The sequence below is a fragment of the Sabethes cyaneus genome, chromosome 3 (assembly GCF_943734655.1).
Source record: "Sabethes cyaneus chromosome 3, idSabCyanKW18_F2, whole genome shotgun sequence".
Classification (NCBI taxonomy): Eukaryota; Metazoa; Arthropoda; class Insecta; order Diptera; family Culicidae; genus Sabethes; species Sabethes cyaneus.
Genome location: NC_071355.1, coordinates 223,880,847 through 223,952,935, shown reverse-complemented (window position 1 = coordinate 223,952,935; position 72,089 = coordinate 223,880,847). Strand labels below are relative to the sequence as shown.

At 38.0% G+C, this 72,089-nt stretch overlaps 2 protein-coding genes, 1 long non-coding RNA gene and 1 other non-coding gene across 4 annotated transcripts in view; 1 reads left to right on the top strand and 3 right to left on the bottom strand.

The window, feature by feature from the left end:
• The window catches only part of LOC128742575 (mitochondrial carrier protein Rim2), an 18,517-nt gene extending 11,344 nt beyond the window's left edge, over nt 1-7,173 (top strand). The window contains exons 2-6 of the mRNA XM_053838979.1: nt 1,249-1,519; nt 2,497-2,696; nt 2,767-3,040; nt 4,450-4,667; nt 4,729-7,173. Of these exons, the coding sequence (XP_053694954.1) occupies nt 1,249-1,519; nt 2,497-2,696; nt 2,767-3,040; nt 4,450-4,667; nt 4,729-4,852 (1,087 nt within the window). The 3' untranslated portion in view covers nt 4,853-7,173. The remainder of the gene's footprint in view (nt 1-1,248; nt 1,520-2,496; nt 2,697-2,766; nt 3,041-4,449; nt 4,668-4,728) is intronic.
• Nucleotides 7,174-8,035: 862 nt separating this feature from the next.
• Trnae-uuc (transfer RNA glutamic acid (anticodon UUC)) lies at nt 8,036-8,107 on the bottom strand. The gene has a single exon. It is a non-coding gene; the product is annotated as a tRNA-Glu (tRNA).
• A 6,088-nt stretch (nt 8,108-14,195) lies between these two features.
• Nucleotides 14,196-50,261, bottom strand: LOC128740788 (uncharacterized). Its single transcript, XM_053836354.1, has 12 exons — nt 50,148-50,261; nt 48,185-48,780; nt 42,023-42,076; nt 40,843-40,956; nt 40,558-40,725; nt 32,045-32,252; nt 30,783-31,019; nt 30,378-30,559; nt 24,050-24,251; nt 23,370-23,495; nt 22,928-23,070; nt 14,196-15,927 (listed from the first exon to the last, which is right to left on the bottom strand). Exons 1-12 carry the CDS (start codon nt 50,259-50,261, stop codon nt 14,196-14,198), a joined length of 3,876 nt encoding a protein of 1,291 aa, XP_053692329.1.
• An 8,861-nt stretch (nt 50,262-59,122) lies between these two features.
• On the bottom strand, nt 59,123-59,888 carry LOC128741193 (uncharacterized). The gene is made up of 3 exons (XR_008412202.1): nt 59,789-59,888; nt 59,440-59,516; nt 59,123-59,263 (listed from the first exon to the last, which is right to left on the bottom strand). It is a non-coding gene; the product is annotated as an uncharacterized LOC128741193 (long non-coding RNA).
• Nucleotides 59,889-72,089: the final 12,201 nt, after the last annotated feature.

The window sequence follows — 72,089 nt, the reverse complement described above, 5'->3', positions numbered from 1 at the left end:
CGTTAAAAATTAGCAATGCCACTTTCGCTTACCGGCTTTGCCATTTTATTTCTTACTCGCGAGCTCGCGCGGCTGGCATTTGTAAATATAAACCCACATTCATATGGGCGAGAAGCGAACAGTGCTAAAAGGTTGGCGTGATCACGACTCACTGCCTAGATTGCAGATTTTTGAATGGAATTTTTTTTATTTATCCAAATCAGCGTGAAATGATAGCAGCCGTCGTAGAATAAACAACAGCGGATTTCATGGCAGAATTATATCACCGGTCCGAAGATATTTTTAGTACCCGATTGCATTGTTTCTTTGTACTGATCAGATTTTTAAATCTGGTTGGAATACTATTTTGTAGCTCACCATGAAATGAATCAATAAATTTTAAAGAAAAAAAAAGTGTTGAAAATTTGCATTCTTTCTTGCCGGTTGCGTTGTGAAATGCGACCGAATCCCCATCGGAGGGCAAAGTCCGTCAGTCTTGTTCGCGAAAACCGCACCGGCTTACACGTGATGGAAGCATGATCAGCAGCAGACGATGCGCCATAACACGGCACAGATCGTAATCTCTTCTTATTATGGCGCTTGTGTCAAGAAGCAAGACAAACACGGTGAAGGATGCGAAGTCAGTCGCCGGTGCTGGCGGACGTGTGTTTATATTGCACGCAGATCGCGAAATTGAAAAAGAATTGTTAAAGGAAATAGTTATGGAAAGGAAAATTCCATTGAATTTTGTTTTTCTGTCATATTTTTTATGAAATATTCTAGGCTAATGCAGACGAAGATTATGTAACGCTAGTCATAAAAGGTCGGATGATATTTAAAAAGGCACCGTCCAAACAATATTTACACATGCCAGTCGCGAAAGACTGCGAAACTATTTATAGCTGGCCTTTATTTCAATTCTACCTGCAGTGCGTTTCTATAATGCTTAAAAGACAGTACTTGTTTGAAGAAGAAATATGCAGAAGAAAACATTTGCATGGCGGTGCTTAAATTTCGATGAAAAGGTCATTTAATTTAGTACTAATTGATTCCGGTCGATTTGGACATTTAAAGCTGAACAGTTGTATTTTATCTCTTATGTTAGGTTTCATAAGAGAAATTAATGATCCTTTGAAATAAACTCAGTCGTTTTAAAGACACAATGACTATTTTTATCCCTGAGAGTCTGTGCTGCACTTAAAAATACCATCGTCTCCCAACCTAAAGCGAAAGATCTAACACCTACTTTTTGCTGTTTGCTCTTTACAGTATCGCAGGTACCGCTGGCGCAGTTGTAACATGCCCGCTAGAGGTGGTCAAAACCCGTCTGCAAAGTTCGTCCGCCTCGTTTATCCACAGTGTGCCAACCGCACGCATTAGCGCCGAAACAGGAAAATTGGCGACAGCCGCCGGCTCGGATCATCATCTGCGTAACAGCAATGGTTCTAACGGGGACCATCACAGTCACAGTCACAGTCACACTCATTCCAGACAACAACGAGTATGCGCCAGTTCGATACTAAGTCGTCGACGTCCATCGGTAAGTAACATCCCCTAAGACGTCAATAGAATGTAGAAATGAACATGCTTTCCGCTTACCCCCGTCATCATGTAATCAATCATTCAGATCCCCATACGTAATCAAGTGCCAGTACAATTATTTGAGTCTCGTTTTCAACTGGATTGACAAAGTTCCACGCGAGAATTGCAATAATTGTTCTGGCAAATGTGTCGCACGATAAGAAGCTAATGCTAATTGAAATGCTAACTTAGCCCAGGCATGCTCGACAGACGATAATTTCCATTCCTTTTTAACCGAACCGAACTAGTTGACAAGTTTAATTGGTAAACCATTCCAATAAAAAATATACTAGTTGGCGACTTTTTATATGATCTAAATACGCATTATGTTCAATGATGATGATGATGAGCACGTTGTTGTTTACCAGATTCAAACCGGGTTTCGTGTTGATAAGCTGGGCGTGATTACTTTCTGAAATAGTAGAAATCGCCGCAACGACACACGGTATACATTGGATTGCACACGTTGCTGTCTTATATATTGGAGAACGATTGATAACCTTTGTGTGCCCGATTGTGCCTGATCTGGTTACTGAAACCGGTTCAACCAAGGATCGAACTGGTCCGCCGACTGAACTTGATGGTGCACATGATGTACTGCTCCTAGAACATTCAGCAGGAGGAAAAAAATGTGTGTTATAATCTGCAGCACTTGCGCCACTGATAGTGGAGCACTTGCGTCAATCCGGTTTTTTTGTTGAAACACTTTCGACAGTTTCGGATTCGTAGAGATGTCGAAATTTTTGAACTGGCAGCAACTAACTTGCTAAGATTGCATTGTCTATGGATGACTGCGATTGTATGACAATATTTAAACACAGTTGACTGGAATTCAAATCACTCATTTCATCGGATACAACATTCTCATTATCATTACGTGGCGCAAATTGACTGATGAGTTCTCTCCACCTTTCGGGGTTCTTCCTTAAATATCAGGTCCTTGCTATCCCACAGTGTGGTATTTCGACGTCGGTGCAGTCGATCTCGATCTGGCAATGCCTGAAGCACATTGTCCAAACCGAAGGATCACGGGCTTTGTTCAAGGGCCTGGGACCGAACATAGTTGGTGTTGCTCCATCCCGTGCAATCTACTTTTGTGCGTACTCAAAGGCCAAAAATGCATTGAACTCTGTTAGGTAAGTTCGTAAATAAGGAAGGGTTACTGTTCATCAGTCATTTATAATTGTGATCCGCTTTCATCAACAGCATCATCCCGACCAACTCCCCACTGGTACACATCATGAGTGCCTCCTGTGCCGGATTTGTATCGGCCTCGCTTACCAATCCAATTTGGTTCGTCAAAACGCGTCTGCAGCTGGACTACAACGCCAACGGTAAGATGACGGTGTCGGAGTGCGTGAAGCGAATCTACGCAACCCAGGGATTGCGAGGCTTCTACAAGGGCATCACCGCCAGCTACTTTGGAATCTCAGAAACAGTAATCCATTTTGTTATCTACGAAGCGCTGAAGAAAAAACTGGTATGTATCCTCGAAGGGGTCCAGCATATTTTAACCAACATCTTTTATTTATAGTTGTGTGTATTCGCTTCTTTGCTAATCCTAACATTGTACGTTGTGTGCGTCTGTGTTGTCAAAGTCACATTCACACAAACAAAAATGATCACCTCATCTCGAATAAAAAAATAGAACTTACGGGTGTTAGATGAGAGATCGCGTTTTTGACCGGAAAAGCAAATTCTGTACGAGCTCTGAGCCGTGGAACTGTTTTTTCCTTGAAAGTTGGTTTCCCGAGCCGTCAGCAACTGTCGCCGTACGATTAGTCGTAACGGAATCAGTCGTAAGAGACGATGGTAATTTGCTAAACATAAAATTCTCGTAAACACAGTCATAGTTTTGTAGGTATCATGCATGTATCTCCGCCATCTGCCCGCTGAGTAGCTCTGCGAGTGGACGCCTGGAACAATACAATGCCGAGGGAGGCACAAGGCGAGGAAGCAGCTCTGTGGGTGTACCCGTGTCCTCTCCCGTGGCCGTGCCTGTCTATATGTGTGTATGTTGTATCTGTTGGGATCGGCCATAACCCTGCCACCCGCGGTCTAACTATTGATCAAATGAACTAAAAAGAACTATGCATGTTGCTCGCGTATGGGCAGGGAAACTCTAAGGCTAAGTAAGATAGTCGACCTGAAAGAGGTACTGTTGATGTGTTTCTCTTGATCTTTTTCCTTTGTTTCCATTGGCATTCTAAACAAAAATTTCTATCGTTTGTTCGCTCTTACTGTCTGAACTTTTGCCAAAAAGAACTAACTATCAACAACTTTGACAAAAATGCGGATGTCTTTTCTACTTAACGTACAACTGTCAACTTGTCTTGTATTCAACCACCTAAACACCTACCGGACATGAAACAAGAATTTTTATCCAAACCAAGTTTGTGCAAAACGAATCCATACATATCGCATCCCAAAGGAAAAAGGTCAAACACATGCAGCACGTAATTGTACCCTTTAACCCAAATCGCCATAAGCAACATGCCCAATTTGAATCGCTAAATTTCTCGTCTGTGTATTCTTTTCATATTTTTTAGTCTCAGACACACATGCATATTCACGAAATCGCCGTCGCTCGCCTCTCGCCCTTCATCTGTCTGTAGGGAGAGTTGTCCGCGGAACCAAAAAACGAGTCCGCATCTAGTATGAGTCTTCATTTTATTTGTTACCATTTACCATCTAAAAATAAATTAACTTACAATGTACACCATCAATGTACAACAGTAACGACATCTCGCAAGAAACAAACCTTTCGATGGTTTGTTTCCTGCGATGAACTAGCCGTCATTTGTTCGTTGTAAACGGATTACACTAAGAACGCCCTGAAACGTACTAATTCGTCAACTTTCGGTTTTCCTTGCTGCTCGCACACTTTAGACCGAACTGCGCCACACGCGTCCCGGCGATGATAAAACGTCCCGAGACTTTCTCGAGTTCATGGCAGCTGGTGCAACATCGAAGACGATTGCCTCCATCGTAGCCTATCCACACGAGGTTGCCCGGACCAGATTGCGCGAGGAAGGAAACAAATATCGCAGTTTCTGGCAGACCATTTTCACTGTGTGGAAGGAGGAAGGAAAGGCTGGACTTTACCGGTAAGTACCTAATTAAAACATCAAAGTTTTTTCCACTAACAAGCTTTTATTTTTCTCCTAGCGGTCTCGGCACACAGTTGGTGCGTCAGATTCCGAACACCGCCATCATGATGGCGACCTACGAGGCTGTGGTCTATGTACTGTCGAACCAGATGAATACCGGCAGTCTGATGGTGAATAACTGAGAGCGGGACTGTGGCCGAACCGTCGAAAGTAGTAGATACATTGGCGGTAAAGCTAATCATCGTTTCCCTGCCTTAGCTGCCCTTCTGTTTCACGAAGAAACCGGAACGACGTGTGGTGACGTACCGGTCGAGGAACTTGAATCGTCGTTCGTTGTACATTGTATATGTGATTTTTTCATAGATCTTTAAGATCTATCCGTTGAAAGCAGAGAGAGATTGGCTGAATTAGAGTAGAAGGGACTGGTAGACGAAAGAAGGGGTTCCACTTTTGTTTCATCTTTTATTATTTTGTAAAACCATGTTAAAATATTTATACACTAGATTGGTTATATTTTTCAAAGCGAACAAAATTAGGCGTTAAAAGATAAAAAGCACCTAACATTGGTCGAAAAGAGCAAAAAATAATAGCTTAAGTAAAGATTACAAATCTTGAATGAATGAGAGACTGACTGTGTTAACGTTTCAGCAACTACTGTTTACTATTTTGCATTCATTTTTCGGTTTTACGGAAAATCTTTTTTTCTTGTTCATCCTATAATAAACATTGGTGTTACCGACGAAGAAACAGCAAGCCAATCCCAAATCGTCGTTTTGATAATTTTAGCCGTTTAGTCATGTGGTGAAACAAGCATGGAGTTGGTAAAAAATTATATTAATTTTTTATTAAATACTTCAGTTTGCTTTTTCGGAAGCTCGAGTACAAATAGCTTAGGTGTAGTTCAAGCGAAAGCCCAACTGCAGCTCCAGGCAAGCCAAATTATACCAAATCTAGCGACAAGAAAATCTATTTAAGGATGCACAATATTTCTGCCACCAATGCAGCACAGCATTTTATATGGTTTCCGTTTTGATTAAGATCTACTACATCGCACATTATTTGAGCTGACAGCGAATTTTTTCAAGCAGAAACATATTTGTATATGTTTTTTGTATCAGTTGCTGAACTGCGGCTGTCCTGCTGGAAGTTGCGGAAATCAATTGGTTAGACATATATAAGGTTTCTGCTATGAATTGTTCCATGTAAACAAGAAAGAATAAAAATAACAGGACATATTACTAGACTTAGAAATTGCCAAAGCATTAGTTTGGTTTCGTCTTAAATGTATATAATTAAAACTATATTGTTTAGATAGATAGATAATGTAATACATGGACTGGAAACGTTTTGGTGGTTAAATGGTCGCGTTTTTTTATTGTTGTTTGCAGCCTGGTTTGAGATATGAGATATGTCTTGTTTAGATAGGCGAACATATCTCTACAAATTTACGTTGATGTCATCAGTGCAATAGGAACTTTGCGTAATTTCATGGTATTTGACTGCCGCTCTTTGAAAATCGGTCCTATTTGCAGATTTGCTCTGGAAAAACCTGGAATACGAAGTAGTTGTTCTTCACCTAAAGAGTAATGACTCAAAGCAAATTTTTAGCTCTCGACGTACTGATTTGAGCTATGAGGTGAGCAGCAGGTAATCCATGAAAAACACGCCTCTGATTATAACCAATGTCCTATAGAAAGGCTTAACGAAGTTTAATTTCGGTGTGTATTTGAATTTTATGCTCCGTTTTTCAATCTTTTTGGCGACTTGATAACCTTTTAGAAGCTGTGATCTGTAATTATGTACGTATACAATTAAATAAGGGTTTAATTTGCTCGTTTCTTTAAAGAGTAGGAACCAGTAGGTACGCGCATAGTTTCAAAACATAATTTCAATTCCTAAATTATTAAATGATGTCTTAAGGCACAGAGGCACGTCGTTAAACAAATGCACATGAAACCTGTAGCTTTTCAAAATACCCAAATTCGAGTAAGGATATAGCACATCTCTCAAATATTACCTCATCATATGGTGAAGCATTGCCAAAATTTTAATGGTAAATCGTGGCTACGTCACAACTCTCAATAAACTAATAAGTCGTAGGATACCAACATACACAACATACAGTTATTAACCAATAGTCGTGAAAGTGGAGTAACAAATAAACAAGAAAAAGCGCACGAAAGCTGCAGGTTCCATGCTTTGCAAGATTTTGATTTTACTTCTGGAATATAAATAGTAAATTTACTTTTTAGAAAATTATGCAACGAGGATTTGAACATAGAATCGTAAACATTTATTCACTTGTCTATATTGGTATTGTACTGTTTGGAAAATTTGTAGATTATTGTATACTAAACATATTATTAAACGAAGTCATCGATTGAAACACAAAACCTTATACCTACTGAATAGTCTTACGCTTGAAACCAACAGAAATATTATTGGTACTATATTATTTCTAGTTCGACAAAAAGGTCGAAAGTACTGTATTGCACTTATTTTATGGAAAAATATATAAATAAAAAATATGCCCACTTGTTATTTTGCCTAGAGAAATTTTCAGATTTGCAGAAAAATTCACCAATTGACAAATCTGGTAATCGCGCTATTCAACACAGTTGCAGTCAGCTTTAAGATTCACCAGTGTTAAATAAAGCACCGATCAACTACCACTAGTCTGATATGATACCTCTGTACTTTGACAGATCGAAGCAAAAGGAAAATTGACTCGGTGTTATCGATTATGCCAAAGGTGTATACCACATATTCTAGTAGATGCCGACAAATTGATGTACATTGTTCACAGAGTGACTAATCTGTGGTAAACTCCACTTGGTCTCGCACTTTTTCGCACATACCCCAAGGCAGTGTACTCGGACCATTGTTCTTCGTATACGACTTAGTTCACTCACTGACAACCTATTTTTTTCGTTGAATCGCATCTGTTGGCAAGCTACATGGCTTTACAAAAAGATATATACATCTTACTTATCTGGTCTAGCAATAATGACTACTCGTCAATAGGAAACGGTAATGACCCGCGAGCTGATGGTATACGTATTTCTGTTGTTAAGTGGAGTGGATTTTATCAGTTTAAATGTCAAGTGGTTCCGGCGAAAGGTTAATATGCGACTGTCGATAGTAGCTTGCAGTTTATAAGTTGATATAATCATTCGATTAATCGAATTTCGCATGTTTGTGGTGAAATGCCGGAGTTGATTGTAAATCAAAAATTAATTAAATCTGGACAAACATTTCAACCAAACGTAAACAAACCGAGTGAGACTTCGTTTTCCTATGCTATTCCAGCAAAAAAAAAACGCAATTCACTCTATTCTCGCTCAAAATAATTCGGGCAAAAATTGTTCCCATACCGGGAATCGAACCCGGGCCTTCTGGGTGAAAGCCAGATATCCTAGCCACTAGACCATATGGGACGTTACGTAAAACAGTGACATTCTTTTAACATACTGCAAATTAACTTAAAATAATTTAATTTTCATCGTTTTGATTATTACTGTACATATAACATGCTATTAGGTTGATTTATGTATTTTGAACAAGCGTTACACGTACACTATTTTGCATATTTACGGCAAAAACAAATGGAAATATGCGAAATAGCATACGCGTAACGCCTGTTTAAAATATATAAATCACTCTATGTCACTTTCAGAGATTAACACACTTATTATTGAATTTGTAGGATCTTATTTTGCATTGAGTCCGATTCGTGCAAGTCAGTGATTCGTTTGTTTTTGCTGCCGTATTCTCAAGAAGGGCGTCCTGCATTCTAGCGATGTTGCTACTGGATAGAAAAATGCGGAAAAATTATTGATTAAAATTTCTTGCCACAAGCTAACAATCTTTCATACTATATAATGTGAATTTGTATAAATTATTCAATATTTTAATAAAATTTGTCTTACAGTTAATAAACGGAACGTTTTAGACAAGTTTAAGTGCGTGTCAGCGACTATTAAAAAAATGCGCAAAATACCATTAAGGTATCAATTTCTGTGTGACATTTTTCAACATCGCTACTACAACCAAATTTTTACATTCCAACAAATTTTTGACGCAGGACTACGTCTTTGTTTACTATACTAGGACTGGGTAGCACTTTGTGAAAACGAAAATAGAAGTGTAACGTTTGAATAAAAGATTTCAAATGCTAATAACTACTAAACTACTGAACGAAACTGAACAGTTTATATGTCATTGGATAGATAAAATGAATAGCAATTTTCTAAAGGGTAAGAGAGCAATTCTAAGAAGGGCGTAAGAGGAGGGGGGGGGGGGCTCCTATACAAAAGGAACACAAATTTCCTCAAAACTCGAGAACTAATTAAGCAATTGGAACCAAATTTGGCATGTGGGTTGTTTTTGGAAGTAAGAATTTTTTCTATAGTGTACCTTTTAAAGGCCACAAGCGAGTTAAAGTAAGATTATTGAAACATGTCAAGCTACACATAATCATATTTAATACAATAACATGACGACTGGTCATTCATTACTATTTCAACCTTTATGATGCACACAAATGATTTTTAAAAGAAATCTCTATATCTCAATGGTTGCTGGTGTTGTACTAATGAACCCCCGCACACGTAGTTTCAAAGCCACCATTGTATTCAAAGAAGAATTGAATTTGAATATTTCGCTCTTCTCTTTTCAACATTCAATTAAACAATGACCCACACAGATTCTTATAAACATTTAGATTCTAGAAATGCAGTTTAAATTAGTCTTTAATAATCTGATATAGTCCTACGTCACCTTTCGTACAACCCTTAGGGCTGTATACCTTGTAGTTTTTAGAAATCTCGGGAATACAACGTGCCCATGCATCAGATCTTGATTGATTTCAAAGCAGCGTACGATACAATCGATCGAGGTAGATAATGGACGAACCCGACTTTCTTGACTGATCAGAGCTTCATTGGATTGGTGTCGGACATTGGACATAGGTTTCGGGCGCATCTCGGGAACACTCGAGTCCCTGCAAAACGTGGCGAGGGTTGAAGCAAGATGACGGCTTATCCTGCATACAGTGTTACATCGCTCTTGAGAGGGTATCGATACGAAAGGCACGCATTTCACTGAAGGTAATCAACTCCTAGGCTTTGCAGATGCCTTTTTATTCATAACCAGAAACTCTGCGACGGCGGAGGCAATCTACGCCAGCCTGAAAGCAGAGTCTAGGATGATTGAACTAAAACTAAATGTGTTGAAGACAAAATACACGCAAGGAAGAGGCTCAAAGAAGACAAACATGCACCTATCACGGACAGTAACCGTTGACGGCGACGAACTAGAAGTGGTAGATGCATTCGTGTATTTGGTATTCAAGCAGGAAGTCGGATTTATTGTGCTCTTCGCAAAAGGCTACGATTAAGAAGCATACACTGCCGTACGAAGCTGACATGTACTAAACCCTTATTAGACCGGTAGTTCTTCATGGACTTGGTACTTACTTACTTACCTCTTAGAGAGCCTCGAGGTACAACACTAGTCGAACTAGCCAGTTGGTGCATATTTGAATCTCGACTGGGTGAGGTTATAAGAATCAATAGGATCGTAGCACTAGCTCCGCCATTGTTCTGTACTCTTGCACTTGGTTGCGAAGTCAAGTTTTGATAGCGGGATGTATCCTATTGAGCGACTTGGTGTTTGGACGGACGCCACCTGCTGGTTTAGATCATACTTGACTAATCGGAGTTTGTGCATCAAAGTGGGATCTACTGTTTTCTACTGCTTCTCCAATCGTTCTGGAGTTCCGCAAGGCAGCAACCTGGGCCCGATTCTTTTCTCAATTTTTATTAATGACGTTTCGCTTTTGCTACGCTTCGCTGTCGACTGTTTTATGCTGACGATTCGAAAATCTTTAAAGTCATCACGTGCCAAAACGATTGTGTGGACCTACAGGAATACCTGAATACTTTTGTTGACTGGTGTGCCACAAACTGCTTAACGTTAAGTATTGACAAGTCCAACATAATTTCATTCTGTCGAAAGCGTGTGCCAATTGAGTATAACTACCTAATAGCCTCGTCCGGATACAATGTGTAAAAGATCTTGGAGTCTTACTAGATAACGAACTGACATTCAGGAACCACTATGATAGCATCATATCCCGGGCTAACCGCCAACTTGGATTCATTTTTAAAAACGCTGATGAGTTTCGCGATCCTCTATGCCTAAAATCGCTTTATTGCTCACTTGTCAGATCAATCCTCGAAACGAATTCCATTGTATGGTGCCCATTTCATGCTAATGGGATCAATAGAATCGAAATTGTGCAGAAAAAGTTCCGCTATGCGCTTCGTCATCTGCCCTGGAGAGATCCGTTGAACCTGCCGTCGGATGAAGATCGCTGCCGACTTCTTGGTATCCTGCCTCTAGAATCCAGACGACGCATTGCCCAAGTGATTTTTGCCGCGAAGTTGTTATACAACCACGTCGATTGTCCGTCGCTACTACAACAGCTGAACATATATGCTCCAATCAGACCGTTACATCAACGAAATTTCTTGCTCTTGGAACCGCGGAACCGTTTATTTGGAGCTCATGAGCCATTTAGATTTATGTGCCATCGGTTCAATCAAATGTTTTATATGTTTGACTTCAATGTGCCAATCAACGTTTTCCGTGAGCGTCTAGTTAATGTTTTTAGTAGAAGTTAGAATTATCTAATTCATTCAGACTGTGAGTCAGATGAATTTTTATAATACAAATATACAAATATCTACAAATATACAAATATCGACATTTCCAAGTATCAACTTACAACATCCTTCTTTCGTAAAATAGTGCCACTCCGACGAATACAGAAACATTCCCAACCAACATTAAAATTGAAATGACTGGTACAGCGTGCGAAGAATAGGACATTGAGTGTTATGTCTATTCCTGATAAAATGGCACACCTTACTGATGACAAATCCACTTAGATGTAAACTTACATGGCCACTGCAAGCTATCATCAAGAATTTGAAAAAGTAACGTATGGCAATTGCCCGAGTAAGTTACCTTAAATGCTACTTATAAACTTCTTTGACAACATAATCGGCCACTTTACTGCTATGTAGTCCTTTATCATTTCTATGTAGACTACCGAGACAGCGTTTAACGATAGGTCCAGTCGTAGCGGCTTCTTTGTGAATGCTCTGAGCGTAGAATTTATAGTAAGTGTAGGTTACTAGTTAGTTAGGATTACAAATTAGAATTAGCACTAGGATCCTAGTATAAGCAAATATCAAATATCGGGTTCAATTTCGTCGATCCATATTGTCAACATTTCTGCAGGATCCGTGACCAATGAGTTGTTGGAAGTTGCGAAAAGGCTGGTGTGGTGAACATCATGCACGTCATGCATGTAAATGAAAAGTTCGGATCGAGTAAATTTTGGCTTGACGCATGCATCGGGTTTAAAGATTTTGGTTTTATTATTGCTATTTTATTTCTTACTGCTGATATGATTTGCAATCAATTCTGAAGTGTTGGGATACAACGGGAAATTTGCATTTGCCGAAGAATCTTTGAACGAACATTATATGGAATGATGTTTTGTCTATAGTAGATCATCCTCCGAATAGCTATGCAGACGTGTGTGAATGTCAATTCGATGTGAGTGAGTGTGTGTGCTAGCTAAGTTTCTAGATTACAATTTCTAGCAGTATTAAGGATCATTGTTCTGTTAAACGTGTGGGAACTATTGTAGTTTTTTTTTGAAATCAGGCACCTGCCGTAATACAGGATGCATTTTTCTTATTTCCGTTAATGTCAAGCTCGCAGAATCTGGATTTGTAGTTATTTTCAGACGTATGAACTATGAACTATTTTGCATGCTTCTGATGCAGTTACGAGCTAGTGCTAGTGTTTATTGGCTGAAAGTGTTCTATATGAATATGCGTCGTCGGTAAATTATGACTCGCTTTTTGAATATCGTTTCGTTTTTTTCAAGTGCAATCGGCTCAGTAGAGTTTCTGTCTTTTGGCTCGTTTTATGGTATCTATTTCATACATGTATCCTTTTCCATGCAGTTTGGACCCGGAAATAAATAGTCGTGTAGATATCGTACGTTATCTTGATGGTCTCTATTTTGGGTAAGACCGCAGTCTTTTTATGTTTTAAATGTGTATGTGTGTGTTTGTAAGTTAAAATCTTTAAAACCGTTTTCGCTAACATTACGCATCGCTAGTTTCCCATTTGATTTATATTTTTGAAAATGATCTACACAACTGGGGCTTAATGTATGATTCATTTGGTTTAACGAAACATCGCTCGTTGTACAAAAACAGTGAACATGTTGAATGAATATGAATCTATATAGTTACATCCGAAGTGATTAAGTAATTGATCATATTGGGACGGTTTCAGGTTGTTTCCATAGCGCTACAATGACTTAAACTGCTGGATTCACTGAAAATCTTCAAAAAAAGTGCAACATTTAGTAAATAACAAAAAATGAACTTTCAAAGTTACAGAACACCGTCATAAACTGACAAAAAAAATCATATTAGTCAAAATAGTTGCCTAATTGGGTGTCCAAAAACGGCTTAGGCCAAATAGATCAACATGGCGTATCTATATAACAAAATTATTAAATAAATCTCCTCTTTTACTAGAAACGTTTGTTACCGAATAAAAAAGAACCATTTTGCTCTATGCTCACTGGTATTTAAAATTTTAAAGCTTTCCATAGTTTTCTGTGGATTTGGGCATTAGACTAAGAAAATGATAACAATCGACCGTTTTTCCAATAATAACCATCCTCTTAATCTAACATATGTTGTTTTGCCATATTTATTCATCGTTTTACGCGATATATCCTATATATAGAAACATCATCACTGGACTGTTTACTCGGTATACCTCTAACAACTATAGATTTTATTTTCTTTAAACAAATATAGACTTACGCTAGAAGAATCGCTTCTATTCATTTATCATTTTATTTATTGTTTGAATACTGATTTTACTGTAGTTGATTGACATTCGTGTAAGTGTCAGGTGTTTGTATATTGGCTACCAATGTTACTGAATCTTTTTCAATTCAAACGTATTTTATTCCGCATATTCTGTCGCCTCACAATTTTATTGAAGTTTTGGTATTATCATTAGAATGGTTTTCGTTCCGGATACAAGAGTTTTCGCTAAAGAATTGTACTTGAGAGATTGAATCATGGTTAGGTTATTCAAGAGAATATTTTCAAAGCAATCCTAGATTATTGAAGAGGTTATAAAATTGAGCTACTATGTTCATAGATCAACGATTCAGCTGCAGTGGAATATTTTGCAACTCCACGATTGTTTGGGAATATTTCACTAAACGTTCAAAAAACCTGTATCGTTTTCGTGATTTTTTTGCCACCGAATTTCTGGTAGAAATTGGATTATAGAACACCTACTTTACACTTGTTATTCATTACAGTTCTATTGGTTTCATTGTCTCTAAACTAGTACTTCAAATTGAACAGAATTAAAATCGTTAGAAAAATAGTTTACAAAACTATTATATTATCACAACATTTGTTCCGACTCAGTAGGTGAAATAGGCGACAGCTCCATGGCATCGAGAAGGGGTGTTTTCTCTTCGTTTCCACTTCCAAAGCCTCCGTCGCTTCCTACGTTATCGTCCAAGTATTTGCGAGCCTCAGTCGCACTGCTGCAACTCGATCTTCGTTGTTGTGTTGGCGATTTGAGCAAGGATTCCGTAACGCTGCTACTATCCTGATCACTGGTGTCGTCCGTAGAAGAGTTGTTATCCTGCTTCCGCACTTCAACCTCAGTCCGGTCATTCGATGAGCAGCTTTTTGTTGAACTGCTCGTAGTGGGTCTTTTGTTTTCTTCGGAAAAGTCTTCCAACGATATGCTATCCAGTATAGTACTGTGTTTGTACTTGGCCAAACTAAACAGCTGCTGGCGATCCGCACGTGAACGTCTGGGGTTATTCGTGATTGGCTCCGGAGTCAAAATGAATCGCTCGGTTTCCACTTGCTTTGCTGATGAGGAGGCTGCTGAGGAAAGTTCGTTGGTTGAGTTTCCGTGGCTAAGTAAACGATCTATCTCACTCTGAACTGTTGCCGAGGGCGATAGATTGAAGGAAGTTTCGAACAGACATTCGTTCGATTTGATCAATTTGGTTCGCCACTGACACGTTTTCTCTCGAGCTGCGGTTATGCTCTGAAGATTCTGAAACGAAGCATTTTTCTTCTTCGTTAGCTGATGATTGTACTGCGCGGGACTTACGAGTTGCTTGGGCGACGTCGGAGTCAGCATCGGTGGTAATGAGAGTTGATGATGTAATTGACTAGAAGATTGGTGGCGTTGTTTCGTTTGCTGCCGTTGTTGGTTGACGCGACTGCTAGCACTAGAACAAGTGGTTTCGATAGGCATGAATGCTGATTCGATGCGTCTTTCTTCTTCGAATGAACGAAAAATTTTCTGACTGCTGTTTTTAATAGATTTGTTGGCCATACGAGACGAATAGGACATATCTTCAAACGAAGACACCCTGTATTTTTGCGAGAATACTTCGGTTGTGGCACATTTACGGAGTGGCGAAGAAGTATAACACAGTGAGGCGTTCGTGGTCGATGATGAATGATTATTTATAATTAGTTTTGGAGGTTCTAAATAACGAGCTGAGTGGTTTGGAGAAATATCACGGGAAGAAGATGAACCGGGCTGGGTTTCTCTCGGTGAAATACTGGCGTGTAGATCATGACACGGAGACGACCCTGTCGAGTCTATATATTTGAGCCCTGCCATGGTAGTTGTGATTGTATCGTTCCCACCTTCCGCTAGTAGATCTTCAACGCCTTCGTCGATGGGTGAATTCATTGACGCAAAGCTACTTAGCTTAAAGCTGGATGCCCGCGACGACTCGCCGTCGGTCATCGAACCAAAGGCGGAGTCTTGCGAAGGATTGCTGAGCCCAAGAATCATTCCTCGCCGGCTGTATTCCATACGACGGGACTTCAGATTTTTGTACGCTGATGATGGATTCAACTGCTGTGGCTGTATCGAGCCAGTGGACGACGACGTCGCGCCCTCGGACTCGATCGAATCTATACGAATGATTGTATTACTATTGCTGTTATCGTCCGAGTGAACGCTATTGTCACAGTAATGTATCGGCGAGTTGAGTGGATCGTAATGGGCGGGTTCGTCGATACGGGCTGACGCTATAACTATTTCATCTAACAGATCTTCGGAATCACTACTAGACAGATCGGAGGATTCTACGTCACTATGGTTATAATGTTGTTGATTTTTTCATTAATTGCAACAAACGATGAACCAGATAAAAGAAAAGAGACAAGAAAAACACAACATAAGCTGATATCGTTTCACTCGGTGATGAGCACTCTCATCGATATAAATTCAAAATGTAATTTATGCATCTAGTTTTGAGTTGTTAGCTGTGATGGATGCTAAATGATAAAAATTACATTTGAGAATCTACTCTATGCGTATTCTATAACAAAATTATGACAAATTCAAAATGAAAGATTGCAATGCGAAAGATGATTGTGCTTGTAGTAATGCTGCTCACGGCTAGGGGTTATAATAATATATGGCTATGGCGATTATTCTACTATTAAACATAACAACATAAACGTGTCCATTATGTTTATGTATAACTAGATGGCCTTTGTGAACAGGATTTTAAACATGGTACAACAAAACAAATCGCAAAGTTTTACATAAAGTTACACATTGATAAAACTAAGAAATGTTTTGAAACGATTGATAGCATATTTTTGATTTAGTTTTAATGTTGCCGTGTGAAAACGGTTAGTTGGATAGATTGATTATTTCCAATAAAATTATAAGGTTGTTCATTGGCTTTGCCGACTCACGGTTTCCAAAGGATGGCGTGACATGCCGATGTTCAGCGCATGGAATATTCAATCGCACTAAGTTCGTAAACTTATTGTCGAGCGATACAGAACGTGTCACAAAAAGACTAACATCCTGACTTTTCATTTAGACGAACACGAAAATCAACACTGCCTACTATCAGACAAGTTTTGGAGCGATACGCAAGCAAGTATATCTGCTGATATGAATCTAATACAGCATTCATTTATTATCTTGATTTCTCTCAGTTAACATGAGTTGTACCGGACTACTGTTGTTTAAAGATTGTTTTAGAAAATATTCAACACACTCTTATTTGTTTGGAACCTTTGACGGCGGGAGTCAAAATGACAGAAATTTTGATCGTAAGTGGCTAAGAGTGTATTGTTTACATCGACGGAGTTTCATCAAAATGGATTGAGCGGTTACAGTGGAGGTTTCGAAAGAAGAAAAAGTGGCAAAAACTTTAGGACACTCACTTTGAAAATCCAAATGCTTCTCATTGATGGATCGGTAAAAAGCTCGGAATCGCATGTTTAGTGATTAAAACGTTAAAGCAGCACCAGATTACCAAAAGGAAGAATAGTAGCGAAAGGAAACGCGGCACCACAGATCTGAAAAAGGCTAGGACCGTAGTTATCCAATTCAAGCGTCAACTCCATCAGTTCGACTCGGGACGTGTTTCATAAGCCTAATACTTCTGTTTGTTTAGTGCACAAAATAATGACTTGTTCTTGTAGATATACAGCAGTTCGGCAGGAATCGAAACGGAATGATAAACAGATCAAAACTCGTGCAAGGAAGTTATACATGAAGTGGCTCAAAAAAGCGTGAATGATGAAACCTACATCAAGATCGGGACCATAAAAATGCCGGGACAGGAATACGATGTATCCACAGTATTCCATTCCATGTAATAATTTTATAAAAAATTCTTTGGCTGGCACTTTCAGTTTCTATCTGGTCAGGGCAATTTGGCACGTTAGCCCCTACTTCATGACGTCCACCGGTCCACCGCAACCTGCTGCATGCCCGAGAGGGGAATCTCCAAGTAGTGCCTGCAGCTTACCGTTCAATCGCTTAATACTTCTCTATTGGATAGAACTGGGAAAATTTGGTGGCTTCTACTCTTTTGAGATGAAGTGGATTGCATTGTCATTGTTCCATTGTAAATTCCGCTTGTTGAGGCACTCCCTTCTGTATACATACGAACTATGGTCTTGTTATCCGTCACAAAAGCGTTGATTTCTTGACCACAAGAATAGAACGAGGACAAGCTTTGAATATACTTAGAAACTTGCCGAGGAAGAAGTAGCCTGAATAGAATTTGACTCGCGGGATTTGGTTGAAATCGGCTTTCGCATAAGTTTGATCATGGAGCAAGACATCGCGTTTCGTCAGCACCGGTTCGGACAGCTTACGAGCCCGGATTCTGGCGACTGTTTGAGGTTTCGGTTGGATTATCTAGTCGCTTGGTAACTCTTGTAACCTTCTCGAAGACGGATTTGCCGAACCATATAGTGAATGGTCAGCATTCAGTTTTTTCGCCAAATCATAATCCCAGATATTGAGATCAGCTTTGGCTTTCCGAATAACCTTCAACCGCGGTTGACAATCAACGGTTCCACTTCCGACGCTTGGTTTGCCCTTTGTCATAGGAGTTTCTTTGTACTTTTTATTCACTCGCGCCACAGTACTTGTAAAATAATTTAGCAGTTCTGGCAGCACCCGAATTGATGCTTGTGAATTTTAGAGATTATTGTGCGCAATTATTTTTCTTTTCTCTTCTTGCATGGTAAGCATCTCGGAACCACACAGGTTTTAATCTGCGAAAAAAATTGAATTGTTTACAAACAATAACACGCTGTCAATGGCATGTATATCCGACCCCTTGGGATGCTGCTATCGCTTAAAATATTGTTTCTAATGCATGCCAATCAGCTTGCTCTGAATATTAGTCACTGCACGAGTTTTTGCAAAATTATTCATTTTATTTCGTATTTGTATCAAACAAATATACAGTGGGGTTTCATCTGAGATGAAATAAAATGTGTTATAGTTTTCAGTATTGGATTATTGGCACCAGAAGGAAAGAATGAACATTGATTCGATTGTAGGAACTGACGGGGCATAACTTTGCTCAATTCGGCGTGTAAAGTGCCTTCCCATATTCTGACTTTCAGGCTGAAACTGTTAGCGGAGTATTTTGCCGGCGAATACTAAACTGGTTTTCGGGAGAGTCATTGACGACGGACTCTGAATATCCAACGACAGATCCTAGATAAGCTTCGGGGGTAAAACTTGTAGGTTCATCATCTGTCTATGAATTTCAATACGGCGTACGATTCAGTCAAGCGATTTGAACAGATTGATGATAACTTGTTTCAGGATAACTTGTTGAAGATTAAACTTGTTTTTACGTCATGTTTACGGGTTATTTTCTGTTAAATTTTCAAAACCAACCAGCACGTGGGTTTCAACACGAAGAGATGAGTATTTATATCATCATTAACAAAACACAAAATCGATTCACACACTGACTACCAAGTTTACTTTTAGCTTATCAAGTTTACGAAAATCTAGCGTACGTAACAGTAGAAACCAAAGTTTTCGAACGGGTCTTACCTAGGAATACACACTTATGTACATTTGCATGTGGATAATTTTTAACTCAGGATATAGCCGATGCATTTTAAATATATCAAACAAACCGTACCGTTATATTTTCAATGAGAAGTTTGCATGTTGTTTATTGTATTCACGCCAATCGAAAATCGAATGTGTCATAGTACGCTTGATGATAGTTGCTGGGAAAAATTAACCAAAAACATTGAAAGAACGATTAGATAGAACCACGATGATCTAACAAACATGCATTGCCGTTCAACGGAAATACTAATTATAGGGACAGAGGGCATGGGAAACACTAGTTTTTTTACAAATAAATTATTTATTATTATACATTGATTATTGGTAACATCAGTTCTGTTGTTAATGAGGTAAATGAAATCGATAATGAAAAAAGTGTTTCAGTTTGTTATTGTCTTCATCAAATGAATGTTATACGTTTCGCTACAGTACTGCTTGGGTGTAATTCTAAAGACATTTAAGACTCGTCACTTAATTTCTAGAATCCTACAATCAAATGCTTGAAAAGCTTAAACATATTTTAGATATCTTAAATTAGACTTTGGAAGTTATTCGAGAATGTTTTTAATTGTAATTGTACTACATTCAAAAAAGATTGCAATTTTATCACCAATTTCTCAATAAGAACCAGTAAGTGAACTAAATTTTTACAATTTGGGAAAACATCGTTATTTCTTCGAATAGTTTCAAAAATGTAGTAAAATCTTAGATTTTCATTATCGACTGGTGTTTTTTCATCTTTTCTTAGGTGACACTACTTTTGGATATTCCCAGCGATGGTGTTTAAGAAACATGCAAATATTAAACAAAGTTACGACGAAGCATGCTAATTGAACATTTGTTTAATATTATAAAAAATATCTTGTATTTGAATTGTTATTACCACGAGATAATGCTTCAAATTATTACTACAGTACTTTTCATGATACCCATGTGCTATATAACGTGATAACCGAAAAAAAACTGTATTCAAACTTTTGCGTGTTGTCAGTTGGTCGAAATTCGCAATGTTATACCGTTTAAAATATACAAAAAGAATAATCGCAATTAGCTCAATGAAATAACTACACGTTATGGCCGCAGAAGCTATCGTAAGCAAACGAAACGAATATTGAAAGAGTGAAAATCAGTTGCAATGTTATAGGTACTTACTTTTCTGAATTATTGAATACTTTTCGTAGTTATCTACTATCATATACATATTCTGAGCTTTCTTTTTTCTATTAACGAAAATTTTAAATCTCTGTTGGTTGGCTTTATTAAAGGTTATGTTTACTTTAGAGGTTTGAATTTGCAAAAATAAACTAATGAAGTCTAACTAATTTTACCGCACTTTTAAGAAGTATTAATGTGAAAAGTACAAAACCTTATTAAGACATTCCTATCAAGGCATGAAAAGCTGATATTACGGTATCAAATTTGGAATCCTACTCGATTTAAGTTTAATTTTGCATAGTTCTACTGTTTCGTAATACACTATTTGCTAATTCGGAATCGATATTTGCTCTTAACTTATTTAGATTAACCCACACTACTTTAAAATTTTGACATGTCAAGCTAAACTCTAAATCATTTAGTACGAGAAATTCATTTATTTCGCTTAAGCAATTCGAAACGTGGTTTTTAAATCACATTTTTACTTTGCCAAATTTAGCCATTTTTCAACGACTATTTAAACTATTTTTGTCATCGTCGTCTTTTTGTTACCTAAAAATTTGGTCATTCATTATGCTTCTTTAAAGAATTCAATGTATAAACAAAATAATTCCTCAAGGTCCAAGCGGAGAATCTGGAGCTGTCAATTCAATAACCCGCTGATAAATAAATTAATTGAGTAAAAATAGATCCAGTCTCAAGTCTACTTTTAACTTTTTTTTATTAGATTATAGTCACTTTAACCAGCTTGGGTCATTCGTGACTTATGCGGGATTGGGATTTGAACCAGGGCTCTCGGGACGTGAGAGGCGTGAATGCTAACCACTACGCCGGGACTGATCCCTAGTTTTAACTTTAATTAATAAAGTCCAATCCAATTTCAAGTCCAGTTTCAGTTAAATTTAATGTGTCAGACCAGTTTCTCCTCCGATCTCAAGTTAAATTTTAAGTGTAATTTCAAATTGAGGTCTAATGTCAAGTCTAATGTAATGTCCCATTTTAATGGTAAGTTAAAGCCTAACTTAGTTCCTATTTTACCTTCGATGTGAAGTCCATTATCATGTCTAATATAATTCCAATTTAAGCTCCTACTTCAAGTTCAATTGCACATCCAATATAATGTCACACTTCAGTCCCATTTTAAGTCCAAATCCAAAAATAATTAATTCCAAGTTAAACTCCGATATGAAGTCCAGTTTCAAGTCTGATCCCAAGTCTGATTTTAAATGCAATTTTAAGTCCAATTTCAAATTCAATTTCAAAACCAATTTGCTGTCCCATTTTAAGTCCAATATATTGTGCTATTTAAAGTCTAGTTTCGAGTCTATTTAATTCCAATTTTTCCTTCGATGTTAAATACAATTTCAATTGCAATAGCAAGTGTGATTGATGTCCAAATTCAAGTCCCATTTTAAGGACAAATTCAAGTCAACTTGAACTTAAATTCTGTTTTACCTCGTTCAAGTAGAAGTTTAGGCAGTGTCCCATTTTATGTTCAAATTCGAATCTAATTAAATGCTAATTGTAATTCCGGACTGTACGTTCAGTTTTAAGTCCACCTTTATGTCCCATTTAAGATCAAACTCAAATCAAATTCAAGGTGAAGTTGAATTACAATTTAAAACCTACTCTCAAGTCAGATTTCAAGTGAAATCTCAAGTTCAATTTCAAGCCTAAAGTCAAGTGCGATTTCAAGTCCAACTTCATGTACAATTTGATGTCCCATTTTAAGGACTAATTCAAGTCTAACTTAATTTCTTTTTAACTCCAGTTTGGAGTCCTATTGATACTGAAATTTATTTCCAATTTTACCTCCTATTTCAAGTTCAACACCAATTTCAAATGCAATTTCAAGTCCAATTTAGGTCAAATTTCACATGCGATTTGATGTCCCATTTTAAGAACAATTTCAAGCCTAATAAAATTCGAATTCGAATTTCGATTTAATTTGCAAAACTTACTATTCTAACGCGGTTATCTGCTCCTGCTCTGATTTCTCTATAGACTCGAACTTTATCAAGCTTTTGCGTTGTGCTTTTAGTGCCTGGCCAAAATTTCACTCTTCATTCTAAGCCTAAGGAGTAGCCAGATTGTGGCCGGTAACCTTGTAAGCAGCTACAATAGCTTTTGTTTGCTGTTTGAGGAACTGATTTCAGTGTTTGTTTTTGTTTATCAATCGAAAGCGACCCGTAGATTCGGCATCGTCACCATAGGCGAGCATTGGCATAACATCAGTTGATGAAGACATGGTTTTGTTTGTAAAATGAAGAAGAGATGTAGAAACAGAAGGTCAGTAAAAGGGTGGAAAGTTCCTCGGGGAACAAAAGTTGACTTAACAATGCTATTTATGTTTTATTACAATGAATTAAAACATAAAGCAAATATTGTTTATTTTTTGTTAAGCTTATGAAATGCAAATAAAAGTAAGCAAAGAAAACACAAGAAAAAATGTCGGTGCGCATTCAATTTTTGCGGGTGGTGCGTGGGTGTAGTCATAAATTGTCTTATTGTTCGTATCGTGGCGTGTTTCGCGTATGTGTAAGCGGAAGTAGGCGGTTGATGCTTAAATCAAAATTACACACCCAGTTTTTCGCTCACGTGGCGTAGACGGTGGTGTACACGGCGAGCTGCCTTCGCTGTATGATCCGCTTAGTATCGCACCCTGTCGTCTTCGTACGGCGTTCAGCAGACTCAACGTCGAGCGACTCAAGCCATGTTTAAAGGACTGGCCGGAATATAAAAAATGAAAGAAATTATTAACGAGATTTTTCAGCTGTTCGGAAATTTATTCGTAATGAAAGTAGACAGTAGAACAATTTTCTTATTAATAACACATATAATAATAAAAGAACGAAACAAATATTAAAATAAAATAATACAATCATCAATAAACGAATATTGCAGTTACATATGCAAATTTATTAATGGATTTTAATTTAACTGGTAATAAATAAAACAGTTATTATCACCAACTCATTAGCAGCATAAACCGGTATACCTACTGTATAAATCGGGCAAACTTACAGGCACACAAGTTCCTCGCAGTTCTCTTAAATCGATATTGCGGAATATATCACAAAGGACCAGTTCTTCGACTGTCGGATAGCGACCATCCGGTGATTCGAATATCATCTGCAGCACATCGGCAACCTGTGGAGTATATGGCAGCACATAAAGCATAAGATAGGTAGGTAGGCAAACAAAATGCGACGTGCGAAAAAAGCGGGAAATCAAAATGTCGCAATCCATTATTCAAGCGCCGTAGATTGCTCCCACGCTGCTTGCGCTGGTATGTCGTTCATTTAGCGGAAAAATTGGCAAGGAGCATCGTGCAAAAATGATTGCTCTTATCTGACGGGGCTTTGTTGGATACGATAGATAGCACCTCAGCAGTGCGCTGACACCGGTGATAACAGCAAGCCGAGGACGAAAGTCAAACGTGATTTTCATCACATTGCTATGCTGAGCGAATAATGGACACATTAAATGTTAATTCGATGAATGATTACGGCTGCACTTATAAATTTCATTGTAACATCAACACAAAAAGTCTGTAATTATCTTCCATGGCATAAGTGGTGATTTGAGCAATCTCGGATCTTTTTTTAAACAATTTATAATTACTTTGATGAAGTGCACAACTACCTACTTTATATTCGAAAAAAAAAAGAACTAATCTAAAATAGAATCATCCGTTTTACAACCTGCGGGTAGCGTTCGAGATCGAGCTGATAGTGTCCTGGTGTTGGCTGCGGCGAGGACAATTCATAGCCAGCGCACATCTCGAACAGCAAGTGGCCGAAGCAAATCACGTCGATGTTGTCGATGTCCGGTGCGGTGTGGGCCCACACCACTGCGTTAACCCGGGAGTTTAGTCCGAGCAGACCGTTCTCCAGACCGGATAATCTGAGCCGTATGGGAAAGAGCAAAACACGCAAACAGGCTAATGAGATTACAGATTATGAAATTAGAGAATTGACGGCAAACACATTTGTCGGCAAAGAAAGTTGAACGCCCGGAAATCGGTGTTGAATTAGTTTAATAGTGAAAGTTTATGCAATAGACAATAAAATTGTTCAGCGTAGGGGTTGCCAAGTCTGGAAACTTATCAAATTGGCCAGCACTGGCTTTTGAAAAAAGTTCGCAGGGTTTTGTTCATGTGTTCAGTATTATATCAAAATAATATTTATTCTTGCATAGGACGTATTAGTTTTACTCACTATTTCTTATTCTCATATTTTACTTCTTTCTACAATGTAGCCTTCTCATAAAATTCGCGGCTGGGTGGATCAATGAAGATAGCTAGTTGAAGTGACAACAATTTATTCCTTGGCACTAGTGTGTATGGACGAGTTCATGTAGGCTAGCGCCAAAAGCAAGTTATTGTCATTCCAAAACTAGCTATCCTCATCCTCATTGATCCAATGGAGATTTAAGTGTATATGCAATTCAGATTTTACTATTTCATCTGTCAGTCGATTTTGATCATAAGTGCCCTATCACTTTATGATGGTAAAAATGCGCTCTGCATCAGCATTATGAATCGAAATCATTATGAATGAAATCGAAAAAATACTTTGAACTATGTTTTGGTATCTGAGTTCTTTCTTTTCTTTTGTACAATATCCCTTTTTTGTTACAACGATTAATGGGACTAATTATAAGAGTTCCTCAGATAATTATCATTATAAAATTTGATAAATTGATTAACCTATCCAACAATTTTGTAACTTGCAGATTCAAACAGTTAATAGTAGCTAACGTTATAGTTCTAACTTGTAACCGTGATGAACGTGGGGCCTCCGTCGCCATCGCTTCTTTGACAGCTGAGCGATTCCATGAAGTTAGCAAATCGACTTAAGGGGGAGGCCCTATTCTGGAAGGTCGATATCTAAAAATCCTTTTAGGGGCTGTATATTAATTACGTAACGGCTTTTTCCCCATGTTTGAAGGAAGACATAAGCCTTCAGAAAATGCAGAAGAAAACATTCGATTTGTCGACTTTTCAGGGAGGAAATCCCCCATAATGATTGTTTTTGTAGCACGTGTGCATCCGTGTTCTATTGCGTTAGTTCCCTTTTTCTTGAGCTGTAATCTTCGAGGAACAGAAATTGATGCACAATAGCCACAATAGCCGCAATAGCCTATAGTCCATAATATATGTGTCGTGTACCCTGTATTTGGGAAGTTGAGTAATCAAGAAGAAAATAATTTCATAGAATACTTCATATTACTCTTCAAAAACATTCAGATAATCAATAAATTTTCAAAAATTAGAACAATCTAAAGGCTTTATTAACCCATTAAAGTTCTAATTTATTTTAAGCTTAAAGCTTAATTAACTGAAATTGTTGTAACTTTAATACTGTTAATTATTTTTCACAAAATTTGGGATCTGTTTCGAGATTAATTCCAATTTCATGATTTTATAGATCGTGATCATATCTGTGCTGGTCTCGTAGTAGTGGTAGTTGATGTTCTTTGTGGGACCGCGGCTTCTTAAGATAATATCAAATTTTATAAATTTGTTTAAAACTTCTCATGTGAAGAAAATGCGACCTTTACCATGATCACCGTGGCTATATATTTTGGATAATCGGTCTTAGTAAATCGGAAAATTTCCTTTAAAGTTTTCTGAAAAAATGTTTTTTGTTTAAAAGTCTATTAAATATGCTCACATATAAAATTTCTTGAAATTCTAAGACCTTGCGGGCTTTTTGTAGCATAATTTTGAATAATGCCTATAAAAAATGCCTTTTGGAGTACCTCAAGGCAGCCTTCTAAGGCCACTACATTTCGTACTTTTATCGTAAATGATATCTGTGATAGCCTTGAATCCGAAAAATAACTACAGCAGTCCGTCGAATAAGACGGTTTCGAATAAGAATTTTTCCAATAAGGACGATCTCGAGTGATTCCAGGCGGTCGAACATCCTTATTGGCGTCTACGTAGCATATGGGAATTGACTTAATTGGTTCCAACATGGAATAACTTGCGATCCTGACCGTATAGAAGGTTGGTGTCTTCAATAAAGTTGTTCAATAGGTCAAGGGCATTTCGCTGGATTGTAGTATTACGGAATTGTCTTACTACGTGGAGCTAGTATATATATAGTATATGCTAGTATAGGTAATATTCTTGAATAGGCTGTATCATGCACTGCTGACTACCTAGCAAGTTGCGGTCTTAGAGAATGTTAATCGAATGACTTCAAGATGGTATGGAAAACAGCGCAGAAACGTAGTGAGCCAGTTCTGCATATATGCAATATTCTTGCGTATCTTGCGCTGCTCAACGCTTAATTTTTTGACGTAGGACTACGTATTACGGCAAGTTTTGAGATAGGGTGTCATTCCAAAAAATCGAAAAATACGAGCGTCACGAAAAATGAAAGGTTTTGAGCGCTAATAGCTCAGCGGTTTTCCGATCGATTTTCAATCTTCTAAAAAATCTTCTAAGAATTGACCCAAATGAAGAAAAGTATGGATTCTTGATGATGAACTAATGAAAAATTGAAAATAATGAACCTATGTTTTACCAGAATTCTCACTTCGTGATTGGTTGGAAGATTCTTTACGATGATCTAAACCTATACCAATTTGATATCTGTGCTTGGGAAGTAAGCCAAAACAAGTGACAGTTTCCTCATTTCAACAAGATTTCTAAACACCGCGGTTCAACTTAGACCATTTTGATGTCCTTGCTTGGGAAGTACGCCAGAGAGAGTAACAAAGCCCCCTCGTGCCAACAGATTTCTTACGAACGCGATTAAACCTAGTCCAATTTGATGTCTGTGTTAGGGAAGTGTGCCAGAAAAAATACCACAAGCTCGTTGTCCCAACAGATCGCAAATTCTTTACTGCGAGACCTCGGTGAACTTGATATCTGTGTTGGAAAAATGTGCTACAACTGTAGTGTTCGGTTATAATACGACTCTGTATGAATACGCATGCTTGCCGTTTCATTAGAAGTGTAGTGGAAAGATGTGCTGTTGATAAAATAGGATTGAGTTGGTAAAATCCCTTCAAAGTGGGAAACCATGGATAATGAAAACAATCTTTAATTTCAGTAAGGTAGCAGGAAAGCAATAGTCTGTGTTCTTGATTTTGTTAAATTGTTTTCAAATGCACAATCTTTTGAGAATTGAACGTATGCAATGTTACTACTTTGATAAATGTTACATACAACGCATGTAGCATGTATATATGTTGCACATAGCATGTATACATGAAGAATCGAATGATTACAAGCATGAATACATGCCACTATCACTACAAAGAGACTTACGTAGTCCTGCGTCACCTATACATGCGGTCGTGTCTTGTACACAACCCCTCTGATTTTTCTCTAGCAATATTCATTGCCTGCAAATGCCGAAGACCGCCAACTCTCCTCATGTCACCCAAACGCGACCGATAAAATTTTGTGGGTGAAACTCAAAAGGACGATCTACTCCAATAATTTCAGGCCTGAAACAGAGAATCGTTGAAAAACGTGCCAAGGTTGATCTTTTCATCGGCCATGGCGAAGGTTCCGGTCAATTATTGGAAGGTTCCGGTCAACTATTTTATGGTTCCGATCAGTTATGGAATGGATATTTCTTCTTCTCCGTTTGGCTGCTTGCAACGACTTTCCAGCCCAAGGCGCTAAACGATTAGGCCATTTTGCTCTCGGCCTTTTCCTTCGGCTTCTACTGTACTTTACGGTCATGCAGAACCGCCCTTTTTTGGTTTTTATTCGACGTCTTCGCCTTTTTCCAGAAGGGAGCGGATGTTGTAAATACCGGATTGGCCCTATCCAGCGGACATGAAGTATCTCAACTCTTTCGCTCCGTAGTACAGCTGGCAGTACGAACAAAGCATCGAGCGTAGTTGTTTGACTGTTTTCGCCATGGCTGCTGCACGCAAATTTATTCTGTACACAACAGGGTCGCCACGATTGGCAATGATGATGATGATGATGCCAACATCAGGTGGCAGGATTATTGCATTGGAAATCATTAAAATCTGTTTATTTTGTTATTGCATACGTTATCGCTAATGCCTTTCCGACATTCGGGCCATTTTCCAAATCGTTGTCGATTGATAAATCTAAACCCGCTTGCATGCGGATACAAATAAAACCTTCTGCATTTTGTAGATTTTTCATCTAGTTTCTGATTCATGTGATTTAATTTGCATCTATCTTCACGTAGTTGAATAATTTGTGGTCAAAACTATAGTATTTATTATGTTAAAAGTTCTACAGTTCCTAAACAAGCAGATATAGAGTTATACCCCATTAAGCATAGTTGTGTATTTTCACTATTTGTTTCACTTTGTAAAACATTAAAGTCATACAACAACCACAAAAAGAGCTAAGACAGACAAAGTGATTTTAATGATTTATATATAAGAAAATGGATTTTTCTGTCTCCACTGAAAAGATAGAAGGTTACTGTCTTCAACAAAATTTCTTGTAATAATATGCCCTAAAATTTTGCAAAACACATCAATGTGTTATATTGAAACTGAAGAAAAATAGTTCCTTTATTGCACTTTTAGGGGGATTAATCAAAATTTGAATTCCACCAGACGATAGAATTTTTAATTTTAAGAAACTCTTCCTAAGGTTCCTAAGGTAGACCTAAAATCAAGTTTTCCCACTCAAAAATGACACGGCCCACTGTGAAATGGCTTGTTCAGATTTTTTTCAAATCCATGTAACTTAAGATGCTACAAGAAATAGTACATAATTAGCAATTTCTTAAATTACAAAGATCATGAGTTATGGCGATAAAAAATAGATCGTATATGTGACTCTCTAAGAAAATCCTGAACTACTTCGCATACCATCTTAAAGGTGACAATCACTTAAGCAATCTTCTCGAAAATCACAACTTTCAGTCAACAGTGCAAGATGCAGCCTATACAACTATATCGCATAGATATTAGCGCCACGTAGTGAGACAATTGGGCACCAACTTTTAAAAGAGGGTAACTGCAAACCGAGTGACGGTTTCTTTCCCTATGCGACTCAAGCAGAAACTAACCCTCACTCGGTTTGTTTACATTTTGCAGTTACGCCCTTTTGAAAAATTGGTGCCGAATTCAGAAATATTATAATCCAACAACAAACTCTTGAGCTTGAGCTACTGAACAACTTTGTCGAAGACACCAACGTTCTACACGGCCAGGATCACAAGTTATTCCATGTTGGAACCAATTAAGTCAATTTCAACGTGTTGCGTAGACGCCATTAAGACGGTTTCCATTGAGCCGATCCCTATTAGCGTTCTTGTTGGAAGGACTGCTGTATTCATTAAAGAGTAAGTCGTCGTATATTCGACTCTGGACTGGGAATCGTTGTCTTGTACCCTTACAGCTGGTTGCGAAGTCTGTCGAACGAAACAGAAGATCTTGTTTCGAAAAAGGAATGTGTATTTAATACCTATACTTTGCTTTGTATTTATGACAGCGAACAGTGTCATGTAAACAGTAATTGAACCTATTATTCCTTTATTGAAAAAGAAACTAGTGTTCAATAGAAAGATTTTCCATTATTTTCTGCTAGATGTAGTAGTAAACAATCCAACCTAAATGGAATTTAATTCAAGTGATTTGTCTAGTTTTTCAAGCCGCTTTAATTTAGTTTTCATATTGTCGTTCGACTAGAAAACTAAAAGTTTAGATTTAAGAATGAAGTTGAAATTTTTTATCAGTTTTACCAAGAATTTTCTTAGAAAGCCTTATATTTCATACCTATACGCAATGCACCGGCTTATTAGCATAATGCATCATTTTTACTATATCCACCGGACTAAAGATAAGAGAATCTTGATTAATTAGGGGCAGTAAATCTAGGTAATGCACACAAGAAACCAGTAATATGACAAGTGTATAATTTATTTTTCCCCAGAGATGATTTACTGGTCAATTAAGGGCAGTTTATCGCGCAAAACGTTCATCAAACAACGATTAACGTTAAAACCTTTCGAGCTGGTTAGTACAATAGGTATATAGCATGACGGATGTCGTTCAAGGAAAACATACCTGGCCACACCATTCTGAAGTATTACGTTTCCGCTATGCAAATGACCGTGCGATGGTATGCCGCGCTCCTTCAGAAATAATAATGCCTCCAATATTTGACGTCCTAATCGTTGTACCTGTGACAGGGGCAAGCACGTGGACTTTCGCGTGTATTTTCGGCTCCATGGTTCATTCCACTGAGACTGCACGTGTGTGTGGTAGATGTCGTGTGTGATAAATGAAAAACAAATAGGAAAACAGCAGTTTTAATGACACTCATGTTTGAGTATACGTGCGAAAATTGAATTTTAAATTAAGAGTGATTTTATTATCACTGGCGTTGGCATTTTTCGCTCACAGACAATCCTGATTGACGTCAGCATCAACGCCATCAGCCTTCGCCGGCGTAGTTGGAAATGTAGTTACCTTATAAATGAGATCCTTCAGGCTTCCACGCGCATTGAACGGCATTACGAGACACGCGTATTGATGGGTATCGGTAGGAAAAAAGCCTAAATCTAACACCGGATATATGTATGGATGCTGTAGCGACCCGAGCAGTTCCATCAGGACTCCTTGCGGGCATTCGGACGGGGGAAGCTCCTCTAAGGCGATGCAATCAGAAGGTAAAGGGAGCAGTGTCATCAGACGATCCGTGCGTACCTGCAACAAAAGACAGAAAAATTGTTAGTAATGCTTTGGCTTAATGCTAGCGTCGCTGGTTATTCTAATTTGAGTAGTATATTTATGTAGTCCGCACTGATGACTTTTGGCAGTGAAACAATAGATTTGTTTTATTATTTTTATGAAGCGAAACTGGCCACCATTAACCAAACTGATCTAATCATAAAAGTGCACGTTGTCGTCTGGTGGAACCATGTTGGAGAAAACCCAGAGCACCCTCATAAATTTTCCGAAAATATACCTACCGAGCCTGTATCGAACAAGACTGAGCTATAGAGTGTACTGTGGTAGGCAGAAGTAAGTATAATTTCTTTCTGCTTCTGGCGACATAAAATACTAGATGACACAATTCTACATGCCAATCTCAAATTTCAGCAAGCAAGTATGGTCAATTCCATTTATTTATGTTTTTATGTTTCATTTTATTGAAACAGTTTATACTAGGTGAAACTGGTAGAAAATTTAACTTTAGTTTTTGAAGCTCAATGTCTAACCAATGCATGAAAGCAGCCTAAATCGCTTCTAAATTGATTACTTAATGTTAGGCACTCTTCGTGACTCTTCGTGAGAAATTTGATATCTAAAATATTTTTTTGTTTCAAAATCATATCTTTATGCTTAATTGTTTGCCTTCAAAAAATAAATTTCGCATTTGCCTAAGCTAACTAATTTATAAAATTTTAGTGTCAACAAATTTTTGTGTCCCAAATGTTTTTCAAGTTTAGTATTTAGTATTCAATTTTCCGCAATCGGTTTCAAAGTTGATCCTAGTTTAATAAAGCTTGCTGTTTAAAAGTCCACATATGGTTTAGAAGGACTTTTTCCTTTCAAATTGGTGATTCCAAGGCGTGATAAACGACGAACTTGTACTGGGTTTACCAGCCAGAAACGCCGATAAGTGCCAACAATGTTCAAGCAGTAGGTACCTACATAAACATAACTTTTTCCTTTTTCAAATTTGGTTGCTAGACTAACAATGGTTTAAAAATATCCTTCACACTTACCGTACAATCATTCAACAGGAACCAGTGCTTGTTCGGTCGATTACCGATATCATCTAGATGGGCTATCGATTCGTAGCGACCTCCGGTATCCTGCAGCCACTCTTGACAGGCGGCGAACGCCCGATCGCGTGCCGCCCGTTCTCGGGGGTTGCGGTCCGGTGCTCCGATTCCATTGTCTAGCGCCGTGTACTGGTAGCGCACGTTCTGCCTGCAAATGGATTCAAAAAGACCACACATTGTTTAGCTGCTGGGTTGTTAACAACAAAGCACCGTCGGCTTCCCCGTGTGTACAAAGACAGGAAAATCTATTTTCGATCGCTAGGAAAGAGCAACTAGATCTAGCAAAATTCTACAAAATTCCGAAAACACAATTTGACAGGCGAATGTGAGTGACCGTAATGAAAAACAAATTGCTTCCGAAAGGCTGGAGAGCAATCAATCGTATCACCGGATCGATGTTTGCTGAACTCTGGTTCCGGCACACTGTGAAACCAATTGGGGTGGCTGAGGACATCGGTTTGGTCAGCGGTACAGTATTTATACGTAGATATATAACGGTTCCTGTGCCGTCACCACCCACATTGGATTGACGGAAATACAATAAATGTTTATCGGAAAATAATTTTTCGTTCAGTATTGTTTAATTTTACTTCGGCGGTAAATCACCGAATGACATTTTAAAACTGTGACAAACGATTTCATATTTATGTGTTTGTATGTTTTTATGTTTTTTCAATACGCATTTAACAGCACTATAGCTCGGATGACATGTTTTTTACGTCAACTGGAAGATATTTGCTCTGAAAAAACATCTTTTGGATCTGAAATTCGATCGGCTTGCCTAGTAATTGCTATAATAGATATTAATTAGATCCCATAAAATAAAACAAAATAAACGAAGCTCCTGGCATCTTCTCACTTGATTCCTATCCAATTAATGACATTATAAAAAGAATCTACAAGAAACCAAAGAACGTTTTTTTGCAACGAAAAAGCAGACAGTCAACTGCAAGAGTTCTGCCGTAGTTGGAAATAACCTCGTAGGGATAAATCATTGTGACTGGAGGAGCCTGGGCGACGGAGGATGTCAGATACTGTGCTTGGTCGGGTCAGTCCGACAAACTGCTGAGCTCATAGTCGAGAAAAAAGAGTTTGGGTGGGCGTTGGTTGTATGAAGCGAACGAGTGAACGAGTACGAGATGGGGGAAAATTGGTGTCACATAGCTTAACGTGACCCAGTTACTCTGGGGATGGATTCGCTCCGGTTCTGGTAAACAGGACCATTGACCGAGTCTAGTGCGATCTGCTGAGTAGAGCCCTTGCAAGGCTTATTGTATTGCGAGTGAATAAATTGTTGTGCGCAAACAATATGCCGGATCATCCCAGTCGAAGAAAAGATACCAAATTCAATTCAATCAAATGTAGGTATGGATGCGGTTCATTTTTCATCTTTCATTTTAAATAAATGATCACAATAACTTTCAACTTGGTGAAATGAAACTGACTTCATAAGTGTCCATTGTAATAGGGCCCATAAGTAAAATTACCAGCACGTACCAGCAATCTAATATAAATAGTGTAACAATGTCAATATTTATCGGTAATGTTTGCATGTCCGGATTGCTTCTTTGATACTTTTTGTTTACAAATAGCAAATAACGTAGGCAGACTTATTAGCGCAAGATGTATTTAAACGTGCTTCAACAGCATTTGTTTAATTAATGGCCGGTTTAATTTGCTCCTTATGAAAAGCTGTAACGTAAACAAAGCTTAACAATGCTGCCAAGACTATGGGTATTCTTCTTTCCAATTTACACAAAAGAAGAGAGCGAGCTACGAAATTCCATCCCTCCTTCTTGCAGCCCGACGGATGACATTTTTAAGCAAATGACTCAGTTGAATGCTGCTTCATTTATATTAACGGTGCGGAAATTATGATGGAGCGACAGGACAACGACGACACAAGCTGTTGCCCCTCGCATGCTATAGCAATGGGGAAAAAATCTGTTGCAAATTATAATCGCAAATAAGGAAGCAAAATGTCAGGCATCAATCATAATTCATAAGGGAGTGTTCCATTGTAATTTTGCAAATCGACTTACATCAATTCGTCTAAAAAGTTACATAGTTTATGCAAAACCAAATTCAAAAAACATCGCAATTCAAGAATGCATTTCTCAAATCTATCCCTCTAACACTATTGAACAGGAATAAGCCCCTCGATACTGAAAGCCGAACATGTGCTCAATTTGGAAGGGCCTGAATTTAGTAGGTTATACTGCTTATATGAGGCACATCAGTACTGAATTTTATTATCCATTTTGCCTTCTATTTAATTATGATCAACGAATGTATACAAACTAGCCTGTAGAGTAAAATACCAATGACCATACATCTAATTCGTTTGCCAATGGTTGCACACCATATATTTTAGACTCGTCTTCCCATTCCCCTTAACCTAAGCTGGGGGATCCGCTGATCGAACCAAGCTATAATGGGAACCACTTATAACTGGATTCGAATTCAGAGAAGGAGAAGTTGAATTCGGAGCGGCTCACAACAGAGTCTGATCCGCAACGGGCGGCTGAATTTAGAAACGTGCTGTCCCATCAATACACCTAGGATGGCAGGTAGCGTGGTCCTAGTAAGGCAACCTAACTAAATCTAATACATTACGAACAATCAAGGAAATTCGAGTCGGAACATTCGGCATTGCAAAGACTACGAAATCCAAAAGGAGGACAGAGAACACCTACTTTGAGGTAATGACACGCGCAAGTTTTACGAGAAGGGATGAACAAAACTCGTTAGGACTACACATCGAAACCTAACTTTTGTAGAGACGAGGAAAGGGATCTAATCACAAATGAACGCAAGGTGGTCGACAGGTGGAAGTGGTTCTTTGATGAACACCTCAATGGCGAATTTGCAGAAGCAGGCGAAACGGAAGTTAACCTAGGTAATGTCCCAACACCTGATCGCCAAGAAGTCAAATGAGAAATCGGGTTGCTGAAGACCAATAAAGCCACTGGTAAGGATCACCTGCTGGCAGAGCTTTATAAGCATGCCGTGAAACGCTGACAACGGCTCCACACTGGGTTATTTCCAAAAATTTGGGAGGAAGAGAAGCTATCGGAGGAATGAATGGAAGGAGTGGTTTGTCCCATCTGCAAAAAGGGTGAGCGGCTCGATTGCTGCAACTATCGTTGCATAACGCTGGGTAACACCGCCTACAAGGTACTCTCCCAGATCCTGTTACACCGGCTGTCACCGATACCACGGGATTTCGTAGGGAATTACCTGGCGGGCTTCATTGGGTCTTGCGCAACTGCGGATCAGATTTTCACCATCATCTGTCGGATTTTGCAGAAATGTCGGGAGTACAATGCGCCTACGCATCACATCTTTATTGATTTTAAAGCAGCATGCGATACTGTCAGTCGAGACCAGCTATGGCAGATAATGCACGAACCCGGTTGTTCAGATAAACTGACGCGACTGATCAGAGCTACATTGGATCGAGACGCAGCTACATTGGATCGAGACGCAGCAGGAGTTGAGACAAGGTGACAGCTTATCCTGCATGCTATTTAATATCGCTGTTGAGGCGGTGATACGACGAGCGGGCATCGAAACGAGAGGCACGATGTTCACCAAGAGTAGCCAACTCCTAGGCTTTGCAGATGATTTTGATATCATAGCCAGGAATTTGGCGATGGCGAGGCAATCTACGCCAGACTGAAAATAGAGTTTACCTGAATACCTGAAATACCAGTAATAAAGAGATTTTAAGGAAACAAACGCGGAAGGATTGGAGAGTGATCAACGACATATTTGTGTGGAATGTTTACAAGCTATGGAGAGGAAAAAACTTGTAAAAATTATCTAAGCATTGCCACGAGGGAGAATTTGGCCAAGTGTCGACGAGCGCGAAATGAGTTGACCACGATCCTGAGGGAAAAAGCGCAAGAAGGGGGATAGAAATCGTGAAGAGCTTGAACAACTATTCCGGGCTAATGAAATGCACAAGTTCTATGAGAAGGTGAACAAATCTCGTAAAGGATACACACCGTAGCCTGATATATGAGGAAAGAGTTGGGAAACCTGGACATTAACGAGCGCGATGTGGTGGACAGGAGGAAGCAGTTTTTTAGATGGGCATCTCAATGGCGATATGACATGACATAGAATGGAAGTTAACCTAGGAGTGCCTATAAACAATCACAGCGTCTTTTTTGATTAAAGCAGAGGAGCGTTTGGTGCGAAAAATGTTAGACTGAATACTGGGCAAGTTTCGATCTGCGGCTAAAAATATATTGGGTTTAGTTCGTGGCAGTGGGACTCCAACCCGCAAATTCTCGATTAGCACTCGGGTATTAATCGAGAAATTGTGGGTTGGAGTCCCACTGCCACGAACTAAACCCAATATATTTTTAGCCGCAGATCGAAACTTGTCCAGTATTCAGTCTAACATTTTTCGCACCAAACGCTCCGCTGCTTCAATCAAAAAAAGAGTTTACGTTTGACCGCGAAAAAGTCAGTATCAGTAAAAACAAACAATCACAGCGTTCAGGCTTCCGATCTGGCAAGAAATTAGTCAGCTAAAGATTAATAGAGCCGCCGGAAAGGACTGACGCCTGGCAAGAATTACAAACAACCACTAGCAACGGCACCTCGTTAGATAATTTCAAGGATTTGAAAGGAGGAGAAGTTACCGGAGGAATGGATGGAAGGTGCGGTTTATCTCATCTATAAAAAGGGCGATCGGCATTACGCTGACCAACAATCAACACCAGGGTTTTGTTACGTCGTCTATCCCCGATAACAAGAGAAACCGTAGCATAGTATAAGGCGAGTTTTATGGAGGCTCGTGCTACTACAGATCAAATTTTTTACTCTTCGACAAATCTTCAAGAAATATCGGGAGTACAACGTGCCCACGTATCATATTTTCGTAGATTTCAGGGCAGCGTACGATACAGTTGAGCGCGAACGACTATGACAGATAATGCACGAGTACGGTTTTCCGAACAAACTGACGCCACTAATCACTCCTGGACACCTTCCCTGGAGCAACGTACGTATCTCGGGGGAACTCTCGAGTCCCTTCGAATCGCGCAGAGGGTTGCAGCAAAAGGCTGGACTGCCTTGCATGTTATTCAATATCGCTATTGGAGATGTGATCCGATCTTTAGCAAAAGTAGCTAACTTCTAACCTTCGCAGACAAACTCGGGGGCGGTCTTGGGACGACGGAGGAAATCTACGCCATACTGAAAACAGATGGAAGAAGGAATGCGTCGAAAAACAAATATATATGGTAGGAGAAGACTTCAAAGAAAACAACGTTCGTCTTCCACGGACAGTGACTATTGACACTGTTAAAGTTAAAGGGGTTGATGAGTTCATGTATTTGGACTTTTTTTGGCGGAGTACAAATGGCGAAGAGTGGCGGAGGCATATAAATCATGAGCTATAGACACTATCTGGAGAGATTCCCATCGTGCATCTCGCGAAAGTCAGAAGGCTACGGAGGACCGGCCATGCCCCATGGAAGCCCAATGACTATGCATTAAAATCCGTTTTCTTCAAGAATTTCACCGGCACCAGGAATAGCAGGGCCCAACGTGCTATATGCTCGACCAGGTTGAATTCGAGTTGCATGTGTTGGGACGCCTAACCAATTGGCAACGAGTAGCCCAGTGTAGAGGAATCCTTGATACGGCAAGAGCCACCCCGGCTCTATGCTGCTAGAAGTTAGTAGAAACCATTTTTTCAAAAAAAAAATAAAATTTTTCGTAATCCTAACTCTTAATAAGCTAGCTCTTTACGTTGAACCCTCTAACTTTTTTATTTTTCTAGCAATTGGTTCATAGTTTACCTGAAATGTATTTTGTATTTAGACCTTTACAACGATGTATTTAGATTGCCGAAATCCTTTGGAACAGCAAATTTCAAAAGGTGGCCCAACCAATATTCAATATTCAAAGATAAACGGCAGCCCTTTGAAAGATCCAAACAAATAATTTGAAGTATTTTTGGCTATTCAGGTTATTTTTCATTTGTAAAATATAAAACTAAATTGCATGTTTTATGCAAAATAATCGTAATGAAAGTACTAAAGCTCTCGCTCTACTACTTTTGCTAGATTTCAAATTCACCTTCAAATAGTTGCTCCTTACGTAGTTGTGTATCGCAATTTGTACACAGGTTAATTCAAACTTATATACATACATCAACAGATGTTACTAAAAGTGAATAATTGTTGGCTTTGTACAATAGATGAAATATAGGAAAAAAAAGTCATTTATTGAAGAAAACTTTTCACCGCAAACGTACACACTCGGTGCCCACAAGAGAAAGCACTGAGAACGAGGGGGTCTGGGCCCACATTAAACAAAAAGTACACCCACGAACGACATTGATCCAGTTTGTGCAAAGAAGAGGGAAATGTTTTACATACATGAAACGAGAAAACTGAACCAAAATTTAAAAGAAATTTTTTTGATTTAACAATACTGCGACGAAACGATCGTGGGTTATATTATAAAGGAAAATAAAACTTTCATAGATGTTCAGTACCCAATACTTGACAAGTTGACATTATATATGACGGAAAAATGAAATTTAAGGAAATGTATTTTGAAGGCATATAAAAATATTGATAATACTTGTGAATCGAGGACTTCCGAAGGACACCAAAAACGATTCTGTATAGAGTAAATTGGGCCTCCTCATGGGGTTTCATGGTTTACCACGTATGTGCAGAGAGAAAATATCCATAAATTCGGAACAACAACGATGAAAATATTGTGAATTGTTTATGTACGGAGTATAATGGTTTCTAGAGAAGAGAAAACACAATATTAAATAGAAATAAAGTATTATGTAACAGAGCTATAACTATGTAAGTGTAACATTTACAAAATCAGAAAATTGTTTTTGGGAGTTTTAAAGAAAATGCACTCCATGTTCGAAACGTGTGTTATTTCAAGTGTAGTTTAATTCGATTAACTGCTGTGTCACTTTTGGTTTTGTTTTGTTACCAGCACGTGGTATGTATAGGTGGTCAATTAAATTGCAATTTCGATTAATAGTTCTTTATTTTCCATTTCTACCTAATACAGTAATTTTGTTCTTATCGGTTAAAATGTTATCCTTATTGTTGATTAATTTTGACTCGCTTTGAATTATGGAGTGAAATTTTCCTGCCAATGGGAAAAGTAAATGGAATAAACTAAATTTTAAGAATATTAAATATGAATCATCTACAACTAGAACTATGGCAATCTTTCAAAACGTACCAAACGAAATGAAAAGAGAACATTGAGATGTTTACGGCTATGGCTTTTCTAGCAGAAAAAAATGTAAATGCTTTGTCTTCTGCTTTGCGCTGTCGGTTGTTTGCGGAAAACTTATTTTTCTCCAATTAGTTTACAGAGTCAGCTCTTGACCTCTATAGTGCCTGCCGTTGGCCTGAGAAATTCACCGGCAGTGTTTTCCCGTTATAACACATTCCCAACTGTGCAGGAATGAAATGTTCAAATGGAATTTATCAAAAACACAAAAAACATCTGGAACACAAATAAGTTTTTGCTACTACTATGAAACCGCATTGTATCACACTGGCATTGCCACCACTTTATGACGTTACTAATATTTTTATTTACATTTTTGTGTCCTATAAAAAGCTATGTCAATTTTTGCGATAAACTTAATATGATTTGCAAAAGTATCAATTTAGCGCTTCGGTTTACAAAAAGCTGAAGGCTATTAATGCAGTCGACAGCTTTGGATGACCGTGATTTATTAAATTTTAGCTTTTGAGCACGGATTTAAATTGTTCAAAATGTTGATTATAGGACAAAGAATAATAGTTCACTATGATTAGCCATAGTTTGGTTCTGTGATTAACCATAGTTTGACTATTGACATCTTTCAATCAATTACATGGCATGGTGTGGCATGGCACTTGTACTTACTTGTATTCCCAACAAACAAAACACCTGATTCAAATTGGAGATATCTGATTGAAAACGGAACGAAGTGCCCTAAAACTGTTGAAACATTTTCAATGTTCTCTTTTCGAAACTATATTTTAGGCGCGTTTGTTAATGTCATCAGCTAATTTCTAGCGCATTAGTGAAACTAGGCGTAAATTGTATTCAATAAAATCTAGAAAGTGAGAAGTAACGTCTAACTTTAATCGAAGGAAAGTAAATGGAACCTTAAAATATATGAAAAACAAATGCTGAATGAAGAAAAATGTAACGGAAAGAAACGGACCGAATAAGGTGAATAAAAACAATGAATGAATGAAAATGGCACTTTTTTGGGTATATATATATAGTGTGAACATGAGTGTAAATTACATTCAAATGCAGCTTGTACAGAACATTAACCAACAATAAAGAAAACTTTTTTAATGGTTCACTACGGATCGTATTTATATGCATATACGAAAGAGCAATGCAAGAGAGGGAGAGATATATTGTATATGAGATTTCATAGAAACCTTGTCGGCGAATCATTGTCTTTCGATGCAGAGCTGGTCCCATCCTGGTGGAGGCTGCGACTAAAGAGAAGCTTGGCCAGTGAGTCCAGCTTTGCGCTGACCAACGGTGACCGTTCGGAATGTTCTGATTCGGAATTGTTATCCTGATCCGAGCTCACCGAGCGACCTCTGGAAGCAAGAAAAAAAAAATGAAAGAAAATACAGTAGATAGTTAGTGGATTACATTTTCTCTATCAATCGTTGCGATCTGTTCAATAAACCACACATGTTGTGTTGTATTCTCACCTAAACAACATACGCTTATTAACGGCTGCAGTCGGGATTTCCGTACGTGGTTCATTAAATTCTGCGGCCGACTGAGCGCGTCGCATCTTCCGCCGTTTTCGGCGATAGCTGGACCTGAAAGCGATAAATAACCAACAAATTTGTAGTACATATATTTAAGATTTTATGGTTATCGGGTTTCAACTGTTTCCGAGCATATTAGTGAACAGAAGCTAGTTAGTTGTGTTTAGCTCTACTTATATTGAAATAATAATATTGTGTCACGGTTTGCATACAGATAGTTACTTTAGAAAGCAAACGTAATTAAACGTACAAAAAAATGCATCTAAACCTGTACATATGCATAAGAAAACAGAAACGAAAAGCAATCAGTGCGTCTTTTGCTGTTTTGCTATTTAGTAAATCAGAAAAAGGGATGTAGTGTTAGCTAGATGTTATGTCTTCAACTCTGCGTGGTCTACGAGAGTTGACCAAATTCGAAGCAATAAAAAATTATATAGTTTATACAATTTTGGTGCTTTCTGGGGTTCCGAAAGTAATATTTTAAATTTTAATATAGATATTTATAACCTTCCTGAAATCGATGGAGGCGCCATCGTATTTTTGTGAAATTGTGCTGGGAAAACCTCAGACTCGTCACAATCATCAAAAATATATATATATAATCATTTATTGCTCCAAATTTGGACCACAGGACAATTTTTCCTAATTTTGTTAATCAGTGTTGTGTTTGGCACGTGCGCGGCGCTGTATTATGCATGCTTACGACTTTTGTACGAGTTCTTTATTTCTTGAAAAGAGAAAAAATATATAATTAAACATACATACATTTGCAGTGTATGTTCAAAAGCATAAAGCATGTGAAGTTCGTGCTGCTGCAAAATTGCATTCAAAGCCGGTTTTTGTTATTGTGCATGTGTCCATGTTGCTCTTATACGATCGCTAGCATGAGGTTAGAACAGCATTGTGTATGTTTCCTGATTTTTTTCCCGAAATACGACTGAGTCATTCTTGCTCGAAACGGTTTTGCACCTGGGAAACAAACCAATAGTGATTCTGTCTAAATCTGCAAAGTGCTGAATCAATCCCTCATTTCATCTATGCAACTAACGACTAAATTTAACATATATTTAAATACATTTTTTTTCAATTTCATCGTTCGAGTTGCGACGGTACTTACCGTCGCAAACAGTGGAACAAGTGGAAATCTACACATTCCATGCAAGTCCATTGCCTGTGAATAGCAGGATGGTAATTCAAGTGCGCTTGTTTTGTTTATTGGGGCATATATTTGCTTTTAATATCCGGTAATATGACGACTATTCATACAACTGAGTACATTCGTGCAGGGTGAGTTTACGGCGAGTCTTTTATCATGATCCTTTATAACTCACATCCAATAATAAGCAATATAGTAAGGATTACAGAAAAGAAATAGTACTACAGGTCTCCATCAGCTTTTTAGAAAAAAATATAAAAAACTGAGGTCTCTTTGATCCTCACACACCATGAACAAAAAAGGATTTTTTTATTTTATTATAAACATGCAAAACAAAAAGAGGGGTGGAAGTGGACTAAGATCGGGCACTCAACTGTCATTAATAGAGTAGGGCAGGTCATAAGTGCGACGTTTGAAATTTTCTTCAATTCTCATGAGATATAGAAAAGCAATATCTACGTCATAAAACATTCGAGAGGCATGATATTTTCATGGAAAGTGAAGTTTGTGAACATACATCGCATAATGTAGTTTGAGAAAAATTTATTGATTTTTAATATATTTTTCAAAATCCAAAATCAGTTTTGGGGGGGTCGAAGTAATCTCTTTTGTAATCATTTTCAAGTGTTTTTCAACAGCAAAATACACATCAAAATAAAATTAAAATCACTGAATGGCATCACATAGTAATTATAGTAATATATAAAAAATAAGACAATAGAATTGTTCGCTAACTCCGCTAGTTCACTATTTTCCATAAAACATTCCTATTGGTAAGGGTGAGACATAGAGATGTGGGTGACACTGAGACATAACATTCATAGCATAGCATCATAGCATTGTTTTTTGATTTTTTTTAATGTTCAATTGCAAATCAATTCATAGGGATTGATTTTAAGCGAATTCTGAAGTGTAAATTAAAAGTCAGATGTCCAGAATTTTTCCTTTATCTATATAGAGTAGGGAGGGGCATAAGTGCGAAGTTGTCATCAATTTTCATGAGGTATAAATAAGCACAACAATAAATTATATTTTATATCGATGCAATAATTCAATATCTTCACATTGAACTATAAATCATCTGGGGTAATAGTGTTATGCAAAACAAATTCTTTATTTTTCTGATTAGCTGCCGAATCGCACTTTTACCCCACTAGCGGGGCAATACCTGCGGTATCGAAATCCGTACAGCTTCGAAATCCGTACACCTAATACAATTTGCTTGATTATATGTATTAAACAGTCTAAATGCAAAATATTAATAATAGGCCTAGACCCGTGGTTTATTAGCATTACGTCAATGTCAAAATATAGGTAGTAGGCCAACAAATACAAGTAGTAAAAATTAAAACGTTAATGCCTATCAGATTTTCTTCTAAATTGGCTGTGTTGTTAGCAATTTGCTAAGAAAATAACTTCCAATAAAATGAAGTGTAAAGCGTACTTGAAGTGATTTTCCTATTTAAAATCCCGAAAATCAATTTGAACTATAGGTGTTTATCGTTCTACAGCTTAATTTCATTCATTATGGCATTGAAATAATATTTATCCATCATAATTAGCACTGTACGGATTTTGATTCAGTTTTACTAGTTGAATCTAAATCCGTACACCTGTGCAGTATCCTTAGCGATCCAACTCTATTCTATGTTTTGCCAAACAAAATGGAAATAACTAAAGCTAAATATATGTCGATAAACTGGAAGATGGCAATTACGATAATATATGGTGGATAATCCTTTAATAAAGCATCGAGACAATTTAAGTTCCGGTCACTACGATAAGAGCTACTAAATTGAATTGGTACTCTCGAAATACCGGAGTCTCTTCTGCAATTTTTCAGCTTTCCGTATAATTTGCAAGAAAAATTGTTATATATTGTTTATAAGTGAAGTTAATTTCCTCTAAATTCTAAAAAAGTTTGTTTCTAAGCCCAATATTTCCTGAGGCACAAGGAAAAGAATATAAGAACATTTAACACAAACGAGGTTTTGTTACAAGTGGGTGGTCCCATGGATAGAGGCAATATTTAATCAGTACCAAACCTGATATTTTACCTGATATTTGAAAATGAACAATTACCCATAATTTGGCTTAAAAACAAAAAGATTGATTCCTTGTAGCGTTCCTACTGTGCGTGTGAACGACTCTTAGATGAGCAGGACTAAAATACAGTGCGTCAATTATCGAGAAAATCATGTTTTATAAAGCAATTAGTCAAATAAAGAAAAACAACTTAGCCACAAACTTTAAACTCATTTCGATCAAGCTTACACGGATTTAGATTCACAATTATGCGGACTTTAATTGATTTTTAACATAGTGTACGGATTTTGAGTCACAGGTGTACGGATTTTGAATCAGGCATAAAAAAGTGTACGGATTTTGAATCAAGAGCTGCACATTTTGATCTCGATTTTTTATAACTAGGATTAATTTTAGCTTCCTGTTATTCCAAATAACGTTAAAATAAGCATTATACTGTCAAAAGAAAACATGACGAATTGCTTATTACAATATCATAATTTTATATTGACCATTTAAAATTGTCTAGCTCTTAGGTGTACGGATTTCGATACGGTACGGTAGTACGAAAACCGCGGGGCAAAAGTACGAAGCTCGAATCCATGAAATTAGCACAGCAGTAGCTAACAAAACCATAATATCTTTAATCTGCGATAAGTTTCGGTAAGGAATATTCTAACTTTGCACCTTTCCTATTTTCCGCTGGCGTGCTGCAACCTCCGTCAGATCGAAACTTTACCAGACGTTTTTTTCTTGTTACACCAGCGGATAGACAGTGTTTTCCTTCATCCAGCATCAATAGAGCACTCAGTTTTCTGCAGATCTTCCAGTTCTAGTATCTGTAATATAGTGCCTAAGACTCGTACTTTTACCCCGTCCTTGAATCGCACTTTTGTCCCATAGGCGTTTGACGGGGTTTGATCAAATTATGGAAAAGCGAAATATATTTTGTAAACTCGTCTCACCGCATTTTCAAAAGAGATATGTGAATGATGTGAAACGCTGCTACAAATTTTCAATAAGTAATATCATCCTGCTGACGTCGTATTTGCCGTATTATGAAAAATTACATCAAAACCGCCCTAAAATAACACTTGCACGTAACTCAGCAACTATGCTATGTAAACCACCAAAGTTTACGTTAGATTTTAGCTGTCAAAGTAGTCATCCATCCATGCCAAAATAGTCAATTTACTCGGAATCTGCACCGATAAACCACTTTTACCTCCATCGCACTTTTGCCCCTCCTTACTCTATATATAAAAGTGAGCGTGAATTGGCATACATGTTCCTTAGCATGAGAACTCAGGGGGTTGACAAAAGAAGGGGGATAATAACGGCGGGGGAGGCCTTAACTCCGAAATGCGTGGACATTTCTTCATCAAACTTGGCACAAATGTTCCTTGACATTTCGGAATCAGCACTGGAAAGTTGACAAAAGGAGGGAATCCCTAACAAGGGGGAAAGAGATCTAAATAAGTGAAAGGGGTTGCGTTTCTCTTGTATTTAAACCGATTGCAGTTGTGCAACTGACTTTGAGAAAAAAGGGGGTTCCTCCGAGGAAGAATATATGGTAAATAAACCTTTGTTTTGTTTCCATTATAGCGATTTTCAATGAGCAAACCGATGCATAATTAGCTACGTGACAAAAGGGGGAGCTGACTGGGAAGGAACCGACATGTAGAGGAACGAGGAACGTGAGTATGAATGTATGTTCCGCCATAACTCCGGAACTTCTGGACTGTTCTTCATCAAACGCCGTTTGTCAAACACATGTTTTTCAGCATAAAAGAATCAGCACCGGAAGATTAAAAAAAGAGGAAGACGATCTCTTAAAAGGGGAGAGAAACGTTCAAATGAGTAATAAGGTGGGTTTCTCTTGCATTAGGCGCGATAGCTATTATGCAAGTTGTTTTATTTCAAAAAGGGGAGTATAGGATGCACAAATGACTGTGTGACAAAGGAGCCCCGAGTGAGAGCTGAGATCAGGAAATCTGTTAGTATGAGTATAAATGTATATGTGAAAATATTCGGAATTTTCAATTATACCCAACATTAATGCATGCTTTATAGACACAATTAACAGCACGACCTCTAAACTATTCTTTATTATCCAACAATATGATTTAAATTGGTTTCAAATAGGTGTCTCAGTACGCAATACTCGTTGTCTCACTCTTCCCACATATTCGTTAACAGTGAGACGAAATTACATCTTCACATTTGTGATTGTAACTAATTTAGCTTATAAACAAAACGACTGAAACGTTTTTTCAGACAACTAGAAGGATATACCTTACAAATGGAGTGAATAGCTACCATCAAAAATTTTTTTAGAAGTCGTTGATAGCTACCATCAAAAAATTTTTTAGAAAAAAATGTCTCACTGTAGACGTTTTTACCCTAATAGTACACAAAAAAACATTGTTCCGAAGTAAAACTTCGTTAGGGTTTTGGTTGATTTTAAAAAGCAGGTAGTTTCAAAAACTTTGGGACCTAAAAGTCAGTCAAGAAAAAGCAAATTGACTAACAGGTTAGACGAGCAATCATTCAGCACTGCAATTTATTAATAAATTCGGCACCAACTTTTCAAAGGGCCTATCTACAAAATGTAAATAAACCGAGTGAGGGTTTCTTTCCTTATGCTAGTCTAGCAACCCTTACTCGGTTTTTTTACATTTTGCAGATTTGCCCTGTTTGAAGTTTTGGACACGCCGCCTGTACTGCGGTCAGACCTTAATTGCCCAGTACAATTTACTAAAATTGGCAGCGGCCAGGAAGGAACATTCGAAAACACAACGTAGGGCCTTTCACAACGGACGAACAGGCCCTTTTGAAAAGTTGGTGCCGAGTTGTATTGAAAGGTAGAAAACTGAGAAAGATAAACACTGTCAGCAGTTCAGTAGTCATGTCCATGGGTTGACGGATAAGAGTATACCACCAGGGGTAAAACTGTATGGGCTGAATCCGTTTTATATTCGCCGCCTTCATCAATTGTTTTGAGCCTTTGTCAATCATTGAGCACTTTAGGGACCTAACTGGAGCAACCTAACTGTCTTAAGACTGTGAACCATTTCGTAGAATTTTTAACTTTTTAGTTAAAATTTGACAGTTCTTAAAATTTAAAATTTGACGGAAACACGTTGGGCCCTGGCTTGAATTTTTTGTAGGGTGTTGGGTGGGCTCCGGTCTGACAGAAAAGATATTTGGGCTCAGGTTTAGCGAAATAAATAAACTCGGGTCGGCTTCTAGTTTGGATAATGTAAGAACCAGCCATGACTACTTTAGTCTCATGTAAAATAGCAGATCTTCAGTGCTCCACCAGACAATAGTACAATTAGGAAACTGTAAAATTTTTATTTCTTCAGAAAAAGTCTGCAAACGGCATGCCATTGAACGGCATATAAAATACTCAGTACTAAAAGTGTATGTTGCTCGCAAAGATTTTTTTCAACTTTAAATCACTCGGTTTCAGAGCTTTTATGCACGCTTGAAAAATATACACTTTTTCCTAACCAACTCGTGCTGAAGCGCTGATTTCAACTTCGAAAACGCTGCTGTGCCTAGCCGGGGAAAATAATCCTTCAATTCCGGCTTCCGCACCAATAAACGTTAACAAATCATAATTTCCAACTCTCGTTTATAAGTTGACCTCGTTCAGCTGCGTCACGCAGCCTGCGTGGCGTAAGCGTGACCTCTTCATACGTCTCCAACCGACGCCGGTCAAATTTTCCGGAACGAAAAATCATTGGATCACGTTTTCTATCGCATTAGAAATTAAAACCGGTCGGTTGGGTTAAAGTTTTGGGTGAAGTCGTCAACCCGAACGTCGATGATTAGCGTAATAAGTAGCGGGCAGATGCCAGCAGAAAACTAATGAAATAAAAAATATCGTTTGTAGATAGTATATTGCGGAAGACTCTTGCTTAATGTTTAAGGAATATTTCTGCTAACGAGTGAATTAAAATAATCGCAAAAGTATCCTAAATAGTTGATAAAAAAATATAAAACTTATGTATCTTCGAAGATAAAATACTATATAAACTGAAAGGAATGTATGGCAAACCGTTGCTAAATGTGCTATGTGCGCGCACTTACCTTGAGGGACGTTCCTGGCAGAACCGATCATGGCCGGTGGTTTCCATCTCACGTGTGTCCTTCTCATCAGCGCCGCCACGCTTATGCATTGTCGAATATAGATTAAACATTTTCAGCTTGGTTTTCACATTGGTCACTTCACACACGCGTATAATTATCTTGCGGCCGCTCTTGATAACGGTATTGATTGTCTTGTACAACGAGAATGGCACCGGTTGGCCAGCGGTGGAATTGGCCGTTGTTCCAGTGGTCGTTGTGGTGGTCGTGATGGTGGTCACCACCGTTGCCACGGGCTTAGACAGCGTTTCTTCGACGGTTCGGTCAACTTCCGGAGCTAGCTTGCCAGGAGGTAAAGATGGAAGACCGGTCAATAAAACAGGGACTGCTTGCTGGTCATTAGAAAGCTGATCGGCACTTGAATGGAGGACCACAGGTGGCGCTGTTGTTTCTTGTCCAACTGTTGCTGGTGCCGGTGCCGGTGCCTCGGCGGTGGATGCCTGCGGTCGACGCTGATGAGCTTGCCTCCGCTTGACGAGGTGTTGTTCCGAACGGACTTGCTGTGACTGGGATGATTGATGAAGTTTATTCGTTGTATCCTGAGCGTGTTCGAAATGTGGGTGTTATGCGAAACAACATCATGATGATTTGCCGCTTTTTCCAAGTTATGCATCGAAATTCATTGAGCTTATTTAAGTTCCGGAAATGGCTCCAACAGGTGGTTTTAGAGCAAATGGTTGTGTGTGGAGCACATTCGAATTACGTTTGTAACATAGACGAGTATAAAGTACGTCTTTATTGAAGCCAATTTAAATGTTTGTTTTTAAGTATCAACTAAAATCCATGAAGTTTCAATTCCACGATTTTCAACGTGAAAGAAAAGAAACTCCATCTCCGTTTCCCAAACGATGTTTATAATGTGAAATGTAAAATTACAAAATTAATTTTAATTTTGAAGTCATTGGTGTATGGGCCATTCAAATCCAGTTAAGTGATCAATTGATAACATGTACCTCATGGGTTTTATAATTGTAATCGTAAAGTGAATGAAACATTATATTTTTCTGCTGTGTTCAACGGAGTCCATGAATTGGCATTTAACATCATGTTTCTTGTATTGTGAATTACGGGTGAACAAATTTGTTTCGAACACAGATTTTTTCCCACTTATGTTACGTCGCAACGTCGATAATGGCATTAACCACAAAAATGTGTAATGAATTGCCATGTATATATGCTAAATGTCATGTTCTAAGCGTTAGTGTTTGTTTAGTATTAAATTTCATTGTACATACATTGAGCGGTTAATGTCCTCAAGTAGTTGGACATACACATAAGTGTGTATGTCTATTTCGTCTTTTCCTTGCCAAATTGGTATGTCAACTTACTAATTCACTGTCCCTGATGAAGTGTAATGTATATTATCGCTATATTTGCTTTGGCAGGCAAATAAAAAAAACAATGTAAGCTCTTTCATCACATTGGCGGCAATGTGACAAAGAAGAAAATCGATAACACACCCTAGTTTAATTTATTTATTGTGCTTCATCATTGCACCATGGCTTCCGCAGTACCACTGTTTTCAGATTTGCTTTGCTTTGGCGTTGATTGGTGTTAAATTTTTATAAAAAAAACTCAATTGTACTTTATTGGAGACTATTCGCTGAATTTTGTTAACGGAAACTGATTTACCATGGACTAGATCATCACTAAAAATCACTGAACAGAACCATTTCGTAACTTATACTTCACGTCGTTCTGGCTGTTTTTAATCATTCACATTTATTTCACTTAGCCGAGTAATTGGATTAAACCAAACTAAATCCTGCAACCGTTCATCACGCTCGCGATGATGAATCTTTGTAACTTTCGATTGACTACTTTCGCTTCCGATAGCGCGGAAAACGCAAATTGATTGTTCAATCACACTCGGGGAACAATGTAGTCCACTGTATCAGGACCTCACTAGGAACGACGGTATCCGCATTCGTTTTCCGCAGCCAACCGTTGACGAATGAATGAACGCTAGCGGAATTATGAAAGACCACCGAAGGCTTTTGGCCGACTTTCGCATTGGCATTGGCTTTTACTGAGCAGTCGGTGCTGTGTGTGTTGCAAGCCGATTCTACTGCACACGTTTTCACGCCTCTACCCGACAGGGCTTCGCTGTGTCTAAATATACAGTGTATTTTCAATTAATTTGAAAATACAAGGTTTTATGGCTATTTTTTGCATTTAATGCTATGTAGTAAAATTTGATTTTGTTTTAATTTTCTTTCTTTGGAATAATTCCAAAATGTTCGTATAATGGCCGTTCGAACAGCAGTAAAAAAAAGTCCAGAGACAATTTTCTGGCAGTGCTATTCCAACCGAACAGCACTGTATACGCTAAAATGGACGTGCAAACGTATGTCTGTTGAGTGTTTATCCTGTTGGTTGGTGCCTTATGTAAAGACAGTTTGACACTGACATGATACAGTTGGGAGGCCCCCGAGGCATGTTCATTGTCTCCAAGTTAGAGAGAAACGATGAAAAGTAGGTAGTAGGTATTCCACAGTGTGCTGGTTTCATTCATTCTATTCAGCACAGCAGAATTTCATCAGCAAAGAACAAAAGTTTCAATGCGGTATTTTTCAGTTTGAGATTCATATTATGTATCATCATATAACGTTTAATTATGATGATGTTTTTTTTTTGTTTTTTTAATGAGGGTGTTAGTACCTATAATAGTTATCCATGCGCTAAATACTAAGATCAATGATTTCTCATTTTCCATGTATTTTTCAATTTTTATTTATACCTTTCTACATGTGGCGGTTTCTCATGTGACGTTTTCTAAAGAAATACGTGTCCCTCGTTCAGACTTTTCGTATCACAAGATTAGATCGAAATTAAATCACTTTGAAATTATAGTAATACTTTTTTCACGCAGTTGCTGGTTCACTTAATTTTGCGGCTTAATTTTTTTTATTCTTTTCACTGCTCTCTTTTTTCTTTTCCATTTTTGCCTTTTCCTTTCACATTTTTATTTTTACTTTTTTATTGTCGTTCTATTTATTTTTGTTTTCCTTTATCCATTTTTTCTTTGTTCTCTTTCAACAGTTTTTTCTTTGGTTCCCTTCTTACATTTCTCCATTTTTCCTGTTTATTTTTTCAGTTTATTTATTTTTCTTTACACTTTTTTGTTTTTTGTTTTTATTTGCACTGTCTCCGTTTTATTTTTTGTTTGAAAGGGATTGAGAGACATACAAAATTTGATTTTTTTTGGTATTTTCCAGAGAAAAGCTTTTAACTGATCAAAGTGAAAATTATATACATGTTGTTATGGTAAGGTTTCTAGCGGTGAGTACGATATCTGTGAACTGAATCATCAGAAAAAAAAACAAAAATTAATTGACCAAACTCGTGACTTTAGTCATGACCTTGAAATGCGGTCAGGCATATGGTAATATTTTTTTGAAACGATGATTCTACAATTGACGAACCCATGTCGCTATGGTTAATAAGGGGGGTTGTGCAGACTTCTTTTGTCCAGCGCCTCTGTGGTTCAAAGGTACACGGGTACCAGTGAGCGATACGCCCTGGCAGGTGTTGTGGGTTCAAATCCGGTTATAATCTCTGATTACAGCTTGGTTCGACCCATGCACCTTCCAGCATTGGACAAAACATAGGAGTCACAACGACAACTTGTTAAGCATAGTTACCTATTACCCCCCCTCCTTTCCTCCCTTCCCCTTCATTCCCGGAAAAAAAATCCTTCTTCATTACTTTCCCTTACCGTCCCTTCGTCAATTGTAGAATCATCGTTTCAAAAAAATATTAAAAATTAATTGTTAATATAATATATTATTTTGTAATTGATCGAATGAATAGGCTAAAAACACAACATTTTGATTTTTGGCATAAATTTTGCTCTTAAATCGTCCATAAATAGAGAAATAATAATAAATGAGAGAAAACCTTTGATTAATTACTAGAAAATGTTCTCAGAAAGCTTGTGTATTTGGAGGGGTTCAGCCTTGTTCACTCTTGTTCACCGACATTGAAAATAGTTTTGGAAAATACGTATTCAAAGTTTCCCGTTTTTTTACAATCGCTCTGTCACGTCATTACAAACGTGCGAGAAAATTCATAAATATTTGACGGATTGTCCAATGCCAATAAGGCCATTGTAAATTATTTTTAAAGTTTTTGTCCCACAGCCCTTCAAAATTTAATTCTCAATTTAGATTTTTGGAAGGTTTTTGCATAGAAAATAACAACGTATATATCAAAAGCAAGATCGAGTTTCACAATTAAACTTCAAGCAAAAATTCCTAAAAATCGTAATTTTTTTTGCGTGATTAAAAATATCTCTTTGTTTTTTTGTATAAAATAAACAGTAAAAAGGTGAAAGTAAATAGTAAAAAGTAAAAAAATAAAAAGTACCGTGAACGTACCATATTCTGCGCAGTTAAGACATTTTTATGATTCCTCCGCTATTATAAGTATTCTAGAGTTAAATTGATAACGTTGATAGCAGCAACATGTAGTGCTACGGTCTATAATATATGGTAAAAAACATGGGAATTAAAAGTCGACCAACAATTGAGTATATCTTTCGTTTTGTAAACTTATCCACGGTGCCTAATTCTGCGCACTCTCTTGCCCATGTTCCTAATTCTGCGCATGTTTGTTCCTAATTCTGCGCACCTAAAAAGTAACAATAAACATTCATACCAGGTAGTTTATGTCTTTATACACTGAAAGCACATCAAAAATCCGACATTAGCCATTACCATGATCAAATCCATGATCTGGCCTTCTTGTGCTGTCCAGGTGGCACAGGAACATTATTATCATTTGGATTGGCTTATTTTAAATATTTTATTGTCGATAACGTGAAGGGCGAGTTCATTCGGGGTTTCTCTATACTGAACATTATACTTTAGACTAATATTAACAATTGTGTTTTCATATAGAAACCACTTCCCCACTCCCTGACAGCTCAATGAAGTTCGACTGTCAAAAAAAATCAGAAGACATGGTTCCATGAATTGGCGTTCGTAGGTTCGGACCCCGAGCCGTAACACAGGATTCCAATCAATGCAAGTTAAAGGTTCTACTTGAATTTCTATGCCTCTATACCTCAGCCATTTGGGAGAAGTTGCGTATTTTTTCCGATTTCTTCATAGGATACATTACTGCGCAGAATTTGGAACATGAATAAAAAATCTGTGCCTAAATCTGCGCACTACTGCATCGCATTTTTCCAACGAAAACAAGGCATGCAATCACTCTTTTTGCCTAAAACATGACTAAAACTAATTATTCTTTCTAATTATGCTGGGTAATTTGATCATTGCAAAGAATTTCGATCATAAATTTGTTAATTTTCTAGCAGGACAATCTTAGCGTTGGTGCTAACGACGATGTTTTCTGTCATATAAAATACTTTCAGTTTCACGTTAAATTATTTCGCTCTCAAATATTATGGCCCTGTTGTGAATAATGGCGTAATATTCAACAGAGATTTATAAAAAAATAACACAATGGCCATAGTTATGCACAACGTTGAAAAATACATATATAAAGAAAAATGCGCAGAATTAGGAGCTGCGCAGAATATGGTACGTTCACGGTACAAAGTAAAAAGTAAAAAGTAAAAAGTAAAAAGTAAAAAGTAAAAAGTAAAAAGTAAAAAGTAAAAAGTAAAAAGTAAAAAGTAAAAAGTAAAAAGTAAAAAGTAAAAAGTAAAAAGTAAAAAGTAAAAAGTAAAAAGTAAAAAGTAAAAAGTAAAAAGTAAAAAGTAAAAAGTAAAAAGTAAAAAGTAAAAAGTAAAAAGTAAAAAGTAAAAAGTAAAAAGTAAAAAATTCGTCACCGTGAATTTTATATCTCACTTTAGTTGATTTTTTTCGGTGAAAATAAAGACTATAATGCTTTCAACAGACGTTTCGACTTACTATCCTTCAGTCATTGACTACGCATTAAACATCTATTCTCACTGCGTCATCCTCTATAATTGAGGACGTTATAGAGGACAACAATAGATGTTTAATGCGTAGTCAATGACTGAAGGATAGCAAGTCGAAACTTCCGCTGAAAGTATCATAGTCTTTATTTTCACCGGAAAAATCAACTGAAGTGAGATATAAAAAGTGCAAAGTAAAAAGTAAAAATTAAAAACTAACAACTAACAAGTAAAAAGTGGAAAATAAAAAGTATTAGGTAAAATGTAAAAAGTGACGACTAAAACTTGAAAGTAGAAAGTGGAAGGTAAAAAATTAGAACTAAAAAGTAAAAAATGACGAGTAAAAGGTAAAAATATAAAGTAAAATAGTAAAAAGTTACATTTAAAAAGCACAAAGTGTAATGTAAAAATTAAAACATAAAAAGTCATAAGTAACAGGCAAAAAAATGGCGAAAATGAAAGGTCATAAGTCAAAAAATATCTAAAGGTAACAGCCAAAAATCAAAAGTCAAAAGTAAAATGTCGAAATTGAAAAATTTAAAGCTAAAAGTCAAATGTCGAAATTCAAAAGTCAAGTGTCCAAAAGGAAAGGTCAAAGATCAAATGTAAAATAAAATGTAAAAAGTCAAACTTCGAAAATCAAAAGTCAGAAGCCGAAGTCAAAAATACGAAATTGAAAATCAAAAGTCTAAAGCTGAAAAAAAAAAGTTAAAAATCTAGAGTAGTTTTAATTTCGATCAAAAGTCAAATAGATAGTCAATAGTCAAAAGTCAAAATTCGAAGTTTAAATGTGAAATGTTAAAAAGTGAAGCTCAAAATCAAACATCAGTTCAAATCCAATTATCAACAGTCAAATGTCAAGAATTAAAAATCAAAAGTTAGAAGTCAAAACGGTAGAAGGTATAAAAGTCAAAAGTCAAAAGCCAAATGATATAAGTCAAAACTCAAAAGTGAATTATCAATAATTAAAAGAAAAAAGGAAACCCGTGTACAAATCCGAAGGTTTCATGACGCTCTTAAACATGACGGTTTTTATGACCACAATTGGTCCGACACACTCGCGAGCACACAGCCTCGCAGCTTCGTTCTGCGCAGTCAACTCACGAAACCAACAGCTCGTGCGCTTCCAACGGCCCGCGAGCGTGAGTAGCATTCTCACCACTGAACCACCGCTACACCGAATCTTAGTAGAATCAGACCATTCGATGTCAAAGTGACCTTCCTGAAGGAATGAATTCTATATTATCCCGATAAGGCCTATTGACAGTGCAAAAAGGACTCTTATAGTTAAATGCACTGGTTAGCTGCGCCAGGGATAGCTAGAATTGGGGACGGTGCTGTCATGTGGAACGAGGTCGGTAAAGTAGAGAAAGCATTGAAGGTGTGTAAACCCAATTACACACGAGCACGCATAATATTTAATAAGCATATCACTCATTCATATCGATTATAGCAAAAAGAAATGCTTTGCGGGTCATACAGCAAACACCCGGACGATATCACAATAGATCAACGATACTGGTCGCAGTGATGAGTCCATACAGAAAAAACTTATTTTGGACTCCATCAGCAGCTGTACATAATTTGGACACTTACATTTGATTTTGCTGTAAGTGTCCAAATTATGTACAGCTGCTGATGGGATCCAAATTATGTTGGTTACCCTATGACTGCATGTTTTGTTTTACTTCTTCTTTTCCTCTTTATTTTACACCCTCGTTCTACACGCGGGCAAGATTACGGGCCCTCGTGAGCATTTGGTATCATCTGGGCGAGTTGCAATGACGAGCGAGAGCGACGACCATGGCTGATAGCTAAATACACACTCGCAAAAACTCGTCGCAGAGCATGAGCAAATAAAAAAGGGAGTTCGAGAAAGACACTTATGCCAGTGTGTTCGTTAGAAGGAGAATACCCCAGCTAGCACCAACTCGTATATGAATGTACGAAAATTGTCGTAAATGCACAAGTTGACATTCCATCGTTTATAATGATAGTAGCCGACAAACATACGATTTTAGCACAAAGTCGTATACCTGTATGATCTAGGTCGCGCTTAATCGGATCTTATCGTATAGAAATATCTATATAAGTATATCATTTAAAATTATTCCTCCAGAATGGAACGTATAAGCTGGTTTTGCGTATCGAATACGATTTTGTTGAATACATATCGCTACGTAATTCCTATTTGTAACCTTAATATACATATGAAAATGCTGGCTGAGGCGCGTGTGAAAAATAAGACTACGCGAGTGGTATCGCAACACTGAATCAAAAATCAAGTTAAGTCGAAAGTCAATAATCAAAACCAAAATAAAAGTTAAAAATCAAAAATAAAAAAAAGCAAAAGTCGAAAGTTAGCAATTCAAAAAGTGAAGGTCAAAGGTCAAATGCCAAAAGTCAAGTCAAAAGTAAGAAGCCAAAGTCAAACATCAACAAGTCGAAAGACGATAGTTGAAATTCGACATCAATAGCTAAACTCTAAAAGGCAAAAACTGAAAAAACGTCAAGATGTAAAAAGTCAAAGGTAAAAGTTAAAAAAGATAAAAATCGAAAATCAATGGTCAAATATTAAAAGTCAAAAGCAAAAATCAATGTTCAAAAAGTAATCATCAAAAATCAGAAATCAAGAATCAAAAATCAAAAGTTGAAAGTCGAAATTCAAAAGTAAAAAGTTTAAAGGTAAAATTCAAAAACCCGAATCACCGAACTGTCGTTCATTGGATAATCAGTCTCAAATTCTATAAAACAATCGATTGCCGTGATTCAGTAATATAAAAGCTTTCTTCGATCCTTTTTGTTGCTACCCATTATGCGGAACTAGATTTTAAACCTTAAACTTTTCAATCAAAATTTGCTACTGTTTCCATTGTTAGAGCACTTCAAAAGCTTTAAGATAATGATATCATCTCATTCCACCGGCTTCGCTTCAGTGTAGGAAGCATACGATGGCGAAATGGTACGTGGTTCTCAACCTTTAGACAGCCTGCCTGCCCGAAAGCGTTGATAGCTTGGTGCTATTTGGGGGTGCAGGTGTAGGATACGCTGTCTGCATATTGAGACGTGATTCGGATGACTACACAACAGGACATACAGAGCCTTTACAACCCTCCATTGCTTATCATCAACGGCACTGAACTGCCTATAAACCTTCACCTTTTAGTTTTATTGTTGGCAAGGCAAACACGGCAGCAAAGATAACCCCACACTTGCGATAATCCAGGTTAAAGTTTGATTTCCTGCAATTTAGTTAACATCGATGGCAATGCCTTTTAGATCAATAAAATTGGCAATGTTTTCATTCTCTGCAATATATTGAAATCCAAGTTACTGTTCAACGATGAAAAAACATGCTAAATTGATGTTCAGTATGGCCTTAATTAAGCTCACAATTTTGCTTTTATCGTTAAGGTAGACATATTTATCAGCGACTTATTTCTGTTGGATTCGTGTCTCGGATCGTCTATTATGTATGGCGACATAATCCTTCTTCTAGAGCCGGTACCGTCAAGCAGAGAGCAGCAATAATTTATTCATAAATGCGAGAAACTTTTTTTTCGTGCTCTAAAAAAAGAACCACTTCTGTTACTGCATTTCGTGTAGGCTGGATGGAATGGAAGGGCTCAGACTCGGAACAGTGGTGCTGTGTGTTTTTTGTTTGCCCCGTGTATGTCTTATCCATCCTGGTTTGCAACAATGATGCAGAGTGAATGGAATATGTGTCGGTGCTCGTGTAGTTGTAATACGCCTGGAGACAAAAATATTTATGGCACTTTCCACTGGCAGTGAATCTGGACGAAGGATGACACATTTTCCGTTCCATACAACTACAGCTGCACCAGCTGTCAGTTCGCGGTTTGCTGTTCAATGTGGATCGGCACGACTCAAGAATATAGATGGGATGCCATGAAGCGGAAAATCGCCGCTTTTCAGTTCCACGTGCAAGTTGAACTCTTCATTATGTCAACGACGAGTGAAGCGGATGCTCTACGTAATGTGTAAATAATTTGCATAAGCTCTTTTGCATCGTAAACCTAGGCGTTTGTGAAGCCATGTCCGGCGATAGTGTAAAACTGCCATTAATCAATATTTGAAATCATTTTTGGAATCTGGATAGTACAGAAAGCAGAAGAATGAGCAATTTGCCGTTGAGGACCATTATTTGAATAGCTGATTCGAGACAAATTTGCGTTCAGTAGATTATGAAACAATCAATCTTTTATGCTGACTGTGTTCTGTTGTTCCGTTGGGTTTGCGAAAATATCGTAGCTGGCGTATTCGGAAGCGGGTGAATCAATCAGATTACTTTTTGTCTGATGCCCACTGCTGTTCGCGACTGCGGGTGGTACCGAAATTTCGCTTGGTCAACAGATTGAAAGGATATTTTTTGAAGCTCTCATTAGCACACGGAGCTTTGGTGGATATATTAGTTGGGACGATTTCGTGAGTTTGCTTTCCCCGAATTTGTGCAGAACCAATTTGGAAGATGCCAAATTGAGTTTAAAGATATTAATTTTTTTTGTGAGTTGAATTAATTTTTATTTTATTTAATAGTTATTTTTCAAAAGGATTTATAGATGTATTACACAATAGTAAAGCTCAATGTTTCGTATATGATTAAATTTGGTCAATTCATCAAACCAAATCATTTCGTTCGCAGATTTATTATTTGTGCTACCTTTCGTGCCATGCAAAGCAGTGTCGTATACGGTTTTACAAGCCAGCGAAATTGTTGCAATGACACGTTTTCCGGAACGTTGTACATATAGCGTAATACGGAAAGCAGGAAACAAGCTGCTTGAACACACTGAAAACACAGCGCCATGTTGCGGAAGTTGAAGCCAATGCCAAATATTCGATACAAAAGCACATTATTAAACTGCTCGACACTAATTGATAGCACTGACTTGCTCTGTTGGCTATTATAGTCTACGTACGATTTGAAATTCGAATTAATTACGGCAATTTTTTTAAAGTTAGACATTGATTTGTTAGTTTACCCACTTGATTATTAGTACCGTTTAGTATATTTCAATCTATTACAGCGCAATAAGACGAAAAAGAACAAAAAACGCTCCGCCTCCATTACTGCTTCAAGGGGAAAACGCATTATCGCAATCTTTACAGTTCTAAAAATAGAAGCAATCTACGGTATTAGTTGGCATATTTTGCCGTACAGCCAGAACAAACACTGTATACTGCAAATGTGGTTGGTTTCCGTACCAACCACCCGACGGAGCAGGACAGAGTTGAAGCTGTGAAACGGCTTTACTGCGGAAAGTATGTTTATTACCAGTATTATTACCTGCATCTTTTTATCCAACATGAAATCACTGCCACTGCACCGAATATGATGACTGCCAACGTACACCAGATTGCACCCTGGAAAAGTGAAGCAGAAGAGACATGGTTTATTTAGTAAATGGTGCATAAAACTAACTTTGGCAAGACGGAATAATATGTGTCTTCTGGGACAAAATAAATAGCAAGTTTTGATTTGGTTTTCGACAAAATATAGCATACGCATGAGAGTATACTGTCTAATACCATGCGCCTCCTTTGAAAAATTTCCTATGGCAGCGCAGGGTTAACTATGTTGTTATCTCACTGACATCAGCACACATTATAATTTAAATCTAAATTGAATAAATTACCTACTAGCTAACTATTTCTAAATCAAATTTGGTTGAACCACCGGCAGAATCGGTACGATATGATTTAACCCCAATTCGCAGCGATTCTTTGATAGACAAATATTATCATTGGAAATATTGTTCTCTCTATTATTCGAATCGGCACACTATTGCGCACTGTTGCCCTCAAATGGCTGAAGTTTATTCTGCAGTGCGGAGCCTTCGCATGTCATAAAGGAAACGATGCATACAGATTTGTGCCAACTTGCCAGCCAATGGATTGGCTAACTGTTTATTAACGTAGCTTCGTTTATTCTCTCTGGTAACAGATATGGATGTGGATATAGCTGTTCCGTGTGCGGTCGCAGCGCTGCACTGATGCATCATACGAATACGAGTACAAGTGTTGGCATACAAGCTTACAACAGTTCATCGTCGGGGGTTAGTTGGATGCACTCACGGTCATGATGACGCCGGTAATCGCAGCGATGCTGACAATTGCGGTTTTCTGGCTGGTTTATGATAAAACATAGCGTCGAGTCTGCACGGTGGTCATTACGTCTGTCTCCGCATTGTGCAGTTTAATAATGCACTCTGCATAACAAGCGTAGTTTTTGCAGGTTAATAATTCTATGGCTTCGCTATGGATTTAAAGCCGCGTAAGTGACCACGTTCTTGTGAAAAATCTGTTTTAAATCGGAGTAATGGCATGGTTTTAAAGAAACATGTTGGTTTTTCACAGGTTTATATATGTTTATTGCTCTTGAAAAGTAAATTACTTGCCTCAAACTTCGTTTTCGAAATTGAAGTTTACATTGTTAACATTGCTGTTCTTACGAAATGCGTATTAAATATATTTAATACATCTCTAGAATGCAGTTTTTTTTAAATTAAATAACTATTAGAGAAGTAAGTAAGAAGTGAAACAATTTGCAGCTTTTTATCTTATCAACTTGTTTTTTTTTTCATTTTCGTGACAGTAATTAAACTGAAAAAAATTCACATTGATGTAGCCTTCCCCCGCCCCTTGCAGTTTTGCAACATATCATTTTTGTAACATTTGATTTTGTGAATAAATCTCCCAAATTTGGTTCTGGTATCATTCAACAGGTATACTGACGTGAAAGCTGTGAAATAGATGTGTTCGATTCTGCAAAAAAATTGAATTCTTACGGAAACCTTTGACCTAACAAAGGTTTTGACGTAGCTAACATCCTAAAAAAACAATACCACAGTATTTTAGTAATGAACTGTTTCAAAAAATTAACATGTTTCAAACAAATTTCAAAAATTTGACAAAATCACGTCGAAAAGCCATGTTACGGTTCTTTAAGGAATACTGGGATTATAGAAAATCTAAAAAAAATACATTGAAAAACAAAATAGTTATGACTAATTTAGTTATTTAGTAATTTTTGTCATGATATAAGATTTAGAGGCATTAAAGTATTAAGTATTAAGCTTTTATTAAAGCAAAACACAAATGCTAAATTTTACCACCTTCAGACCACACGCATGCAACTCATTCGACTTTACCATGATATTTTTGATCTTGAAGTCATCAACTGAAATGCATTGATGTACAGGTAGACTTTTGCAAATGCAAAAATGCAAGATTATGATTATGCATTACGATGCAAAGTATTGCATAAATTGTTTGGCTGGATAAATGATTTTGGCAAATGATAGGCTGGGTAATGCGCACTGTCAGAACCTCGCGGTCTATTTTATACGTATAGTGATCTATTTTATTTTTATCGGCTGTCAGTCTTAATAAATCAGAGCAGATTTTGTACTTTCTCCGACGTTTCGACTATATTTTGTAGTCTTTATCAAGGATTTCTACGATACGTTGGGTGTTAGATTTGTTACAAATTTTGTTAATTTTTAATTTTATACGTACAATACTTTCTGTCCTTTGTCAATTGTCTTTGTTTAGTTAAGGTAACATGTCCTAAGTTATTTTTGTTGCACATCTGTTTTCCTGTCTGTTAAGTTAAATTGTCACGATTTGGTTTTTCTTTGCACTGTCGGTCTAACGTCCACTTATTGTACCTGGTATTTTATGTTTGAATATCTGGCTATAGTGCTATGGTAAAGGGGTGTTGGTGGATTTAAGAGAAGCTAATAATCCTGAGTATGTATGGTTGAGGCCTTCTACGTCGGTACGCTTGTTGATGGAGTTGCGAGAATTTGAGTATAGTGATCTTAAGCAGGGCCCGGCACCGTCGAAACAAATAAATGAAACTGACTTTCTCTTACCCTCGCGTCATACATGAAGTGACTTGCTTCATTTGTTGAACAGAACGTTTCAAGCAAGCTTCAGTTGAAGTTGGTGGCCATTTCACTCGACGACGGCAGAAAGTCAGGCACGATTTGTCGACATTGGCTAGGTTAACTTCAATATGCGTTGCATTACAGGAAATGCTACTCAAATTCAAGTCATTTGCATTCAAAGTTGCTGGCCTTCTTCTGAATATTTGATAGAAAAGTACAAATGAAAAGTTGAAACCGATAGTCATGATGAAGTGAACCCCGTTTCGCTGACGCTGACTGAAGCTAGTTTGAAACTGAAGCGGTGCTGCTTCTGTTGAAACCGAAGCTTCACTGCTTCATTGTTAAGTGACGCTATGCAATTGAAGGTGACGTTGTCGGGCCCTGATCTTAAGTCTCTTATCCAGCTATGCTGGATGGTTTAGACTCTTCGCCTGCAAATGACTAATCTCTGTAGAGCTCTGATCCGGTGCACTTTTCTTTCTCTATAGTATCTCGTGGGACTTTTTATAAATCTCTTTAAAACAAAAATTTTAATTATGCTGGCACCGGCCGCGTTCCTAAGGAATCGCGTAATTGCAATCGTACGGAGAAGCAGGAGCTGGACGATTGCTTCAACCTCAACAGCAGCGACTAGTTGTATGGAGAACCTTCAGTCTCATTGACGATTCCCATGTACTCAGTTCACAGAATGGGTAGAGGGAGGGTCGTATCTTTCCGGAAACGCGGCCAGAAGACGTTGGGGCACCAAAGTGGTGTCGTGTTGCGCTCAAGCGGCTCTCGAATGCACAAAGAAGGCGACACAAACTGTAACTTCTTCACTGAGAGAGATACACACAGGAAGAGACCAGGAGTTTCCTGGCCCTTAGTTTGGCCATTAGTTCTTTCGACCGGCAACAGTGACCTCTTGAGCAGAGCAACCGGTAACGGTTGACGAAAACTGCATCGCCAAACATAAGCGCAAAAGGTCCAAGCACTAAAGGACCTATAGTGCATAAAAAAAATGGAACAACAAACAAAAAATGGACAATGATACCAGCCGTGAGATTCGGAGGCGTATTTTCAGCGGAAGTCGTGTTTACTATGGGCTCCACAAGCAATTGCGGTCGAGTAGACTAAGTCCCCGTACAAAGTGCACCCTGTACAGGACGCTTATTAGACCGGTTGTTCTCTACGGGCACGAAACATGGACGAATCCTCAAGGAGGACCTGCGAGTGCTCGGAATTTTCGAACGACGAGTGCTAAGAGCGCTCTTCGGCGGCGTACAGGAGAACGGAGTATGGAGGCGGAGGATGAACCATGAACTCGCACAGCTCTATGGCGAACCCAGTATCCAGAAGATGGCTAAAGCTGGACGGATACGATGGGCAGGGCATGTTGCAAGAATGCCGGACAACTACCCTGCAAAGATGGTGTTCGCCTCAAATCCGGTAGGAACAAGACGACCAGGAGCGCAGCGAGCAAGATGGTTAGACCAAGGTGGAGCGAGATCTGACGGAGAGTACGCGGTGTCCGAGGAATTGGATAGCGGTAGCCCTCAACCGAGTTACATGGAGAAACTTTGTTCAACGGGCCTTGTCTTAGGACGGCTAGCCACCTAAGTAAGTAAGTAAGTAAGTATAGTGCGTAAAAATGAAAGGCAGTCTGCGGTCAAACTCCATAAACGGGTTTCGTATAGTGAGATGGTGGATGCTCCAAGCAGCCCCGGATTCACGTCAAGCGATTATCCTCCGTATTTCCTTGACGGGGAATGCCAACAAACGATGGAGAGAGAAAAAAAGAGTTTGGAAAAATTATCTAAGTATTGCCACGAGGAACAATTTGGCCAAGTATCGACGAGCGCGAAATGAGTTGACCACGATCCTGTGGAGGAAAAAGCGCCAGAAGGACAGGGATCGTGAAGAGCTAGAACAACTATTCCGAGCTAATGAGATGCGTAAGTTCTATGAAATGGCAAACCAAACTCGTAAGGGCTACAGACTTAAACCTGACATATGTAGGGACGAGGGAAGGGATCTAATCACAAACGAGCGCGAGGTTGTCGGCCGGAGGAAGCAGTTCTTCGATGAGCATCCCAACGGCGATATAACAGAAGGAGACGCAACGCAATTTAACCTAAGAGCCTACAAACGACAATAGTGTGCCGGCTGCTGATCTGAAAGAGAAACCGGGCAGCTAGAGAATAACAGAGCCGTCGGAAAGGACCAACTTCCGGCAGAAGTCTACAAAAATGGCCAAGAACCGTTAGCAACGGCACTTCACTGGATAATTTCAAGGATTTGGGAGGAGGAGAAACTACCGATCGGCTACATTGCTGTAATTACCGCAGCATTAGGCTTGCCAACGCCGCCTTCAAGGTGCTCTCCCAGATTTTGTTGCGTCGTCTATCTCCAATAGCAGGAGAATTCGTGGGGCAGTATCAATAGGGCTGTATTCTACTCTCCAACCAATCCTCCAGAAATGTCGGGAGTAGGTACAACGTGCCCGCGCATCATATTTTTGTGGATTAAAGGGCAGCATACGATACAGTTAAACGCGAACAGTTATGGCAGATAATACACGAGTACGGTTTTCCGGACAAACTAACGCGGTTGATCAAAAGTACCTTAGAGCGAGTGATGCTTGCTATGTGCGCGTTTCGGGAGCATTCTCGAATCGTTTCGAATCGCGCAGAGAGTTGCGATTAGGGGATGGACTATTCTGTTATTCAATATTGCTGATGAATGTGTGATCCGGTAAGCGGACATCGAAACGAGAGGAACAATCTTCAGCAAGAGTAACCAACTCCTAGCCTTTGCAGACGAACTCGACATCATTACTAGAAACCTTGGGACGGCGGAGGCAATCTACGCCAGACTAAAAACGGAAGCTAGGAGGATTGGGTTGCAAATCATTGCGTTGAAAAACAAATATATGGTAGGAAGAGGCCTCAGAGAAAATAACGTTTGGTCTCCCACAGATAGTGACTATTTACGGTTATGAACTGGAAGTGCTTGATGAGTTCGTATATTTGGGATCTCTGGTCACCGCCGACAATAATACGAGTAAGGAGATTCGACGACGCATTCAAACTGGACGTAGCCTACTTTCCCTTTCACAAGACGCTTCGATCAAAGAGCATACGCCGCTGCACAAAGCTGACGATGTACAAAACGCTAATCAGACCGGCACTCCTCTACAAAGTACGGAGTTGAGACAGTACTATTGCTTACGGAAGAGATACGTGCTGTATTTGAACGAAAGCTGTTGCGGACTATTTTTGGCGGAGTCTCCTTTGCACATAGGCCCTTTTCACTTGTTGCTCTTGAAATAATGGTACAATGACAATGACGTCATTGTGGTTACTCGTATACTAAGGCCGATTGTAAAGGGCACATAGAAGAATAAAAGTAAGCTGCAAGAAGGAATGCAAGTGAAATTTGGCTATTAATCAAGTGGGAAATAGCTGGTGCAAAAGATGCCTATTCACTGCAATGAATAATTCGTGTTAGGAAGTATGTTATAGTGCATATTGTGTGTGCGAGGCATTAAATATTGAATATTTGAGTTTCTACCGAGACGCTCAAAAATAACTCTTTTGATATAGAATATGGTTTAATAATTATTACGGATAGTAAATAAATCAATATAACACTGTAGCTTAGCCAAAGTAATGCCATTTTGACTAACTAAATATACTTACAATCCAAAAATGTGGCGACGAGGTGTTGTTAATATTCTGGTGCAATTCTACTTTCATTTCCTCTCACAAGCGCAGTCACGATGATCTGAAATTAAATTTTTAAAAATTCACTTTTAGCATATATTTGTATATATTTTTACGATTTTAATTTTACAAATTTGACCCAAATATTCTGCATTTAAAATTTTGAATATCTAAGTTTACACTAGAAAGTAGTCTTTATTTATCATGGTACCAGAAGGATTTAAATTCCAAACACAGAGCTTCTTATAAATATGCAAGCACTCTTGAACGAGATACTATCGTTGTCGCCGATATTTTCTACTGTGATCGCGGTTCCATTCCGTTGCATTCGCAAAAAAAAACTAGACCACCTCCTCATTCGACGACAGCAAACGACCAAAAGTACGATATAGGTAGTTCGGTATGACATCGAAATATCTAATTCATTTCGCATTGATGTCATTTTCGCCGCTTCAGTTCCGAAACAGAAAATGTGCCAAATAGTCGAATCAGACAAACAACCTTTATGTTTCCTATGATGGTGCTTTCGTCCGAGTGGGCGATACTCGGTACGGTAGCAGTGCAACAGTGCTGATAAGGCCAACCGGAAAATGGATTGTCATTACGATTACCTTTTTTTTCCTCTTTCAGAGAACACGTTGTTTATCGTTGAAAATCGAGAAATCGAAAGATTTTTTTTTTCACAGACATAACATTGCCGATTATGAAAAGATTTCTTGTCGAGGTAATATTTTACTTAGTTCGTGTTTTTGTGTCTGCCCGTCTCACAATTTTGTTAATCTTTTCCGTCTTTCTAAGGTGATCACAAACAATTTGTTAATTAATGCTTGATTACTCTACGATTTTCGTTTTTGTTAACTTATAATCGTTCATAATTATCTTGTGATGAAACATAGATACCTGTAGACTTCACGAAATTCATTCGACATGATTCAGCAGATTTGACCATTTCAGTAATTATTGTCAACACAAAATGACAGGTATTTGTCCCACTGGTGCGCAGTCTGTTTCAATAGAACTTTGTTTTATACTGGTACTGGTCATGTGTACAATTTTGACTAAACGAAACATTTTTACAATGGTGACGTTAGATCTGTAATATGATCTAAACTCGTGAAAGAATAAGACTCTTTCGAAAACAGCTAAAAACATACCATATAGAGACATGTCATAGAAAAACAACATCACCATAAAGGAAAAGCTTGTTTGTCATCCGTGAAGGACACTAATAATGTACGTATACTGGAGTATAAACATTGCTTCTATGTGGGACCCAGACCAGCCGTGTAAACAATTTCTGTCTGTACTCATACAATATGCCACATCCAAACTGTGGCTGTCGCATTTCCCCGGTTTTTGTTATCCCTATTAAGAAAAAGCTAGAATATTGCTAAATAAAGGAATAATTTTGTTTCACTGAACATAGGCTCAGGCTTGCAGAAAGCCTTCCAGGTACGGTAAAACTTATATTAATTTAATTTATTTTCGCTCCAGTATAAACACACGGAATAATTCAAACCTTGTAGCTCACAGCTTTGGTAATTAAACCTTTTTTCATGACACTTTCATTAAAAATATTCTAAAAAATGCGGTTGAAATGTACCTATAACTACTGCCCAGCTATTTTTGAAAACAGAAAGATCTACGGATTAGATGCAATTAACTTTGCACAACTCTCCTAAAGCAAACCACATTTCAATAAAGTTATATAAGTTGTGGTTATGGCTGCCCCTTTTTTCAGAACATCCTAACATCGGTACCTAACACCGATTGCCGCGGCGGGGCGAATACCAGCGGGAAGCTTCCTTGCGACACGGATTTTTTTTTGGTGCCTGACAATGAGTGCTACCGGAGGACGTTTTTTTTTCGATGATACATTTAGGATGCGGCTGGCCCGAGCACGGTTAACGGTTCTCATTTTTATTGATTCTAACCGATGGTGGCCTTTCGCGTTTTCTATACCCTGATTTCATCGTAATTGCGGCCTTTTTATGATCCAGTTTAGCTTCGCTGGGTATATGATTTATTATATTGGAAAGCCGTGAAACGTGGCCATGGAACGGTGATCATCGACAACTCAATCGTTAACTGCATGGGAAATAAAAATTGTGATGCAATGGAGAACGGATGAAAATATTGGTTCATTTTAATAATTAGTACTCAACTTGTGAATTCATAAATAGCAAATGGAGCGTATTGTTGTCCAGGTGAAAATAAAATGTGAAATCATATTACCTTAAAAAATCAAACCATATTGTTCGATATTACAGTGATTGTGTATGCTGAAAAGCACTTGGCACTGAGACCAATTAGGTGGTTATTGAATGCGTTTGTTTTATTTTAAGGATTTCTTTGAAAAATTCAATTTGATAAACCCCAGCGGTTGAGCCTCAAAGCCAACTCCAGTGGGCACCACTCTACCATGTTCGTTCATTTTGACGAACTACACTAATCGAAGCATATTGATTTACGTAAGGTTTTGTCAAAGTTCAAGGTTGATTCAATGTTTCTGAAGCGCTGCATGGCGGTCTGATTCATCGCCACTAATAGGCAGTGTGGCAAGTGAAAAAACAAAGTACTTCAAGAAAGGCCATAACCATCAAACTTCCTTATTTCCCGATCGATATCTAGCCAACGTATTATGCAGTATGTCTGATAAGTATCGTGAATAACTGACGTCTTTGCCGGTGTTTCTCAAATGATGTTTTGCATTTATACTGCCCCCATTATCGAGTGAGAACCACACGGTCTTCAATCACGGGTTAAACCCTTAAAGCACTATATTGCTTTTCGTTGGAATCGGTTATTCCTATGTATTTTGTCAAAATTTAAATTGGATTTTTAATGGAATAGATGTTGTTCGATTCTGCTATGTAAATTGAGCCTGAGCTCATTTTAATAGTTTCCTATTCCACTCCTACTAACTTATTCACAATTGTTGATTAAATACATAAAACTAAAACATTTCATTGCCAATCTAGTGCTCAAGAGTTACGTTTCAGAGAGTTCATTCATAAAGCCAGTCGGATGCACTTATTGCCGAAAACACTAGCGGGTAATAAAATTTATGCATGCCGCTGGTGATTATTTATACAGCAAAATAACTATATGAAAGAACATACATTTTCAACGTGCTCGGAATCCTTTGCAGCTTGTTTGTGAGCTTGCAACATATAAGTATTGAAATTTATTGGGGCAGTGTTTCAAGTTTATACATATTTGCTCTTGATTAAGGGGATACCAAACAACAGAATTTTCTTTTGGGACTCATCACATTACCATTCTGCAGGCCAACCGCTGCACAGTTTTATAACTGATCTCTGATTTTATCCCTTTGTTCTACCGGACCGGTGGACATGGATATATAAGTAAGTAGGTAAGTAAGAGCTTCTTTTTGCACCCACCTAGACGTGTGATTACTTTTTATCGCGTTTGTTTTATAAATATTGTTCTTGGTTGTATTCTCAGAAAATTGATATACTTTTTTGAAACAGAGCCATTCGTGATACATTTGGTATTTGACCTGAATCATTCAAGGACGCTTACTCTTGATTTTTGTTCTTGATCTTTCATTATTTGTCTTTCGCTTTTGTTTTCCCGTCTTTCATGCCTTTCGCCTTTGTTTTTCCGTCTTTTTGTTGCTTGTTTTTCGTCTTTTTTATTATTTGTACTCTATCGACTTCTATTGTCATCTTTTAGTGGTTTTGCTGTTGTCTTTGCAATATCTGTTAGTCGTTTTTCGTTCTTTTTAACATCTTTTAACAGGCTTTTTGCCATCTTCGCATCGTCTTTTGGTCTCTTTCCAGCGATTTGTTGTAATTTTTGTCTTTTGTAGCGTTCCTTATTTTCAACATCTTCTTTGGCATTTTTTTTTCACTTCTTCGGCATTTTGCGGCGTATTTTCATCGTATTTTGTCGTCTTCCATCTGTTCTACATCGTCTGTTCGTTTACTTGTCAATTTTTCGTCATCTTTCCGTGGTCTTTTTATCGGGTTTTCGTCGCCTATTTGCTTTCTATTCATCATCTTACCGTTTCTTTAACAAATTTTATCAGTCTTTTTTGTTGTCTCATCTTCAGTTTCTTTGTTTTCTGTCACCTCTCGATAAACGTATTTCTATCGTCTTTTGAAGTTTTTAGCCGACTTCTGATGATGCATTATCGTCGTTTTTTAGCATTCTGTTTTTAGCATTTTTATTGTTTCGGCTTTCTGCCGTATTTGTCGTCTTTTTTGTTGCTATTTGTGATCTTTTTTTCGTTTTTTGTCATTATTTTATTTCATTATTGTCATTATTTTTCGTCGTCCTGTTTGTTGTTTTTTGGTTTGGTTGGCTTTTCGTCGTTCCTGTGTCATCTTTATGTCGTGTATTCAATATCTATTCGTCGTTTTTTGTATGTTTTTAACCTCTCATATATTTTTGTTGCGGTTCTGGCGTATTGTCGTTGTCGTTTTTTGTTGTGTTATTTTTTGACATTGTTTTGGCGTTTTTTCGTCGTCTTTTTGTCATCACTCTATTGTATTTTTGTTGTCTTTTTTCGCTCTTTTGGCCATATTTACCCCGCCTTTTTGTCATCTTTTAATCATTTATTTGCTATTTTTCGTTGTTCTTTCGTCGTCGTTTCATTATCTTATTATTGTTTTTTTTTTCGACGTTTTTTCGCCGTCGTTTTGTCAATTTTTTTTTTGTTTTTTCTTCATATTCGGCATCCTTTTATCATCTCTCTATCATATTTTTGACGTCTGTTTTTGGCACTTGTCGCTTTTTTCGTCGGCAATTTGCCGTTTTTGTCGTCTTTTTTGTGATGTCATTTGGTTGTCATTTTGTCGTCTCATCTTCACTTTTTGGTCATCTTTTCAGCGTCTTTTCTTAACGCTTTGGAGTTTTTTGTGTCCATTTGCTTACTTTTTTTGCCACTTTTTCGTTATATTGTTTGTTGTCAAGACAACATAAATGTTGTCTTTATAGTATCATTTCGTAGATTTTCGTCGTCTTTCTGTTGTATAGGTAACATTTTTGTTGTCGTATTTTTGCTTGCTTGGCGCACTTTTGACACATTTAAATGTTTTTTTTTGTCATGATTTGGTTGGTTTGTCACTGTTTTGGCGTCCTTTCAACTGATTACCTACGAATATTCGAAACACAAATGGCCGAATCACGAATGACCGAAACACAAATGGCCGAAATTATAGATGGCATAATATATCTAATGGCCGAATCACGACTAGCGGAATCACAAAAGGCCGAACGTCATATTCGGCCGAAAATATTCACGGCCTTCAACCTGCAAAAACGTGGTGTACATACAGTCCTTACTCGCTATCGCTCGTGTTCGGACTTAACTAAGGGATAATCCCTACTAGTCAGTAAACCTAGGAAAGTGCATGTATCTGAATAGAAGTGGTTTCTGCAGGGGGGTTGCACCCTACAGCGACCGGCGCTTCCGACGGCAGATCACCGGCGCACAGTCTCCCTGAATCATCTAGGAAACATTTACTACGAAGTTCATTTGCGCCTAAACCATCAATCATCTATATTCTATAGTAAATAGTTGTGTTGCTTATTTTGGTTTTTTGTTTGATTAAAGTTATTTGTTAACTACTTGCCAATTCAAGTTTTTTATTGAATAGTTACTTAGGCATTCCGAAAAAAATCAGCCTTTCGTGATTCGGCCATTTGTGTTTCGGTCATTCCGAACCAACCCCTTTCATCGTATTCTCAATATCTCTATATCGATATCTTCGCGCAAAAAGCAACTTTAGTAACAACAACTCGATGTATTTTTAACATCTATTCTTATAATTTCTTTTTAAAGATTGTTTTTCCAATAGACGAGGAAAGTGGTAGAAGAAAGCAATGGAACATAGGTGTTTTAAAGTATCCCCACGGCGGGACAAGACGTCCTCTGTGGTTCAAGGGTTACGATTTTTCTTCTTAAGTGGCTTGCCGTCCTAAGACAAAGCCTGTTGAATAAGGCGTCTCTATACAACTCGGTTGTGGGCTTCCGCTCTCCAATTTCTCGGACACCCAGTACTCTCCGCCAGATCTCGCTCCACCTGGTCTAAACATTTGAGGCGAACTGCGAACACCATCTTTGCAGGGTAGTTGTCCGGCATTCTTGCAACCTGCCCTGCCCATCGTGTCCGTCTAGTTTTAGCCACCTTTTGGATACTATAGGAGCACATCCCAGCCGAGATTCGAACATACGACGACTGGCTTGTTAGACCAGCATCGTACCCCGAAGCTAACTGGGCGGTTGTTTTAGACGCGTTTACCTTTATTCCAATCTTTCCTGCTTCGCGCTTTAGTCTCGTGTACTGTTCAGCCATAAAACGAACTACGAA

Coding starts and splice junctions, on each gene's coding strand:
- LOC128740788 (XM_053836354.1), bottom strand. CDS start 50,261: ATGCCAATGCGAAAGTCGGCCAAAAGCCTTCGGTGGTCTTTCATAATT. Junction 40,726..40,842: donor AATAAGCGTATGTTGTTTAG/GTGAGAATACAA, acceptor TCTTGCTTCCAG/AGGTCGCTCGGTGAGCTCGG. Junction 32,253..40,557: donor GACAATGATTCGCCGACAAG/GTTTCTATGAAA, acceptor ATCCATTTGCAG/GCAGAACGTGCGCTACCAGT.